At 40.6% G+C, this 58,926-nt stretch overlaps 2 protein-coding genes across 6 annotated transcripts; one reads left to right on the top strand and one right to left on the bottom strand.

Moving 5' to 3' along the window:
- Positions 1-1,707: 1,707 nt before the first annotated feature.
- LOC124141431 (src substrate cortactin-like) lies at positions 1,708-28,824 on the bottom strand. Of its 4 annotated transcripts, XM_046509439.2 has the most exons (16): positions 28,751-28,824; positions 24,920-25,003; positions 24,358-24,431; positions 23,607-23,736; positions 22,692-22,802; positions 21,678-21,732; positions 20,786-20,896; positions 15,195-15,305; positions 14,635-14,745; positions 13,495-13,605; positions 12,790-12,956; positions 11,785-11,851; positions 10,603-10,751; positions 8,972-9,272; positions 8,095-8,150; positions 1,708-7,938 (listed from the first exon to the last, which is right to left on the bottom strand). In XM_046509439.2, exons 2-16 carry the CDS (start codon positions 24,998-25,000, stop codon positions 7,858-7,860), a joined length of 1,716 nt encoding a protein of 571 aa, XP_046365395.2. In that variant the 5' UTR covers positions 25,001-25,003; positions 28,751-28,824; the 3' UTR covers positions 1,708-7,857. The 4 variants fall into 4 exon arrangements, with proteins under 4 accessions (XP_046365395.2, XP_046365397.2, XP_046365396.2 ...); XM_046509441.2 differs by lacking the exon at positions 13,495-13,605; XM_046509440.2 differs by lacking the exon at positions 15,195-15,305.
- Positions 28,825-38,671: 9,847 nt separating this feature from the next.
- On the top strand, positions 38,672-57,222 carry LOC124141432 (fructose-2,6-bisphosphatase TIGAR-like). 2 transcript variants are annotated; one of them, XM_046509443.2, is made up of 5 exons: positions 38,672-38,828; positions 45,359-45,396; positions 47,075-47,268; positions 52,169-52,279; positions 55,828-57,222. In XM_046509443.2, the coding sequence occupies exons 1-5, from the start codon at positions 38,797-38,799 to the stop codon at positions 56,764-56,766; spliced, it is 1,314 nt and encodes a 437-aa protein (XP_046365399.1). In that variant the 5' UTR covers positions 38,672-38,796; the 3' UTR covers positions 56,767-57,222. The 2 variants fall into 2 exon arrangements, with proteins under 2 accessions (XP_046365399.1, XP_046365400.1); XM_046509444.2 differs by lacking the exons at positions 38,672-38,828; positions 45,359-45,396 and adding an exon at positions 51,775-51,875 and having other exon boundaries at positions 47,131-47,268.
- The last annotated feature ends 1,704 nt before the right edge of the window (positions 57,223-58,926 follow it).

The raw sequence follows: 58,926 nt of genomic DNA, 5'->3' as shown, positions 1-58,926 counted from the left end.
CTAAAGATTTTGCATTCAACATCTCCTCTTACCAGGTTCCATTTTGTTGTGGATGAGGTGAGGTGAAATGGGGTTTAACGTCGCGTCCAAGATTATTGCACTTATATAGCGACGTGTGTGTTTGTGTGACTGCTTGTACTAGTCCGGACTGATGCCGATTTAGAGTGCTAGCTCACTGAGATACTATGCCGCAGTTTAACATGAATACCCCACTCAGACACAGTATACGGACTCCGATCCGACCAGTCTTTGTTTAAGCTCCTTAATGCCGAGCGCCAGATGGCTTTTGGTATGATGCGGCCGGGATCGAACCCTGGACCTACCGCTCTCCAGGCTGACACTCTACCACTTTGACCACGGAGGCTGTCCTTGTGGATGAACAGACAAATCACAGACAGTATGACTTGCTGAACTTTCATTACCAGAGTTTCAGTGTGGGGGCAGGATAGAAGCCCTAGGTACTCACAAGAGTCCAACTTGCAGATTATCATCACTAGCGCTATCAAGATTCGATGATGTGTTGATGCATCACAAATTTACACTTGACTATATGATACACGATATACATACTGATGTGTCCAACACGAAGCGACTAACAGGATCGGGCAGTCAGGCCCCCTGAATTGGTTGATGCATGTCATGCTATCCAAATTGCATAGATCGATCGCTCATGATGTCAATCACTGGATTGTCTGGTCCAGACTCAATTATTTAAAGACCACCGTCATATAGTGGCGTTAAACAACAAACAAACAAACTAATGTGTCTATTCATGACATCACTCTGAATCAGTTTTCAAAAGGCGGTATGTACAAAATTTTGCAATAACTTGGCCTGATAACTATTTTGGCTAGCATTTCCTTTCTGCCATTTATGAAACCAAATGCTAAATCTGATTACATAATACTATTAGAACAAGACACAAACTGGTGGTATGGAGACATGACCACTAGTCCGTTAGTCTGAGACAAGTCAAAATTTAGAATGACTTTTTGTTTCTCCCCAAATCTAATTGTGTTGCATAAGCTGCTGGTACTAAATGACTAGTTACATATGGCCACTGGTGTCTACCCCTGCATGGAACATGGAGTATGAGTGTGGATCATATGATGATATGTTCCAATACGTGAGGTAGGCATATCGTTACACCCCGAGTGGTCACCCATCCACCTGCTCTTAGCTGCTGGAGTTCCATAGCTTCTTGATTTATGATGAAGACCACCACAGATCCCCATGGTCCATGGTACCAACTTGGGTTGAATGCTGTTTCAAAGAATATTTCAGTTACATCACAGCGTGTTAGCTTAAAGTTGGAGGAAAGCCCCAAGCTACACAGGTAGGATGTGTAGTGAGTGAGTAGGTGTTTATGCCACTTTTTTTAGCAATATTCCAGCAATATCATGGCGAGGGACACCAGAAATGGGTTTCATACATTGTACCCATGTGGGGAATCAAACCTGGGTCTTCGGTCTGACAAGCGAATGCTCTATCCACTAGGCTACCACACCACCCGGGGTAATGGTGCTGACAAGGAATTGGAGCCCTGCGTCAGCAAGTCCTGGCACTGCTAAGGGATGCAACTCTGAACAGTTCATAGTACGGCCTTAGCTACTAGTCCACACATAGTCCAAGATTTATTTCAGCAGAATGAATGTCCATACCAACAAAAACAAGATGACTTTTGACACACTGATGACAAAAACAACAAAAGACAAAATATTTTTTATTTTATCATATAATTTGTTCAATGTGCCCAATCAACCATAAAGCTTTCACTCCCCTCCAGAATCTTACAGTTCCAATATACCTTGATTGATGAGGAAGTGCAAAAAGGGGAGACAACTCTTTAAGACAAACAACTTCATCAACTTGGAAAGTGAACTGCCACAGCAATTGCATAGTGAAAGAAGCTTGGGGGCTCAAAAGCGCAGAATAAATCCAGCCCATACTTTTTATAAACAAAGAAGACTTCCTGTAGCAGTTATCTCCCTCTATAACCTTGATTTGGTGATATGCGCCTGAAAACGTACAATACTTCTTATTGTCTCATTAAGATTGTGCCTTTAATATGTGTGGCCTTGATACAAGAGATCCATTGTCATACTAATTTACAAAACCAGCTGAAACATTCAGAAGCTGAGCATGACCAAATGCTTTTCAATCCAGTTCAAATATCTGTCCTGTATAGAGAAGCAACAGCAAAAACTGGGCTCAAGGCCATTAGGTACGGGCCATTTAGTATTCTGAGAAGGGTCTTCTATTGTTTGGGATATATCTAAGGCCAGGCATTTTATATTTTTCGGATTACGGACCCGCAGACTCTAATGTAAAAATCAAATCAAATCAGATTTTCCATTGTTTTCCCTGCCGATAGACGCATAGTCAGTTATTTTAATTGTTATCATCACCTTTTAAAAAAGAAACATGAATTTACCCTTGTAAACTAGTAAAGAGATACATAATCAATTTTTGTTGATCTCAAAGCCGAACATGAATAGCCTCCCTTGACAATTGTCCGTGTTGTAAGTGGTAGAATTTTTAATGTTACAAGGGGCTTTATCGTCACAAATGGTGGTCTTTTGAGCACAGAATATGTTCATAAAGTATGCCAGAGGCATTCTGCATTAAAAAAAAATGCATCTGGCTTTTTCTTGTTTTTTTCCTCCTGCAACCCTGGACTTCGGGCTGAAAAATCCATAATCCTAAAAATATGCCTGGCCTAATCAGTCCTGACGTCAAAACTTGGATTTATTCTCTGAAATGAGAAGCCAAACAGTATTGTCTTGACTCACAACAGATTTTATTAGAACATTCAGAATATCCTGTGAATAATGTTTTGGGGGTAAAACCTGGACAAATTTCATAATCATTTTTTTAAATTCCAGGCAACCTCAGAATATCAAATGGTCAACCCCTTATGGTGATTAATAATTCTGATAAATGCTGAAATCAAAAATGCTAATACGCAGGGAACAAAGTTATACTATTTTGATAGGGAAATGATACAACAAACAGATAAATACTAGAATGAAACAAAATGTTAAAAGTAGTAAATAGACCATGATCATCAGAGCAATCATCACAGATGTAACCATGAGTAACCATAAGTAGAAACAAAAACATCATCTAAAAAGTTGACAACAGTTTAGCTACAATTTTGACAAAATATTTCTGACAAGTGTGATATAACATTTAAAACATTGGACCTGCCAAAACATATATGAATAAAGAATTTCAAAATTTTGTAGTTTGCATAATCAGAGATGTTCTGACTTGTGGCCCAGACAACTTTCAATGAAATACTCCATAATTATTACCTGGATAGTGTTATACAGGTCGTAATATCTACATTGTACAGTTGTATATAAAACCTACGAAGGACATGACGAGATTGGAATACATTTCATTCACTGTATTAATATAAAAATCGTCATATAAACATTTTGATACATATACATGTACATGTAAATACATCAAGAGACAGTATATATACATAAATACATTACAGCAATGCTAAGTGGAGTGTTTATTAAAGGCTTTCACATTTAGGATACATGTAAATGAAAATATATGGAAGTACAAAATAAACCGTATTTGGTATGCTGGTTCATGTTGCTTTCATAACCAAAATATCAGGCAGCAAGATCGGCTCATATTGATGTCGGTCACACATTACATTAATACTTAAGTAAATCTACAATACAGCATTTTAAACATTTATTCAAAACATATGCATCGTAAGAGGCATCAGTTCAATGAACAAATATTTTCTCTTTCTGAATCTGACAGGGAATATGGGGCTAAAACTGGTGCCATTGAAGAATTATCTTTCGGAAATCGGTCAAATAGTATCACACAGGATTAAACTACATCTCCATGTCAACCTCACTTGAACACTCTGAATATCCACATTAAAATTAAGTGCACTGGTACATGATGAAGAAAACTTTGCTTTATCATGCAATTAGGACTACCGGTATCTTTAAATTTCAAAAGGTTTCATTATGAAAGCATTGAAGTCATAGCTACACCTTACTGTTTTAGTGCTATCGCACAGTGAGAGGTGTCTAGTGAACACATGAAAGACCTATTTCTCCGCAAGATGTTTTCATGGTTACTCTATTTTTTTTGCAGTGCTGTCATACAGATACGATAATAACAGATGTCTTCTTTGAATCCAACACTACAGCAATGTGTGACCACACCTAGACATTCTCCCTTTTACAATTGTTTGACTTAATGCTGACTTCAAATATTAAAACACATCTGTGACGTCATTCTATTGTTTCAGCGCTGCATTATTTTTCAGGAATGGACAGTTGATTGTGTCCATCTCGAGCTGATCTCTACAATGCATGCTACACAGCTCTTTAGAATGTTTTGTCAAAGTGTGAGAACAGAGATGTGTTTTAAGTAGGGGAATATCCTCGTAACTCTCCATTTCTTTAAATTAATGGGCCTCTGCCCCTGTGGGGCCACCGCTCCATTATTGTAAATGAATGATGAGTTACTCGGACATTCCCCTATACATACACTCAGCTGATAATAATATAAGGTCCATATATTAGGCTTAAGAAAATAAAAGAACTGGTTCTCAGGCAATGACTTTTGAAAATATAGTGTGGGCGGGTGGTGTTTTCTTTTTTTTGCTTGTTCGAACTAGTATGTAACCAAAGCTAAATTTTTTTAGCCTTAACAAGTTACAATCTACTGAAAACTTATTGGGAGTAGCAGACTCACTTTCTTCTCTTCATGACTTTGGCAATGTGTAACCCTTTAAACTATCCTGGACCTGCCTCTGCACCCAAACCTACCCTTACAATGTATGGATAATGCCCAATACATTCAAATTCCATAATCATACAGTCATACACCAAATGAAAATTTAAAACCTAAACTGCACTGCTAACTACTGCAGTTGAATGGCATGACATGACAGTTAAAGAGGAACTACACTCTGGTCAACAGGCAGTCCCAGCAACGTTGATTCAAGACCCAATTTCATTATCACTGCTGTGACCTTTATAAAAGTTGTCACGAATTGTACATCTTTTGGATCATAATTGATTTATCTGAACGGAGTCTCAAGTCCCACAATGCAGACAGATAGCCATAACAGGAACGAATTCGTCTTAAGAGGGCTGGCTGCCCCAACAAAACTGATCAAGTCATTCAAAATAACAAATATCTCTCTGCCATGTGTGCAAACTCAGATTTATAAAGCACACTGTTTTTAATTAACTGTTATTGACTCCTGTATATATGGAATGGTCTAGCGAATAGTGAGTCCAAACGAAAGTGTGATCCCCGGCCATGTCATACCAAAACATGTTAAAAGATGGTAATTGTTATTACCGTCACTGGCTCTCAGCATTAAGGGAATAAAATCAGGACAGGTTGGCTCGGAGTCAGTATACTGTGTCTGAGTTTGGTATTCATGTTAAAACTGCAGCATGGTATCTCAGGGGGCTAGTACTATGAAGCCAGCATTTGTCAGGGCTAGTACAAGGAGCCACACACACACACACCTACACACACACACACACACACACACACACACACACACACACACACACACACACACACACACCTACACGCATTCCCATGCACATCGCTATTTAAGTGCAATAATCTTGAACGCAACGTTAAACCCCATTTCACCTCACTTCACCAATAACACGGAGACAACATCTCTGTTCCACACAGGACAATTAACCATGTGTAGACTGAAAATTAGCACCAGACCAGACCAGACTGCAGTTCTCTCAATCATCAGTGAAATGATACCAGTGAAATGATACCAGTGAAATGATACCAGCATAATGACAAGCAACAGTGTCCCCGACATTAGCACCATGTCACATGACCAGGCTGCACGAAGCAGAATATCGGTGCCTTGCTTCACGTCTGAATGCTTATCTGGAAAAAGCAGGTACAACATCTACTGCTTAAGTACGTTAACAGGGCTGTAAAATACAACCGGACAATATTATTTATATCCGGGTCTATGATTGTGAAATAATGCACAAGTGGTACACATAAGATTCACTGGTGTTATACTCCGCTTAAATTGCATCCTTTATTGATCTTCATTAAGATGATATCTTTTGCTCCAGTACATTACCCAGGGAGGAGAATGGATATTTTCCTTTTCCTTGTAACTTATTTTCAATAGAGCGTGGTCCATAAATTGGGGTGTTTATGGGGGAAGCCATCAGATTTAAAAAAATTTGTCTTCACTAAAATTCGCAGAAATTCCTTTGACGGCCCTATCCAAATGAAATATGCCTGCATTCAGCTTTCAAAAACAATATGGCTTCATTTCATTACCACCTTGATTCACAAATGTCGACATTAACAGAAGAAAACCTACACAGAACACAAATAATTCTTCAAGGGGACTCCCTTTTGGGTGAAGATACCATTGTGCTAAAAAAACGACAGGATTTATAAAACATCCGCAACAACAAAATGACATTTTTATTATTTCCATTCAGAAGTGGCCGTTTAACTTCATTTTCAAGATTCAGAAATCAAATAACGAGAATTTAGAAGTGTGATCTTCATGCAGAGAATTATCAAATCGGAACAAAAGATGTGATTGTAATGAGACTGATCATCACAACATGGTATTTTCTGCTGCTATGTTCGTAACAAGACCTTGGGAGACGATGATACATGATGGTGGCATCATACGATTCATAGATCACTTGGTGAATTGTTACAGCCCTGTAACCATGGTAACATGCACTCACACTAATACTGAAAATGCATTAATTTCAACAATCACACTTTCGACTCAGAACAGGACTTATGAACTCTTATCAAAGCCTTGTCACCGACACCAAGAAATGTAGAGCTGATGAGACTGATCTTTCATCAGATATCATGGACCATCGTTGTTACAAAGCCACCAAAATATACAGTATCAAAGTTGAGTTTACACTTGAATTTAAACAGCTCCATAGGTAGATGTTTCTTATTCACAAGCTCACTCAACATGCTTTTTTTTGTTTGTTTGTTGTTTAACGCCGCACTCAGCAATATTCCAGCTATATGACGGCGGTCTGTTAATAATCGAGTCTGGACCAGACAATCCAGTGATTGATATCATGAGCATCGATCCACGCAATTGGGATCGATGACATGCATCAACCAAGTCAGCGAGCCTGACCAACCCACTCAACATGCAGTTTGTAACAATTCATGATGTATGAGAATGCAAGGGAGATATTTAAATATCCTGTATGACGTGACTTCATTATCTGACCAGAAGAAGTGTAATACAATTTCCATCATGACATCTGTTTGTTCATGAAGGGAAGTTAAGCTTAGATCATGTTTTTCAGTGGTCAAAGGTAACATGATGAATGAATGGACAACATGTTCCACAAGAACAAGAAGTCATGATGAAATTCTTGATGTTTTGACGTCATGAAGCGGTGCTAATGAGGTCAAAATATCACGAGATGCCAAATCATCCACTGTTTCCTAGGGTTCACATTCATGGTTTTATTTTGTTGTCATGGTGAAACAGTAAGTGAGTGAGTTAGGCTTAGTACCACTTTGAACTATTTCAGTTACAAACCATTGCATCCTGGCAAGGCAAAGGGATGCAACTCTGCCCATTGAATCATGATGCCCCAGACCACTAGTCCCCCCATGGTGTATAAACATGATATCAAACTGTGTAAAAAGCATATGAAAATAACTGTTGATTATTTGAAATAATAACACTGTCATATACTTGATCATACTTTTCATTGCAATTGCGGCTCGAGTTGGGCAGCGCCTTCGTTATCTACCATAACAAGGAATTAGAACATTTTCAGTATTTCAGCATTATACAAAGGGAGATCACTTCCTTTCTTCAACATAGTTGGCAGGAAACAAGCCAGCCTTTCCATGGCATTCACCTCGCCACCATCCATCGTCAATCTGAAAGTAACATTCTATTGCATTATCCTGATATCATCAAATATTGAACAAATGTAGTAGTGGTAACAATGAAGAACTTCAGTTATCTCAGTTAAGGCCTTAGGGTGAAACTCAAGCAGCTGTAGAACACAAATACACTGAACAAAAACTACTTACCTTTTCAATATTAGTGATGATATCATCTGGATCAAAGGACAGTTCATCTTCATCAGCTACAAAACACGACAAACATTGATTTCTGTAAAAACATCATTATTATTATAATTACAAAGATAACCATGATACCCAATATGACCATGATAAAACCCCAACCCCATCCATGATCAATAAGATAACCATGACAACCAAGATAACCATAACCATGACAACCAAGATAACTATGGTAACTAAGATAACTAAGACAACCAAGATAACCATAACCATAACAAGATAACCATGGTAACCATGGTAACCAAGACAACCATAACCATGACAACCAAGATAACCACAACATCCAAGATCACAATAACCATGACAACCTAGATAACTATAAACAAAATAACCATGCTAAGCAAGGCAACCAGGATAACCATAACCATGACAATCAAAACCACAACCAAGACAACCATGGTAACCAACACAACCAAAGCCATGACAACTAATATAACAATAACCAAGATCACCATACCCGTGATAATCAAGATACTCATTATTGCCAAGATAACCAAGATAACCAGGATAACCAGGATAAGTACAGGGACATGTAGTGTAATCAAACTACTATATGGAGTGAGTGAGTGAAAGTTGTGTATTCCACCAACATCACGGCTGCTTGTAATTAATCTAATCCAGATACAACCGAGACTGGAAGCGTGAACAACAATCCACACCATCGCAGTACGATGAAAGGCCATCAGCCATGTAACAGAGCCACTCCATACTCAACCCTTAGACAAGCATGAGGTACTGCGAGCCCTACTTGAACGGAATCCCAACAGGGGAAGTGTACAGTGTATAGTAATCCACCTTCAGTGTACTGATCTGGGACACTCACCGGCCTGGTAGTCATACAAAGCTACAGCTGTAATGCCTGTGTCTCCACCGGCCGTGTCGGTGTCGTTGTACACACTCTCCTCTTCCTCTTGCACCGCCGGCGCAACATCATCCGGCGTGTTGTACGTATCTTCTGGCTCAAAGTCGTCAGCAGTATTACTGTATACATCTTCTTGTTCCGGTTCCTGCTCCGGTTCCGGTTCTGGTTCCGGCTCCTGTACAGCAGGTTCTGGCTCTGGCTCTGGTTCAGGTTCTGTGGATGGCCTCTCTTCCTCCTGCCACCTCTCCTTCTCCAGACGAGCCTGGAAGGACAACATTCTTTTATAGGGTTATGAACAGTTCAACCAACCTTCAAACAAGGTGAAGATGATCAGAATAAAAAGTGGTTGGTTGTTTGTTGTTTAACGCCGCACTCAGCAATATTCCAGCTACATGACGGTGGTCTGTAAATAATCGAGTCTGGACCAGACAATCCAGTGATTGACATCATGAGCATCGATCCACGCAATTGGGACATGATGACATGCATCAACCAAGTCAGCGACCCTGGCCACTCGATCCTGTTAGTTGCCTCTTACGACAAGCATAGTCACCTTTTACAGAAAGCATGGGTTGCTGAAGACCTATTCTACCCCGGATCTTAACGGGTCGAGTGAGTGAGTGAGTGAGTGAGTGAGTGAGTGAGTGAGTGAGTGAGTGAGTGAGTGAGTGAGTGAGTGAGTGAGTGAGTGAGTGAGTGAGTGAGTGAGTGAGTGAGTGAGTGAGTGAGTGAGTGAGTGAGTGAGTGAGTGAGTGAGTGAGTGAGTGAGTGAGTGAGTGAGTGAGTGAGTGAGTGAGTGAGTGAGTGAGTGAGTGAGTGAGTGAGTGAGTGAGTGAGTGAGTGAGTGAGTGAGTGAGTGAGTGAGTGAGTGAGTGAGTGAGTGAGTGAGTGAGTGAGTGAGTGAGTGAGTGAGTGAGTGAGTGAGTGAGTGAGTGAGTGAGTGAGTGAGTGAGTGAGTGAGTGAGTGAGTGAGTGAGTGAGTGAGTGAGTGAGTGAGTGAGTGAGTGAGTGAGCGAGCAAGCAAGCAAGCGAGCAAGCAAGCGATCATGACTTAATAGACCTTCCATCATCAATAATGGCAAGCATGGGTTGCAGAAGACCTATTCTACCCTGGATCTTTACAGGTCAAGTTGAAGGAGACGGTACCATGGGTTCAATCCAATTCTTCTTTTAAACTAGCAGTTTTCGGAGAAGTATGTAGTCCTTTCAATAAAGGTGCATTTAGCCAAACAACTTAACAAATATCAGCCAAAAATATATTTCTCACCAGAGCAACTGGTTGAATGGATTCATGATCTGGTGGATTGAGTGTCTGCCCCATGAGTTTAAGGTTGCCTGTACCAAAAGACCTTAAAATATGTTACCCTGACTGGTGCTTGGTATTAATAGGGGATAATACAAACTTGTCTACTCGGAGCCAGTGTAATGTGTAAATATGGTAAATCCGTGGGCTAGCACAACAAAACAGATGAAAGTCTGTTCATGCACTTTGCTATGTGAGTGCAATAAACTTGAGCACGATGTTAAACCCCATTTCACCTAACCTCATGAAACTTGTCTCACCTAAAGGGAGGTAACTCCGCTGCACCTACCTCCACCTGTTTCTTCTGTTCCTCCTGTTCTCGTTTTTCCCGTGCCTCTCTCCTCGCCCTCTCCTCCTCCGCCCTCTTCTTGCCTTCCTCTTCCCCTGACTTGGCCATGTTCTCAAACCGAGCCTTCAGATTCTTAGCACCCTCAGAACCTGAAACACCAAGTGCCGTCTGATAACAACCAGTTTGGCTTAAAACCGCTTTCAACATTTTCTGTTTCATCACAGCATGTTTGCAAAATGTCAGAGAAAAGCCTCAAGTGATGTTGGTTGTAGCTGATGATCTCATTAGAGAATCCACAGACAGAGCTTTAGGGCAGTCTGGGGTTGAAACCCAAAATACATAGGACTAATGGCAGGGTGAATAGAGAAGACCTGTTTTAAGATGTTTGGTCTTTTAAATTCATAGCCTCACAAGTATGATGCATGTTTGAGAGATTTGGATGAGGTGAGGTGAGGTGAGGTGAGGTGAGGTGAGGTGAGGTGAAATTTGGTTTAATGTCGCTTCAAAGATTATTGCACTTATATAGCGAAGTGTGTGTGTGTGTGTGTATGCGTGCGTGCGTCTGCGTGTGCGTGCTTGTACTAGTCCCGACTGATGCCGATTTATAGTGCTAGCTCACTGAGATACCATGCCGCAGTTTAACAGTATACAGACTCCGAGCCGACAAGTCCTTAATGCCAACGCCAGACAGGGTAACAAGAAGTACCATCTTTTAACGTCTTTTGGTATGACGTGGCCAGTGATCGAACCATAGACCTTCCGCTCTCCGGGCGGACACTCTTCCACGGAGGGGTCTTCAGATCTTGATGCATAGAGAAGTGTGATGGTTGAATTCACTCAACAGCCAACACCAAGGCAACTATTGACATTATGGAACATTTTCATGTTGCTCTATACAAGTCTGGAGCATACAACCCAGGGAGTGATAGTGCAAGCATTGATCCACGCTGACGGGGTACAACGACGTGCAATCACCCAAGTCACCCAGTCTGACCACCCATTCAATAAGGTTGCGATGTACAATACACACAGGTTGCTGGAGACGGGGGTGTTGTACAAGTAGCAGGCAGCAAGCCCAAACATCCCTCAATTAATCAATAAGTACTTCTTAATGGCACAGATTTGGATCAAGCAATATCGAAAAAGCAATGTTGTACAAGCCTCCTGAAGATAACGACTTACTTGAATCAGCTCTTGTTTTTGTGTAACTGGAAGAAACACCTTGCATATCTTCAAAAGTACCCGCATTCTGAAATAAGAAATTCATAATGCATAAATAATGGATAACTATGGTCACCCAGCACAGTAGCTGACCTGTATATAGTCAAAAGTTTAAAATGTTAACCAAGGCATTTACAATGCCATACAATTGTTTTCATTGTTTCACAAAGAAATCCAGCTTGATGCATAGAGATGTGTGACGGCCAATCAAGGCAACTATTGACGTCATCATATTGATGATAGATTGACGCACCACTTTGAAGAGTATTTCAGTTGTATCATGGTGTGTTAGCTTCATGTGGGAGGAAACCCTGCTTGTCTTTTACAGTCATGTAGTATTCTGGTGAAACCCAGGAGCTATGGTGCTGACAAACTTAGAAATACAGGATCAGGAAAATCTGGGGTATCAAGCCCATGATCACAGGCATTCCTGAGGGACACAAGTCTGCAGAGCAAATAGATGACTGGCTCCCCAAGGACCCAAATGCAGGTGCAGGCATTGCTTTTCACCACCATGGTGAAACCCACGAGTAGAGTACCAGGACTAAATTTATGATCATAGGTTCCTGGCATGTCTAAGGGGCACAACTCTAAGGGGCTGTGAATTGACGACTGTGGCACCCATGCCTTTCTGGTGTTGAGGTGAAATGGGGTTTAATGCCACTGAGATACCATGCCGCAGTTTAACATGAATACCCCACTACTGACTCGAACCAAACAGTCCTTGTTTTAGCCTCTTAATGCCGAGCGCCAGACAGGGTAACAACAAGTACTATTTTTAAACGTCTTTTGGTATGACGGGGATCGCACCATGAACCTTCCGCTCACCGGGCAGACGCTCTACCGCTAGACCACGGAGGCAGTCATGCCCTTTGGAAGCTAAGAGCCATGAATCAGCTTGACATTGTACCCCTGTAAGATTTAAAGGGAGAATTTTAAAATAATTGTTAAAGTAGCAGAACCTACCTTGTCCATCTTGTCTTTTTCCACACCAAATTTGCCTCCGAAACCTTTCTTCATGTCTGTCTGAGAAGAGTGAAGTTCTGGCTTTGTGATGCTGTCATAACCGGCGGCGTTCTTATCTTGTCTGTCTTTCTGTACCCCAAACTTCCCACCAAATCCTTTGGAATAATCTGCATGCAAGTCATAGTAATCATAATCATTATTCTATCAATACTTGCAAATCATTATAACTATTATCCTTTCAACATTGCATGCATGTTTCCCTATAAATGCAGGCTTCATCAAAAATATGTTGCATAGTGTCTTTATATACATTGTCTCTTTCAAAGATATTCTTGGCATTTCCATGGCAACTCCAGGAGAACGGTCATCTGCATCCTGACATTTCCTTACTTTACAAGCTGAAATGGATGAGCAATGGGAAAAATGTAATTAGACTCATACTGTTGATTACCTCTCCCTGTTTCTAAAGGCAGTGGAAACTTGCTGTGCCATGTTCCCGGGGAACAGTGAAAATATCTTACCCAAACGCACCCTGGTGTGATTGTGCAGATCAGGGGTGCGTTTCGGCGATATGTTTTCTACTGATCTTAACCAGTCATCCAAGTATTGCAATCAGGCGATAGACAATTGCAATGCATCAAAAGTTTATCTGTTGTTATTTGCCAAATCCGAAAGTAATAAATAAGTCAACTCTGAAACAAGTACCTGTCTGTGACTCATGTTTTTCCACTTTTTCCTTGTGGTCCCAGCCCACGGCCGACTTGTCCATGTTCTCCTTCTGCACACCAAACTTCCCTCCGAACCCTTTAGAGTGATCTGAAACATGCCCATGTGAGACAATGATTAATTTAGTGTGGCTGTCTTGTGATCTGAAACATCATCATGTGAGACAATGATTAATTTAGTGTCATTGTCTTGTGATCTGAAACATGAGTGAGTGAGACAATAAATAATTTAGTGTGAATGTCTTGTGATCTTGAACATGCCCATGTGAGACAATGACTAATTTTGTGTGACTGTCGTGTGATCTGAAACATGCCCCTGTGAGAAAATGAATAATTTAGTGTGGCTGTCGTGTGATCTGAAACATGCCCCTGTGAGACAATGAATAATTTAGTGTGGCTGTCGCATGATCTTAAACATGCCTATATATGCGATAGTGACTAATTTTGTGTGACTGTCGTTTGATCTGAAACATGCCCCTGCGAGACAATGAGTGGATGCTGCTTAAGTCCACAGTCATCAATATTTAATTAAATCAAATAATGAATTTGCATAGCATACTTTCCAAATTATAACTGCTTTAGATCTACATTATTACCCTGGTCAATGGATTAGTCTGCACTCAATTGATTCTACGCCCCAATCTGGCAGTGAGGTGCTGGAAGGATAATGGTCACATCCTCCCAGGTGCCCATTCACTGCTGGGTGAACAAAGTCACTTGCCTAAGGAGACACCACATGTGATACACCTACTGCCCCCCGACCAATGTTGTTTAACCACCCCAGATGTGTGACCTGTGTGACCTGTGTGCTGTGTGCTGTACACACATCTCTGTGCCACCATTTATGTAGAAAAATATCAAATTGCTACAAAGTGTGTTTATGTGTGTACATGTTTATGTTAGTTTGTATATATAATGAGATTCCATTCAAGATGGCAGCGCCCAGAGAGTGATTGTGTTGCAAGGATAACTTTTCAGGGGAAGGGCCATTAGATGTAAGTCTTGATCAGAGTGGCGCTGTAAGTTGAGTTGAGTGAAACAGAAAAGACGACATTGACACCAGATATCGTTGTGTCATCATTGTATTATTCCAATCTAGTTACAGCCCATGTTGACCTACCTGTCTGTGACTCGTGTTTTCCTAGCTTCTCCTTGTGGTCCCAGCCCACGGCCGACTTGTCCATGTTCTCCTTCTGCACACCAAACTTCCCTCCGAACCCTTTAGAGTGATCTGAAACATGCCCATGAGCATGATGAGAGACGATGACTGAATTAGTAAATGCTACTGAGGTCTACGGTTAGCAATATTACACTATAATCTAGTGTGAGCGTTGTGTGATCTGAAACGTGGGAGTGAGAGTATTGTTTGTTGTACAAGGAAGCAATTAAGAAATACTGGGAATCTGAGCAAGGCAAACTAGTGGATGATAGAGTGAGCATCAACCCATCAGGACATGATGACAAACAATGAGCAAATCACAGAGGCCACCTGTTCCTTCTAGTTGACAGTTCTTAGGGCAAACATGGGACACGGAGAACTTATTTTGCCGAGGAAGGAAAGCATGGGATACTGGTTAACAAATCTACCCCTAACTTTCGACAGGGTGGAACTCAGTTAATGGTGTCAACATCACACTGAACTGAGACATCACCTGCTAGGAGATTCCCCGCTAGTCTCACCTGTCTGTGAGGCATGTTTCTCCACCTTCTCTCTGTGTTCATATCCCACGGCCGACTTGTCCTGCCGATCCTTCTGGATTCCAAACTTGCCCCCAAAACCCTGGGAGTAATCTGAATGTACAAATAATAGTTAAGACAACTACAACTTCTCCTTCAACCAGATATCAACAGGAGGAAATGTTCCAGCCACAAATCTCTGCAGCTCTCCTAAACCTGTCGTGGATATTGTCAACATCAGATAATGATACTCATAATAAAAGTGGTAAACAAGCATATGCAATAATAACTTACAAACAAAGTAGTATCAATATCTCATATACTACCAAAAATATATTCTTAGGGTGAAAATATCATTTATACTTATCCTGACTCATACTGCTTATCTCATCTCATCCCGTAAAGGAAGTAGAAAATCCTGTGGTGTTCCAAAGAACAAACAAAAACATCTCACCCAAACACACCAGTTAATCACTTGCTTGATAACGGTGTTAGAACCTACACCGAAACGTCGCTCTTCATTGTAATAAAGAAGTTGTTCATCCATAAATTCTCATCCTTACTAATACTTAGTACTCCAACTTCTAAATGCCTGTCAAAGAAGTCATACTAATTGCTTGAATCTCACGGTTGGTGGTGGGATCCACCGTGTGCAGGATTCAGATCTGTTCAATTAACCCCATGGGAATGTCTTCTTACTTCTTATACATCAATCTGTAGTGGGCCACCACCTCTGTACTTGTGACAGTAGGAGAAAATCAAGAGATTTCGTGGATTTTTAAGTGCTTATTGAATTATATAACAGCTTACTTAGAACGATTCTTTATTAAGACAAGCATTTGTCACAGAGTGACGAAATATCCCCCGCCATATACACCATAGTACCAAATATGAAGATAATCCAGCGATTAGTTCTTGAGATATTGTGGCAACACCGTTTTCCAACTCCAAAAACAGATTTGCCTGCTGTGACCTTGAAAATGGGGTCAAGGTCACCAAATCTGACAGGTGTATGCGGTGTCTGTATATACACGATAGTTCCAAATATGAAGACAATCCAGTGTTTAGTTCTTGAGATATCGCGGCAACACCGTTTTCTAACTCCAAAAGCAGATTTGCCTGCTGTGACCTTGAAAATGGGGTCAAGGTCACCAAAACCGACTGGTGTCTGCGGTGTCTGTATATACACCATAGTTCCAAATATGAAGACAATCGAGAGGTTTAGTTCTTGAGATATCGCGGCAACACTGTTTTCCAACTCCAAAAGCAGATTTGCCTGCTGTGACCTTGAAAATGGGATCAAGGTCACCAAAACCGACTGGTGTCTGCGGAGTCTGTATATACACCATAGTTCCAAATATGAAGACAATCCAGTGTTTAGTTCTTGAGATATCGCGGCAACACCGTTTTCCAACTCCAAAAGCAGATTTGCCTGCTGTGACCTTGAAAATGGGGTCAAGGTCACCAAAACCGACTGGTGTCTGCGGTGTCTGTATATACACCATAGTTCCAAATATGAAGACAATCCAGTGTTTAGTTCTTGAGATATCGCGGCAACACCGTTTTCCAACTCTAAAAGCAGATTTGTCTGCTGTGACCTTGAAAATGGGATCAAGGTCACCAAAACCGACTGGTGTCTGCGGAGTCTGTATATACACCATAGTTCCAAATATGAAGACAATCCAGTGTTTAGTTCTTGAGATATCGCGGCAACACTGTTTTCCAACTCCAAAAGCAGATATGCCTGCTGTGACCTTTAAAATGGGGTCAAGGTCACCAAAACTGACTGGTGTCTGCGGAGTCTGTATATACACAATAGTTCCAAATATGAAGACAATCCAGTGTTTAGTTCTTGAGATATCGCGGCAACACTGTTTTCCAACTCTAAAAGCAGATTTGTCTGCTGTGACCTTGAAAATGTGATCAAGGTCACCAAAACCGACTGGTGTCTGCGGAGTCTGTATATACACCATAGTTCCAAATATGAAGACAATCCAGTGTTTAGTTCTTGAGATATCGCGGCAACACTGTTTTCCAACTCCAAAAGCAGATTTGTCTGCTGTGACCTTGAAAATGGGATCAAGGTCACCAAAACCGACTGGTGTCTGCGGAGTCTGTATATACACCATAGTTCCAAATATGAAGACAATCCAGTGTTTAGTTCTTCAGATATCGCGGCAACACCGTTTTCCAACTCCAAAAGCAGATTTGTCTGCTGTGACCTTGAAAATGGGATCAAGGTCACCAAAACCGACTGGTGTCTGCGGAGTCTGTATATACACCATAGTTCCAAATATGAAGACAATCCAGTGTTTAGTTCTTCAGATATCGCGGCAACAAACAGGTGGGACGTACGGACGGACGGACGTACGGACGGACGTACGGACGGTCGTGAATACTATATAAAAAGGTCATAATCTTGACACAATCGACATAACTCATGTTCCGAATTACTTAGTGACCATGAACTCTCAGTTGATTCTTGGCGACAAAATACCAGGGGAGACCCAGATGGGCTGATGCGCTGTCGCCATTGTCGGATCTTGTGCGGCTGAAATCTATGGCATTGATTTCTGACATTCTGGCAGCCAGTAAAAACAAACTGCTCAAATCCAGTTTCTTCAAGCGTTTGTATGCGTCACTGGTAAGATGCTTGAGGACTAGTTTTGAAATCTTTTGTTGACCTTCTCATCAGTAAGAACGGAGCAGAGCGATCAGTTCAGGAACTTTAGTCAGTTTGATACCGTTATACATGGTAAGAACGGAGCAGACGGCTGCTAGACATGTGCCCAGTGTTGAACCATGGAGATTCTTGGTAACTCTGAGGTGACAGAGGAATTCTGCAAATTGAGGTGAAGTGGGTTTAGCTGCTGAGAATCTTTTACTTCTTACAAATTGGTCAAAACTCTTCCACTTGTCATCATATAGATTTCTAGTAGCTCCATGAAAAACTGTGGAGACAGCTGTAGCAGCTCTGGCTGAGTATCCTCGTCTGGAGAGGGTGTTTGTGATGTGCTCCATACGTGAAGCGCGAAGATGTTTGGGTTTGGACGAACTTGTCCTGAGTGAGGATGAAGAAGTAGGTTTGACCACGTTGGAAGTTTAAGTTCCGGATTCCCCGCTAGGGCAATAAGGTCTGGAAACCAGGGTCTCGCCGGCCAGGAAGGTGCGACCAAAAGCAGTAGAAGGCCCTTTGTGTGTCTGACCTGTAGGACTGATGGTAATAGTGAGGGCAGGGGGAACACATAAGCCTCCTTCCGACGATATTGCCAGTGTGTCGACAGCCCAAGCTAGAGTGTCTGGAAATGGGGAGATGAAAGTCCTTATTTGATTGTTGAATCAACTAATGGGCAACCACCTTGTCATATGGCCATATTGAGGGAAAGAGGGGGTGCAGAAGGTACCAACAGTCTGTAGCCTTTCTTCAGAATGTTAGTGATGAATGTGTCCTCGAGAATGTCCCAACTCCTGGTAGTCATGGATACAAGGTATAGAAGAAGTGAGGATGCATCAGCAACTCCTGGTTGTCATGGATACAAGGTATAAAAGAAGTGAGGATGCATCAGCAACTCCTGGTTGTCATAGATACAAGGTATAGAAGAAATGAGGATGCATCAGCAATTCCTGGTTGTCATAGATACAAGGTATAGAAGAAATGAGGATGCATCAGCAACTCCTGGTCGTCATAGATACAAGGTATAAAAGAAGTGAGGATGCATCAGCAACTCCTGGTCATCATAGATACAAGGTATAGAAAAAGTGAGGATGCATCAGCAACTCCTGGTTGTCATGGATACAAGGTAAAGAAGAAGTGAGGATGCATCAGCAATTCCTGGTTGTCATAGATACAAGGTATAGAAGAAGTGAGGATGCATCAGCAACTCCTGGTCATCGTAGATACAAGGTATAGAAAAAGTAAGGATGCATCAGCAACTCCTGGTTGTCATGGATACAAGGGATAGAAGAAGTGAGGATGCATCAGCAACTCCTGGTTGTCATAGATACAAGGTGTAGAAGAAGTGAGGATGCATCAGCAACTCCTGGTTGTCATGGATACAAGGGATAGAAGAAGTAAGGATGCATCAGCAACTCCTGGTCGTCATAGATACAAGGTATAAAAGAAGTGAGGATGCATCAGCAACTCCTGGTTGTCATAGATACAAGGATTAGAAGCAGTGAGGATGCATCAGTAAAAGAAGGCTGAAACACATCCTTCTCCTGTAAAAGGAAGGAGGTGTGAGTGCTTGGAGCCATAGCAGAAGTTGAGAACGGTGAGAAGTGTTAGGCACGTTGTCAGAGATCGGAGTAGATGCGGTAGACGGCGTAGGTGGTTTGTTGAGTGGGTGTTGTTGCTGCATAGCAAGGATCACTTGCTGAGTATCATTATCTACTAAGTCATTGGATGAAAGAGGCATGGTACTTTGCAGGTTGCTGATAAAAGGCAGGTTGCGTGAACATAGGAGGCTGCGCCAACTACTGCACCTGTGTAAAAGCTGCAGCCTGCGTGAACCCTGTTGGTCGTGTGATTGGTAGGGGTTGAGAGAAGGTCTGAGGCTGCGCGAAGGCCCGGTCCTGTGTGCAGGACTGCATGCGTGAAACCTGTGAAAGGTTCACTAGCAACGGGAGCTGTGTGGATGTCGGCAGCTGCGTGCAGGAAGCATGTTTCTGCCACTTGGCCTTCGTAGACCCCACTAGGGGTAATGATGTGGGCTTTGTGAAGGAGGGGACCTTTGTGCAGCCATCCTTCAACATGACTTCCTCATCAATGACTGTTTCTTCCCCTTCGTCTGCTTCTCATCGCCTGATATTAAGGACGCAGCAAAAGACTTCTTTGACATCTGCGAGGAAGGGTTCTCAGCATCCATCTCATCTATGACCACAAAGGATCTGTCGTCATGTGAAGAAGAAATTGATATTGAGAGAGTGGCGAGTAAACCCGCTTTATCACGTGCTTGCGATGCGGCTACGCAGCTAATGGATTCGTTTGGTGGGTGAGATGGTTTTCTCTTTTCTTGGGTACACAGCACAGGAGTTTCCACTACCTTTTCGGAAGGAGATGAGATAAGCAATTAGTATGAGTCTGGATAAGGAAACATAACAGTTGGGAAACACCTGAGTCTTTCATATTACAAGAGTTATTCAGTCATGACATGACATTTTCAATATGGTTGCTATGGCTATGATGGCTGTGACATCATTGATGGAACCATAATTATTTCTAAAAATTCATAAACTCAGATGTCTGAGATGAACATGAGGCAATTCTAGACACAAGGTGGTATGTAGGATCAAAGACCATAGCCGGGTCAAACATCAAAGTAGATTTCCAAAACTGAAAACCCAAATGATACTTGTTGAAGAGAAGTTGCAACTCAACTAAACTGTTGCCTCCTACATCATAAAGTCAGTTTCCTATCTGCAACCCAGTTATCAATCATCAAGTATTACATGTAGTACTGATATTTTTTATCTTTTCACATATATGTCACAAAAAGCGGCCAACATGCAGATAGGCTTTAAGTAATTATCACTCCCATCTTTTCAACTGATTTTCTGGAATCGTTTCGGCTCAAGTCACAATGATCCAGTCTTACCTGTCTGTGACTCGTGTTTCCCCAGCTTCTCCTTGTGGTCCCAGCCCACAGCTGACTTGTCCATGTTCTCCTTCTGCACACCAAACTTCCCTCCGAACCCTTTAGAGTGATCTGAAACATGCCCATGTGAGACAATGACTAATTTTGTGTGACTGTTGTGTGATCTGAAACATGCCCATGTGAAACAATGACTAATATAGTGTGATCGTTGAGTGATCTGAAACGTGAGTGAGTGAGTGAGTGAGTGAGCAAGCATGACTATATAGACCTTACATCATCAAATCTAGACCATACATTGAACCATTCATATCATATGATGGACAGCCCAATACACTTTGTATTACGATTTGATAAATATGCAAATGAGGTGAAACTGGGATTTCGAGCACACAATCAAAGGTTTCTGGCACTAATAAGGACTCAAATCCGCACAGCAATAATCGGCACGTCACACGACTGGGACATCCATGACCCATATAAGCCTTAAGCCTTAAACATTGTACGAATGTGGGAACTAAACTTGGGCCTAAAGCTTGAGTGAACAAGTTAACCACCAATCCATTCCACCACACCCAACCACAACATAATATTTCTGCTAACAAGTATGTGCAGAGTTGAAAGGATGACAAAGTTAGGGTGAGGATTGCTAGGTAGAGCTTTTCATCATGCAAGAATCTTTTCATTTTTTATAGGAACATGTATCAGTCCACAGCATGTTGATGACCATGTCTTGTTAAGAATATCTTGGAGTTACACGACTCTCAAACGAATATGAAGTCAGTCCTGATGACTCAGTTTTCATTGGTTAGTTGTAAGTAGGAGGGGAGCATGGTGATAAGGTAGATCAGGGTTTGTATTTTCACTGAACCGTCAAGACACAAATGACACCTACCTTTTGCTGAAGCGTGTTTCTCTGTTTTACCCTCATAGTCATATCCCATTGCCGACTGGAACACAACACTGACACATTAGTACTGGGGGAGGGGCATAGCACATACATGTAAGTGTGTGTGTGTGTGTGTGGGGGGGTACCCCACTGCCAACTGCAACACAACACCGACACATTAGGTACTGGGGGGAGGGGAAATGGGGGGTAATGGCGCATTCAAGATCATCGCACTTATATAGCCAAGTACAAGCATGTGTGTGGGGGTTGCTGGGGCGGGGGAAGAGGAGGAGGACAGGAGGGGGTGCTGCTGCTAGTACAAGACCGGACTAAAGATGATTTTATAGCTGGCCCTCTGTGATACCATGCCACAGTTCAACATGGAGACAACGCTCAGATACAGTGTACTGACTCTCAGTCCTTGTTTAACATTCTTAACGCTGATTGCCAGGCAGGGTAACAACAAGTTACAAGTACCATCTATTAACGTTTTTTGGTATGACGCTAGGAGGGAGGGGGGTACGAAACCACCGACATTCCACGCTCCCGGAAGATGCTCTATATAAATATTCACAGGCCATAATGTTGGGTATAATAACACCATACTCATAAGTGATGTGTGCAAGTTTTTAATGCCACACTCAACACCATTCCAGCTATATGATGGTGGCCTGTAAATAATCAAGTCTGGACCAGACAATCTAGTGATCGACATTATGAGCCACGATCCACGCTGTTGGGGTATGAAGACACACATCAACAAGTCACTGAGCCTGACATCATGATCAATTTGGCCACCTCTTACAGCATAGGACATTGGGGATCAATTCTAACCCAGAATTAATTGATTTTATGGTTTAATGATTATTATTGTTTTCCTTTATACTATCAGGCATCTGTAGAGTAAGTAATCAAATCAGCCGGGCCCAACGTTTAATGTATTTTGTTTAAACATCATTGAGACAATCTACTCTTGCTCAACATGTGATGGTGACACAGATCACCAGCATCTGTCCACACCTGGTCCTTCCTGTCTGTCTGGACACCGTACTTGCCGCCGAAGCCCTTGGCAGCGTCGGTCTGGCTGGCATGCTTGGACAGCTTCTCCTGGTAGTCATGGCCGACAGCAGACTAAAAATGAAATAAACACAAAATGTTAATGAACACAGTTTTGGGGACTGACTGAGTTGGGATTTAATTCTGCTTTCAACAATAATGTGTGAGGTAAGCTCAAAGTGGCATAGTCTGTATACCACTATGGCAAAGTGAGGTATTTATCTAGACCTCACAGGCCCAATTTGTCTGCCACAAATGTCAGTAACAATTCCCAAATTGGAATCATAAATTTCCCAGTCATGACTAAGGTTATGGCTTTTTGGAGGTGATTTGTGTTACACAGGACCACCAATAAAGTGGGAGAGGCTTTCAGGCATAGTCTTACATTATTGCATTCAATAGAATGTTAATACTATGTTAAAATACCTCTGACTTTAAAAACTAAAAGCTTGTTTCTTCACAATGTGCCTGACAGGAGCACTTCGTTTGGCAACCTAGAGAAATCCCTAAAAGAATGGGTGAAGTTCTACAGCATCATAATGTGGTGAATCTGGGAATCGTACCAGACAGTAGATCCTGGCATTGTTAAGAGATGCAACCACAGGAAGTTACAGTGCCCAGGACTAGTCCTCTTTATTAATGTCACCGAGACATCACAAACTACATAAGCATTCTACCATGGAGATCTTAACAAACACCACTATCGACACATCATGACGCTGTATGGGTTCAAGTTTCATTAATGCGAACAAAGACATTCGCATTTAGTTCATGCTCGCGTCAATTTCAAGGTTTACAGTACACCCACAATGTTTGTCGAGGGCAAATTCTGCTCTTTTCATTTCCAGCCTCAGACAAGACACAAATTTCCCAGCATACCTTGTCCATCCTGTCTTCCTGGACTCCAAATGTCCCACCATAACCATATGACGCCTTCGGCCCCTTCTCGAACTCCGCCTTCTTTGTAGTCTTGTCATCATTCTGTACCTCCTGTCGCAGTTTCTTCAAGCTGAAGGAGACAGCAGTGTCTATACAGGGATGGAGGTACTGTCTATCTTTTTCAACATTATAACGTGGTTACAAAGGAAATGTTGTTTTTTTCCCAGAATATTATATAATTATGTTTCTCTGGAAGCTCATGTGAGATCGTAGCGATCCACGATCTCCAGCATTGTCAGTGTGTACCTATTCTGTACATCATCTGTTTTGTGTATATGAAGCATATATTGTGAGTGCCATTGACCATGTTACCATGGAAACTAGGTGCTATATTGTATATAAATCAATTATCATCATTATTGTCATCATCATCATCATCATCAAAACATCTAATGTAAAGTATATGTTGCGATATTCCTGTTGTCATGGCAAGTGCCATCATCATCGCCATCATCATCATCATCATCATCATCAATAAAACAAGATCAAATACAACGTATGATGGTTGCGATATTCCTGTTGCCATGTCAAGTGCCATTTATCTAAAGATTGGGGCATGATGGTCAACACAATCACGAAATGTTTTACTCTGTGAACTTGGTGAAAAGCCAACAAGGTATTTGAGGTTCAAATTCTGTTTAACTTTCCAACACAGCACACGCTTTCATTTGTGTTCCAACTGACTACTCACTCCAGGGACTCCTGGTGCCCCGACCCCTCCACCGTCTTGGCCCCCCATCGCTGCTCCTGCTCACTCACATCATTCTGGGGACAAAATGAAGAGGAATTGCATGTATAGAATTTTGGCATTCCTGTTGCCATGGTTACTGAATAATACAGAAGTCATGTGACTTGTGAAAGTGCCCCAGCTTTCTGTAGTTGGCAAAGAATGACTGTCAAACATTATCTCACTATAACAAGTTGTGCTGCTATTTCCATTTAGTGAAATATTGACACAATAACTTATCACAAAGTATGGACTCAGCATAACAATTTCTCACCACAACCTCCAGATTTACCATTAATACTAGATATTATTCGGAATAACTTACCTCATCTTCTGGATCAATCATTTATACTTGGTATCAATAACAATAACTCACCACAACGTCGGAGTCTATCATAAATGCTTGGTATCAATCATAACAACTCACCACAAAGTTGTGGTCTATCATTAATATGTAGTATCAACCACAATAACTCACAACATCGGGGTCTATCATTAATACTTGGTATCAATCACAACAACTCACCACAAAGTCGGGGTCAGTCTCCCAGTCATCATCGTCTGCCACTGGGGCTTGCACATTTTTCCCAGCTGAAGCCTTCCACATGATCTGCCAACATCACAATCAGGACATCAGTACACAACACACTCGGTGTGCCCTTGATCTAGTCTCACAAAGCCCATAATCCTGTGCTTCTGCTTGAACAAGTTACAAAATCTCTGTGTTGCCTTGGAATACTGTTAAGCTTTTTATCGCTTGCCCACTCCGTCCCCATATCAGGCAGTCCTAGTCCTAAGGGACACAACTCTGAACAGCAAACTGCAGTGTACTTGACAACTGGACCACCCACTCCCACTGATCTAGCATGGAACAGTATTTCTGTGATACAGGGAATGTCAGCTAACTGGTGCTGAAAGCCCAAAGGTCATAATCATGAACAATCTGGCATGATAAAGAGAGACAACGCTGAACAGCAAATTGCAGTGTACTAAACAACTGGACCACCCACTCCCACTGATCTAGCATGGAACAGTATTTCTGTGATACAGAGAATGTTAGCTAACTGGTGCTGAAAGCCCAAAGGTCATAATCATGAACAATCTGGCACGATAAAGAGAGACAACTCTGAACAGCAAATTGCAGTGTACTTGACAACTGGACCACCCACTCCCACTGATCTAGCATGGAACAGTATTTCTGTGATACAGGGAATGTCAGCTAACTGGTGCTGAAAGCCCAAAGGTCATAATCATGAACAATCTGGCACAATAAAGAGAGACAACGCTGAACAGCAAATTGCAGTGTACTAAACAACTGGACCACCCACTCCCACTGATCTAGCATGGAACAGTATTTCTGTGATACAGGGAATGTCAGCTAACTGGTGCTGAAAGCCCAAAGGTCATAATCATGAACAATCTGGCACGATAAAGAGAGACAACGCTGAACAACAAATTGCAGTGTACTAAACAACTGGACCACCCACTCCCACTGATCTAGCATGGAACAATATTTCTGTGATACAGGGAATGTCAGCTAACTGGTACTGAAAGCCCAAAGGTCATAATCATGAACAATCTGGCACAATAAAGGGACACAACTCTGAACAGCAAATTGCAGTGTTCTAGACAACTGGACCACCCACTCCCACCGATCTAGCATGGAACAATATTTCTGTGATACAGGGAATGTCAGCTAACTGGTACTGAAAGCCCAAAGGTCATAATCATGAACAATCTGGCACAATAAAGGGAGACAACGCTGAACAGCAAATTGCAGTGTTCTAGACAACTGGACCACCCACTCCCACTGATCTAGCATGGAACAATATTTCTGTGATACAGGGAATGTCAGCTAACTGGTACTGAAAGCCCAAAGGTCATAATCATGAACAATCTGGCACAATAAAGAGAGACAACTCTGAACAGCAAACTGCTACACTTTAGGCATGTCAGATGACTAGGCAACCTGCGGCCCCTAGTACATCTTGAGCACGATGTTGTCACATGTTACTCGTGAAAATATGTTTGTCAAACTTCACTCGATGAGATATACATCGTATTTGTCAAAAAGCATGAAATAGTAAATTTATCATATTTGATGCTAAAATGCTCCCTTTTCGAAAATTTGTCAACAGCTGGTCAAGTCACATTCTCAGTCTCTACAGTGATCGACAGCAAGTGCACAAAATAGTTCCTCAATTAAAACTTAAACCAACACATGCAAAATTATGTTTTCATAATATTCAATATTTATTGTTGATTCTCCATGTTTGGAAGAACATTAAATCTTAAAGAATGATGTTTCAAGCTGTTTTGTGGTGCACAAGTGGGAAAGCACACGAAAACATGTATTAAGAGAGCGGCAATCATGGCAAAGTGTGTGGTGCCAAAGTCAAGTCAAACAAGAACACACCAGACAGCATGGTGTGTGTTGTTTTGTTGTAGGAAAGCTGTATGACATCAAGTAGTCAATATCACAGGGGGAAAGTTTGCTTCTCATCTTGTTTTGTTCTGGTTTTACGATAGCAGAAAAACCAAGGGAGATAACTTTCATGTGTGTGTGTGTGTGTGTGTGCGTGTGCGTGCGCAAACACTCTCACTAGGCCAAATAAATCTGGATGCTATGATACAAGAATCATATACTTGAAATCATTTAGTCATATACATTGTATCAGCTGTTACACAGGCAGTTTGATTAATGAAGTCATTCCCATGCATAAAGCCAAAGAAGCAACATTTTTCTTAATCTTAAGTTATTCATCATTTCATTTGTCTATTTTGTATGCAGGATTGCATCTCCAAAATTCTAAAGGACATAATTTTTTGTGTTGTTTACATAAATGCATACTACATGACACACAAATTTTAATATTTTATTCAACATGTTTAATGGGGTTGCAGTGTCTATACATCAGTGATGCGTGCTATAGTCATAACATGATCAATGTGATGCATGTAAACTTTGGCTAAAGACTCTCGACACTGGCTAGTTTTTCAAGTCTAACATAATCTAAAGTCAAAGTGTCTAAACATGATAAACACTGGCCACGATCACTGAGTAAACATATCCACAAGGAAATACTTCAAGGGTATGAATAGTTGAACAATGAATAGTTCAGGGGTATGCCTTTTCCTAGTTTAACATGTTTAAATATTGTAACAGAAAAATATCCAATAAAAGCATATCCCCGTGTATGTAACTATTGTCATGATTGTAATGAACATGACTCTTGTTTTAGTTTAACTTCCTTGTAACAGTATTCACATGTGAAACCTAACAACATATACTGCATGTTTTAAGGACAAACAAGTCATTAAAAACAGGTAAGATTCAAGGATAACTTTTTAAACATTTCTAACTTGATCATCATTTGATTCTTATTCTCAAGACTGTTTATAACGAACACGCTTATAACGAACTGACCGATATAACAAACTTAGTTTTTAGTCCCGACCATTTGTTGTATAAATGCTGTATATAGAATCTATGCTTATAACGAACTACGGTTATTACAAACTAAAATTAGTGGTCCCTTTAAGTTCATTACAACTGTAGTTTACTGTAGTTACACTTTCAGTATGTTTAAAAAAGGGGTGGGTCCCTGGGCTTTGCTCCATATTTTTTCATGGAACTAGGGCTGTGACCATTGTAATGATACAATTTGCTGCAATACAGTGTTTGCTTGCTTGAACTTTTAATGCCACCATTATCACAGCTATATGACGGTGGCCCATAAATAATTAAATCCCGGAAAAGGCAAAACAGTGATTAATATAATGAGCAATGCCTCCTGCTATCAGGGCATGATGACATGCCATCCATCAAGTCACTGGGCCTGACCGTAAAATCCATTTTGTTGCCTCATTGGACAAAATAAAGTATACATATTTGGAGGAAGGTGACTAACATGAATAAAGAAGCTATAAATATATACTGCTTCTTGAAAACAAATAGCTAATCGGCGATGAAGAGGTGCGCTGTAAATCACACAGTCCACATACGTTTAAGGCAATATAAAGGAACTGATTGGACTTTTGGAACAGCAATCATTCCAATGTATATCACAATTTCATTTTTGTTAAACAATTTCCTTCTTCCGCAAATGATACTGCGCTGTTATCCTGATAATGATTCATGTGCAAAAATCGGCGTATGAGCAGTGGAAGTGTCAGAATAGTGAGTCGGGCCAGGCTTCCTCATATACACCATAACACAATCACAAGTCCAGAACAACTATCAAGATTAAAAACAAATCTTACAATTAATTAAACAGTGACAACGAAGTACGTGTTCATAACCACATATATAGTAAACAATCAGAAGGTGTTAAGAAATAACGTGAAGTTTAAATACCGATAAGGCAATGCGTTAACCCTCTCCGTGCACTTCCTCCTCCCCTTGATTTAACTTCCGGGTTAATCACGTGATCGTGGCTCCGAAGCAACGACCGGCTCGGGTAAATGATTGGATAAAAATAACCTCCGATTGCCACGAAAAATTATGAAAAGTATTTATTTCTTTAGCGACAATCAACGTATTAGTTTTAATACTTGGTGTTAGTATTGGATGTTGCTGAAGTTATAGTAGTATAATGTGTTGGTGACAGTGGTAATGAGAGTAGTAGTAGTAGTAGCAGTATCAGTAGTAGTGGAAGTTGCTGAAGTTATAGTAGTAGAAGTAGTAGTAGTAGTAGTAGTAGTAGTAGTAGTAGTAGTAGTGAGTGAGAGAGTTGGGTTTAACGCCGCTTTTAACAGTATTCCAGTTATATCGCGGCGTGTCAGCTTAATGTGGGAGGAAAGCCCCAAGTGATGCAGGTCTCAGACGTTTACCACTTCGGTGAAACCCACGAGCACGGGTATATGGTGCTGACAAACCTAGAAACATAATCGGGGCGAACCGGGATTCGAACCCACAATCATAGGTTTCTGTCGTGCCCAAGGGACGCAACTCTGCACAGCGAATCGCGGCGCCTTAGACAACTGGGCCAGTAGTAGTAGTAGCAGTAGCAGCAGCAGTAGCAGTAGTAGTAGTAGTAGTAGTAGTAGTAGTAGTAGATACAGCTTTTTGCGAAAGGATGTGTACAATGTGTACAATCTGTTTCTGTAGTGTGGATTCTCCTTTAGCAAGAAGTTTAAGGTAATCCATGTAAAGGAGGCGAGTAAGATGTGTTTGGGATCTGTGCTGAGGGGGTCGTGATGATAACCTTCCTCTTTGCTGAGCAAAAAGCTTAAAGGATTTAGTGACAAATAGTAAAGCAAAGGGCTAAAAGAATCGTCCTTAAATATTCCTCTTCTATATATTAGAAATGGGTTCCGAAGTCACCACCTGCCCCTACGAATACGTCTCAAGTTGAGTTGACCAGCAATGATTAAAGACTTGACTGAAGCAAGTGAGTGAGTGAGTATTGTTTTATGCCGCTTTTAGCAATATTCCAGCAATATCACGGCGAGGGACACCAGAAATGGGCTTCACACGTTGTACCCATGTCGGGACCCGGGTCTTCGGCGTGACGAGCGAACGCTTTTACCATCAGGCTACCCGACCGCCCCCTGAAGCAAGCAGTTGCTTGGGGAGGTCAATGCATTCCAGTGACTTCAGAATCCAGTCGTGAGGTACAGAATCATTTCTGTAGTCTATCCAACACATTGAGAGGTTACGGTGGTAAGTTTTAGCCTCTTCAAGGATATTTTTTAAACCAAAAGTTGACCCTTACAACTCTACCATCCCTTTCTGGCTCCTTTCTGCTCCATGTAAATAATATCACTGGAAGCGCAGAACCATGACATAAGATCTGAAGACGGACTATTATGTATTGTGTATTCAGACAAGTAATAGGGCGGAAGTTTATAGGATCAGTCAAATCACATTTCTTTGGGAGAAGTATTGTTCGACCTCTGCACAACTAAGGCAACTAATGAAACACAGCAATGGTGACCTTATTTTGTCATGTACACTATCCTTGTAATCCCCTACCTTTGGTTCCTGGAGGTTAGGGGACGGTCGGGTAGCCTAGTGATTAAAGCGTTCGCTCGTCACGCCCAAGACCCGGTTTCGATTCCCGACATGGGTACAATGTTTGAAGCCCATTTCTGGTGTCCACCGCCGTGATATTGCTGGAATATTGCTAAAACATACTCTCTCACTCCTCGAGGTTACAGTTGCCGGGTATGACTCACAACTGTTCAAAAACCTTTTACTGGAATAAATGGTGGGTCTTTCCTCATCACTGCCATTGGTTGCATTTAATTGCCTGTAAAAAATGCTTTCAGAGAATCAAGAATTTGATTTAAAATTCTTTCTTTTTTTGTTCTGTATTTTGTTTTTAATATTTTCAAAATTGATTTTTGGTGTTTTGACATTAATTGCCCTGAGGAATTTCAAGCAAAGTTCTATCCAGGATATATAATTTAGTTTCATTTGGAACCGGTTTTTCTTTTGATGATTTCGTTTATCAGCCTTTTGTCCTTCATTGTCTTTGGAAACTGTATGGAGTTCTTCTAGTGTTCGGACCCGGGGTAGAATCGGTCTTCAGCAACCCATGCTTGCCGTTAGAGGCAACTATGCTTGTCGTAAGAGGCGACTAACGGGATTGGGTGGTCAGGCTCGCTGTATTGGTTGATGCATGTCATCGTATCTAAATTGTGTATATCGATGCTCATGACATCGATCTGTCTGGTCCAGACTCGATTATTTACAGACCGCCGTCAAATAGCTGGAATGCTGCTGAGTGCGGCGTTAAATAACAAACCAACCAAATCATCCAGTGTTCGAGCAGCAGCATAAGCGCAACAGTCTTTGTCATGCAAAGAACAGTCCGCATTGAGAGTTACAGAAATAATGTCATTTAATGAATGAAGTTGATTCTGTGGAAATGATTGGTTAAAATGTTTTATTGGCATCCGTCTCTCAATAAGTAAATCAAAGAATTGATTGTAAAATAAAATATACAAGGGATCATCAGAAAGATCATTGAGGGGTCGAGATACGGGGAAAACTCAAAATCTTCAAGGCCAACATCAGGAATTTCCTTTTGTGAGCCACTGAGTGGGTCATCAATGACAACTGCATCCGGTAATTTAGGGAGAACAGAGCGAGCGTCCAGTTGCAGTGTCGGGTCCGCTACTGTTGGAACTGAGGGTTCAAGCAAAGGCGCCTGTCGAGTGTTGGCAGTTTTAGCTTTAGTTTTGTTGTTTAACAACGCACTCAGCAATATTCAAGCTATATGACGGCAGTCTGTAAATAAATCGAGTCTGAACCAGACAATACATGCAGTGAGTGACATCATGAGCATCGATCCTCATAATTGAGATACGATGACATGCATCAACCAAGTCAGCGAGTCTGACCACCCGATCCCGTTAGTCGCCTCTTATGACAAGCATGGTCGCCTTTTACGGCAAGCATGGGTTGCTGAAGACCTATTCTACCCCGGAACTTCACGGATATGATGTGTAAGACCTGTCAATTCGTTCATAAATGTCGAACATTGATGTGCTCGTGTAGTGCTCCAACCCCGGGCTGTGCTTATTCAAGAGTATGATTTTATGTTAAATCAATATTTCAGACCAATTATGCGTCAGTCGTGCGCCGAAAACGAGCTCACCAGACAAGCCACGGGGTCTTATGTCGGTTTCAGCATAATGCGTGCACACAAAGATTCTTTGTAAACACGTGGCATGTTATCGTGAAATATTATACGAAAATGAAAATGGGATGCTTGGCACACGGCAAATACGTGTAAGACTGTTGAATTCGTTCTTTCAGATATATATTATGTGCTATATTGAATTCAACGGCACATTTCAAATTATATAAACGGCTGATGAAAGGTTTTGATAAACAACCGATTAAAATGTGGCTCGTATCTTGAGATATGATATGCTTGCAGGAGTCTACTCTGACGTGTAATCGTGAATTGTAGACGTATTTCTTGATATAACTAATAAGTTTGTTTTTTGTTCATTTAAATGCGAAAACAAGGATGAAAGGGTCTAAATTATAAACCAGTCTTGTCATAAGTGATATCGTCGAATACACACTCCGTGGCATTTTAATGTAGCGAGGAGAACAGTTAACTGACAGATTTGCCTCAAATAAGTCTTTCAGTGATACTTTTATATAGCGTCAAAGACGAAACCCATTCAGACACCGAGGATAAAGAAACAATTGTAACAGTTTAAAAATTAAATAAACCGAGTGAAAACCTGACTCCCATTTGTCAGACAGCTTAAAACAATAGCCGTTATGGTTGAGGGCACATTATGTGTGTGATATATTCCCTTAAATCCGAATAGACTAGTCCTGTCGTCAACAACTGTCTGACAACTGGTACAAAAGAAAACAAAAAGTATACAAATCAGTGTTTATTCTTGATTTACTTTTACTTTATACTTTGGAATATATTGCTTAGTTAAAGGAGTTTTACATTATATACATGAAGTATAATACATAACATATACATAATATAATTATAATGATCATCAATAATTAGGAATATAGTAATATTTACTTCCACATCAATGTGAATGTACTGTCAGTCATTTATTTACCTTAATAAATAATGGAATTCATCACCTATGTTAGATAGTTTACAAAGTGGACATTTCCTTTCGGTTAAAGGCGTTTCTCTCCATCTTCCAGTTGCAATAGGTAGATTATGGTTACAAAATCTAAACTTAAGTAAGCCTCGCCAAACGTTTTCCTGCCATGAAGAACCCAGTGTGGCCATATTTGTTTGTTTGTTGTGTGTTTTACGCCGCACTCAGCCTTATTCCAGCTATATATGACGGCGGTCTTTAAATAATCGCATCTGGACCAGACAATACAGTGATTGGCATCATGCAATTCTACGCAAGTAGTTGGGAAACGATGGCATGCATTAACCAAGTCATATTCTTATTCACTGACCATTAGCGATCCCCTGTGTTTCTAACCCGCATCCTAACTGGTCTCTTACAAGTATTTATGTATCTTTTAATACTGGAAAGATGGGGTATTCCTTGTTTGAAACAAAACATACTGACTGATTGAATACAGTGAAATGGACAGTATGTGTTGCGTGTATGCTTGCTACTGTGGTTATAACTGAATTGGTTTTAATGCGATCCTGCTTGTTTTCATTCCTTGGGATTCACAGTTAGAATCGCTGGCGGCCATTCTCAACGCAGAATTTTGCGCCATGTCAAATAGAAAATATATGTGGATTCTCTAGATGCGAAGACTTCTCGTTTGTAAGAGCAATGACGGTGTTCAACTGGCGTTGCAAAACGAACCTAGCCGTAGCAGTCATACAGGAAGCCAGTTCGCTTGGTGTAATCTTTGAACTAAATCTGTTGGGTAGTTGTCACATGAGTGATGGAAGGTCGGGGAAATGCACATGTGAAGTGGTAGTATGGAGTCCTACATGTGACAGGCAGTGGCTGACGTGCATACACGTCAGGTCGGAACTCCGCGGAAGTTCAGCAACACACTTAGTTTTGTGCACTGTTAATTAATTGCGACTTAGTATATACAGTAAACTACGGTTATAACGAACATGCTTATAACGAACTGACGGATATAACGAACTTACCTTTTTGTCCCGACTATTTGCTGTAGTTATGCTGTATATATGCTTATAACGAACTATGGTTATAACGAACTAAAATTAGCAGGCCCTTTAAGTTCGTTATAACCGTAGTTTACTGTATATACCGTGAGTGAATAAAGGTTGTTCTTCACCTGTCAGTATTGTCCGTTGTTGCCAATCTAGTACATTTTCTCGAGAACTAGTGGAATGGATTAAATGTTGATTCTGACGGTTTGGTAGGGTGTTATTTTTTAGGGTGCTGTTGATTAGTTTTGTAATTGGAAACGGAAATTTGGCGCAAACTCTAATATGACCTAAATGTTTATGTTTGTTTACTTTAATTAGTAAACATTGAAGTTTTAGAATTAGAAGGAAGGACTATGTTGTTATTATTATCATCATCAGTTTGCAATCACACACACAGGTGCACTAATCTTTGGCGCCACCTAAACCCAATTTTATCTCACCATGCAAATGAAACGTTTGTTTGTTGTTTAACGCCGCATTCAGCAATATTCCATCTATATGACGGCGGTCTTGAAGTAATCGAATCTAGGCCAGACAATCCAGTGATTGACATCATGAGCATCGATCTGCGCAATTGGGATACAATGACATGCATCAACCAAGTAAGCGAGCCAAAACACCCGATCCCGTTAATCGCCTCTTACAACAAGCATAGTTACCTGAAGACCTTTTCTACCCAGGATCTTCACGTATCTACCCTTGAGGTCTGTTCTAAATTTTGTCACAATCTAAACGAATCTTAAAAGCGCTACCGAGGAGGCGTGGCTTAATTAACACGATCGGCTAGACCTACAAGCTGATTGGCTATTACCACCAGCCGGGTACAGAATAGACGCGATCGTTAGTTGTTGGGAGACCTATGTTGTATACTATAATACTGGATTCCATGTATGTCACGGGTATGGCTAGTGGGGACGTGTCAAGTAACCTTGATTTAACATGAATTATTTAATTTTAACATCATTTGGATTTTTAGGGGCGTGGGTTCCACACAACCCCACACCCGTTTAAAGATAGATAAAGGTAACCAATTAGTGATAATTAACCAGAACGGTATTTTTCTCACCTACAGTCACTCACCTCACAACAACATGTGACTGTAGTAGATTATTGCATAAATGTATGCCAGCAGTCAGTCCAATACCGTTACACTCAGCAATGTGTATAGTGTATAGTGTAACACGCTGTATAGTGTATAGTGTAACACGATGTATAGTGTAACACGCATTATCAACATGACACAGTAAGTGATCCTGTGAGAACGTTAGCAAGGGACATGGATTCACAGAGTCTATGAAATGTCGCTTCATCTTTGAGGTTCTCTTTCAAGACTACAATGGGATATTGTCATTTGGAGAAAATATACTTAACAAACGAACCAGTCTGTGTTTTGCAATCATTTGTATAATCCGTGTGTAATATGCTGTATTTGCATTTCAGCCATTGAAATTGCTGGTCCAGACTCGAATATTTACAGACCGCTGTCATATAGTTGGAATATTGCCGTTAAACAAAACAAACAAACAAAACAGAAGTGCAAATAAAGTTTATTTACACGTCGCTTTCGATGTTTTGAATACTATATTTTCCATTAACGATGTTACGATCTATCCAAATCTGCAAAGTTGTATATACCTATGAGAGTGAACCCCGATACCAACCTAACCCTAAACCTAACCCTCACCCTCACCCTCACCCTCACCCTCACCCTAACCCTCACCCTCACCCTCACCCTCACCCTCACCCTCACCCTAACCCTAACCCACGAACCCATGGATGTGTGTCCCCTCATCCGCTTAGCGTTTTCTTTTTCTATATGTCCAGAACTAATTTCTTTGATAGGTGTTCCTTGGAAGTTGACGGATGACAAAGCTGAGACAATTTATCGATACCAACTTCTTTATTTACTGTAAAGGCATCGTTTCGGTATAGATCCTTATACCGTTGTCGAGCCTTTACAGTAAATAAAGAAGTTGTTATCCATGAATTGTCTCTACTATGTCTAAAACTGATGACGGACGAAGGTATATATACATGGACACCGCAGCTATGGGGCCATTTGTCTACCTACAGATATATACTATTAGTATATCATTACAGTTTAATATAACACCAAAGAATGTGTAAATATGGCGCATCATGGGCGGACGATGAACGTTGGACATATGAGGGAATACGGTAATCCGGGCAACCATTGACCCATGTACAATTTCATAATTACAATACATATATTGTGCCAGAAGACAGACGGACTCGCTACCAACCAATGAGTGTCTAACAGAGGGTGCTTCCCTGAAATACTGAGGGCGATAAGTGAGAATAGTGGGATATTATTTTGGCTCCATGTTAACAAAAACATATGCTTGCTGTTAGAGGCGACTATAACGGGATCGGGTGGTCAGGCTCGTTGACTTGGTTGATGCATGTCATCGTATCTGAATTGCGTAGATCGATGCTCAAGATGTCAATCACTGGATTGTCTGGACCAGACTCGATTATTTACAGCCCACCGTAATATAGCTGGAATATTGTTGAGTGCGGCGTTAAACAACACACAAACAAAACATATTTCATTATAAACAAGTCAGAAACTGTTTTCTTATCACACTAAAATTTGTGAATGAAAGTGAAGTGCATCTTTTATTACTTCTTTGAGGGGCGTTTAGAAGTTGGAGTACTAAGTAAGGATAACATTTTTTGAGGATAAAGCCAGTCATATAAACATAAGGATTATGACTATCCCCAATCAGTCATAATCATTTTGTTTATATTACTGGTTTTACCCTTTTGTTTATTACTTCGCCGGTCAATATGTTTACTACCCTTTTTGTGTACATAACAGGCTTCTCCACTCCTGTGTACCTACATCTGATATCTATACTCTACTGTATACACACTGCCTCCTACCCGTATAGACCCGTGCAGATCCGGGTCTGGAATAGGTCTTCAGCAACCCATGCTTGCCGTAAAAGGCGACTAACGGGATCGGGTGGTCAGGCTCGATGACTTGGTTGATGCATGATTGATCCCAACTGCGTGGATCGATGCTCATGGTGTTAATCACTGGATTGTCTGGTCCAGACTCGATTATTTACAGACCGCCGTCATAAAGCAGGAATATTGCTGAGAACGGCGTTAAACAACAAACAAAATCCTACCTGTATTTATACTTGTCAGCAAACCTAGGTACATCACTTTCTTGATAACGGTGTTAGAACCTACACCGAAACGTCGCTCCTAATTATAATAAAGAAGTTGTTCATCCATCAATTTTATCCTTACATTGCATCTTTTATTAGTTGAAGATTACATATGCAACACAAAGTAAGTTTTTTGCACGTTGAAAATTTCTCTCCTCCCCTCCCCATCTAATTCCGCAGTATTACTCCACGGCCCCAGTCCTGTTTCCTCGACCCCGGACACTGGTGCAACAACACCCCCCGGAACTTGTGTACAGCCAAGATGTTGTTAATTTCCCAAAGCGCCGTTGGTGATTAAGAAGCTCGCGTGACTGAATAAACACTAATTAGATATGTGTAAACTGTAGCAGGGACTACAGGGCTATCACTCACACTGATCACCTCTCATCAGGTCAACCGGGCGGAACTAATGAGTCTTGTTACACGCTTCTTGCAATCAGGAAGAGAAAATTCGACTCGAGCCAGAGCTCGTTTTTTATGTGTGTTCTTCATCGCCTTTGATCATTTTATTGCCGACCGACAACATCTCGTATATGTGTCTTTCACCAACACTCGAACCAAAAACCCATCGCGATTGCTAAACAAGTCAAATTTGAAGTTGTATCCCTGTTTTATTTTTAAATTTGACTTTTGATGGTCAGATTTATTTGGCAGATATATTTTATATATGAAAGATCAAAAAGTTACTTTGCTTTCATTTTGTTTTCACTATTAGCTGTAAGATCGATCGTGAGTTTGCATCCAAGCTCATATTAACACGCACGTACACCCACACAACTGCTACTGCTACTGCTCTTGCTATAGACAAACACCTAGTCTCTGAAATGAACATATTTCACAGATAAAAACAGTGGTTCATTATAGTTATGAAATATAATAAAGAGGTTGTCTTCATTTTCAGATCCAGACTTGGATTTGTCCACCAAAAAGCCTTTCCAAAAATCACAATAGCGATATTTAAATCATTATTTATTTTACTTTAACATCAAATCAACATATTATCCGGGTCTGGGTGTGGACACCCCAGTACATACACACGCCCTCCTCACTCCCAAGGTGATTGTTAACTAATATGTTTTTACGCCAGCTATATACGTTTTGTATATGTAGAACAGTATCTATTTTTTTGGTATTCATCAATAATTAGATTTTTCTAAAATATTGACTTGTATTTTCTGTCTTCTTCTAATTCTGCTGGTTAACACTATGTATACATGCATATTCTAAAGATATCTTATGTAAAACATTGAGTTCTCTTCCTTGAGATATGTAATGGAAAATTACTGAAGCTAAAAATATTAAAAACATGTGTCCTGTAAATTGCAGCCTTCTTATCACTGGAGACAACCTGACCTTTGGCAGACAGAGTTATCGTACTTGATAAGTGATCTTTTTTCTCTAAGGGGATCGTTTTATGCAGGAATTGTAACATTTGTTTTCATTGGTTATGTTTTTTAGCAGTGGGCCAATCACATTCCTCGTTAGGAAAATGCACCTGTCTGCAGCAGGGATCGAGGATGGCAGTCTGGGAAGTGAGCTGTCTAGCGAAGTTGCTCCCAGCTCAGTCTTTCACACTTCAGTGATGATAGCTGGGATTTGACAAGATGGTTGTGTTTTCTCTAACCCTAATTAGGCAGTAAGTAAACGTTAGTAAGTCAATAGAGCGCAGCGATTGCGCAGAATTCGACTTCTTCAACGAGTTGTTGAATGCTTGAAAATCGGGCACAGTGACCCCCTGATGGTACTCATTGATTTGTCGGTGTCTCGCCTGTGGTTAACATGTCTAGACAGTTTAGCAGGAAATGCACTTAAAGTGCCGTTTGTTTCCTTATGCATGTGTAGTTGCGGCGCTTGGGCCCTCGACAATACCGTCATAATGTATAATTGACCAGTTGAACGCTTAAAACGACTCCCTGTCGACCAGAGTTTACTTTGAAATTGAGTATCATACAAATTTTAATTAGGTCGTGATAACATTTCCTAGCTAGTAAATGTCGATATGGTTGACATTGTGTTTTGTAAATTTGTATTGATGAAATATTTCGGTTCCTTGTAGATAACCATTGATTTCTGATTCATGTTATGTTTGTTTGGGAAGGAACTAGATCTAGGCCAATCATTTCATAATATGCTTCTAGTTTTAACTTGACAGTTATTAGCACTGTATGTCTGTGTCACCTTGACAATTTTGAACCCATTACGAATCACATCAATTATGAGTCTCGTCGTCTAACTTAGATTGGAGACATGGTCATTACGCAGATTACGCAGGTGTATTTCCTGCAGTCGTTTATGTTCTTGGACAATAATTTATACTTGTTTACATAATGTAAGGGCTTTTTTAGTGTTTCAGATAAATAACGTCAATCATGTATCTTAATATTTATTAAGATTATGCACCATGATTTCTTAGCAATCTGTCGTTCATTACTTTAATGTCCTTGAATCGATCAACTATTTATAACTTGTTGATGTCATCATCCGAAGAAGTTGGTGATCTTCATATTAAAATCAGTTATCTTACAGAGATAGAAATTAACTGAAATTTGTTACAAGACACGAGACTAGACTTGCCATTATTAGTGGTTTTCAGTTGTAACTAGTGCTTACAGTGATTTTTGATAGTGACTGCTTAAATTATGTACATGATGTAAATTTGGAGAAATGATATTTAGATTTTCATATATTATGATTTGAATGTCTGATATACATCTGAAACCCAAATCAAATCATTCTTCCTGAACATTTTAGCATCATCATCCAAGCACTTGTACTTATGGACGTTTTTGACCATTTTGTTTTATACTTCCATTGGATTTCCTTGTATGAATCAAATTTTTGTGACTGAGTAATGAAAATCTGATATGGACTGTTCAAACATTGATTGTATTTCTAATCAGAACAGAAATATCAGATAAATCTTTCGTACATTTCAACGAACTACGTTTGAATCACCTCCATCCTTTTGTGTCTTATGGGACTCACAGTGGACACTATTTGCGTCCATTAAGTTTAATGGGCAACAAGGGTGGCATAGTTGCCTAGGGTGCCACCAATCGCTTCGCAGAATTGTGTTCCTTGGGCTCCCAAGAAACCTATGACCGTGGGCTCAAATCCAGGTTCACCCCCCAAAACATTTTTAGGTTTGTCAGCACCATGCCTATACTTGTGGGATCCACCAAAGTGGTAAATGTCTAAGACCTGCATCACTTTGCGCTTTCCTCCCACATCAATCTGACACACCATGATTTAACAGGAATAATGTTAAAAGTGACGTTCAACCCAACTCGCTCACTTTAGCTTCATGTTTCGGACACAAATGTTTGTGTCCAGTAAAACCCTGAATTGACATTCCAAACCATGATCTCTGGTGACCTCACAGAAGAGACTTTCAAAATATGTCATCCTTCGTGAAACCTAAAGCTAAATACTCTTGTAATGTAAATCATTGCCATTGTTTCATCTGGGTCAACATGATGAGTCAGAAGAGTTTTAGAATGTGGTCAGTACATTAGCTTCAACTAGTGGGTAAAGTTGCAGACTAAGAAAGTAATTTTTCTTCACATGCTGCCACATCTTCCCGAGGTGGGGCGGTCGGGTAGCCTAGTGGTCAAAGCGTTCGCTCGTCACGCCGAAGACCTGGGTTCGATTCCCGACATGGGTACAATGTGTGAAGCCCATTTCTGGTGTCCCCCGCCGTGATATTGCTGGAATATTGCTAAAAGCGGCATAAAACCATACTCACTCACTCACTCACTCACTCACTCACTCACTCACTCACTCTTCCCGAGGCAAGCATTTACATTAGCCAATATCAAAGCCTAGTTTCTACCCTTGCCACATCAAGGCCTCTTTTCTTGGCTCAACCCTGGCGCCACCTCACATAGATCACAAGTTGTACCCCTTGTAATGAAAACGCGATATCGAATCAGATCACTGTTCTTATCTTGTATAGCTTCACAAAGATGATGACTACCATAGGTGACGACCTAGTTGATCAGATAACAAAAACATTCATGATTTCATCCCTGACACAAAAATGTAGGCAATTGTTTGGGAGGGGGTATAAAAGATGAAATAAACATATTTGTGTCAACAAAGACAGGCAGCGGTAAATCACATTCATACAAAGGTTTACCAGTCGTTGATGTTGTTTTTGTGTACGTTTTCTGATTGGACTATCGATATGTGCGACAGTCCAATCATAGTTAGCACAGGAAAGGGGTTGATGTGGCGAGGGTGGAAACAAGACTGATAAAAAGGCCAGTGGACACTCTTGCCTCGGGAAGATGTTGATGCCACATCAGGAACAAAGATGATTCTTGCAAAAATACTTTTCAGATTGTAATTATGTTGTTAATATTAATGGTCAGCACCAGAGAATAACCTGTCTTTATTATCTACCAAGACAGATAAGTAATGCTTTCATGTTGCTGAAATGTGGGCAGAAATAGAAGGATTGTTTTTCCATTATTAATCAAGTTAATAAGAATTCCAGTGTTTGAAATTAAGCATGAAAGTCAAGCGGTCCATGTCATGACTGTTGAATGTTAAGGAGTTGGGGATAGCCTTGATTCAAATACTATAGAAGAACACCTCAAGAACCCCAAGATCCCCTTCATTTCGAATACTGTTGACTTTCATTTGAAATATCTCATCAGCAGATGCTGATGTAACTGGTTTGATGGTAGTCAATCTTAGTTTTTGGATGTTATGGCATTGCAGGATTATAATCAAGAAAGATTTGAACAGTGCAATATTTCCTGTCCTTATAGCGATGTGAATTAACAATTAATGCAGTTAGATATGGTTAAAGGTCATTCTGTTAAAAGCAATATGTTTAAGTACTTATTTAGTGAATACTGTTCAAGTGCTTTATATCTGCTATTACATGAGGTACTAACAAAAAGTAGGTCACAGTGACCCAGTGCTTGTATGTCAAATTGGTCATCACCAAAATCTCATTAAGTCAGATCTTTAAGTCTGAGGACACCTCTATATAGAAGGCTGTCTCGGGTGAATTCAGACCAAACTTTGACCGACTTATCTCATTCTTAAGCCAATCATATTTCTAAAACACTTCAACTTCATTTCTTCACACATGCATTTGGAAACTACAACCTTAGCTAAAGAAAAGCGCCAAAAAACCCATTTATTCCCTCGATATTACAACCTTTTGGGTGTAGATAGTACTAGATACCATGGCACTCACAAAATATTGATGGCCATTACCATTATTACGCAGTCATGCAGTTTGTTAAAAATGTAACATTGACAGTAGCGGGTGACCTTGCCCAGGTTAACACCACCAAACTGACTGTTGTTCATTTCCCAATGAACGTCAGTATGTTACGAGATGACGTCAATCGAGCGAAGACACATAGAATCATGGAATTTTCTCATGTGAGGCACTGTCTTCATCAGATAATGAATGTCAACAAATACAACTTCAACCCTTAATGAAATTTGCTGAATGTGTGTAATTAGTTGTCGGGCTCAACATATATGTTCTGTTTTTGCGATAATTTAAAGTTTTACCTTGGTTATACCTTTGCACTTTGGATCATGACCTTAAATTCGCTCAAGAAGCATTTCCTCGCTTTGTAAACGTCCTCTCCTCAGAAACCACTGAGTCCATTAAGCTGAAACTGTACAGGCTTCTTCCCACAAATGATGACATCCTGATTTTCAATATGGCCACAGTGGCAGCCATATTGAAAATAAATGCTATTAATGACAATTACTCAGTCCTTTTTTTCCTCAAAATGTAATAAAAATTTGGAATATGTGTGGTTAATAGTGAGGCAGAATATATAAATGTACTGTATCTTGTGATATTTTACATTTTGAATTTTGAATCACCCAACTCAGTGTTGGTCTCCACTTATGACTAGCATCGGTTGTTGGGGACCTATATTCTTACCCAAAGTTTTCAGTAGATTTAATGTTATGTGGGCTGTTGTTGGCTAAGCATATGAAACTATAAACAGATTTGTACTAGACTTTGGCTTCTGGCTTGTGGCTAAATTTGCAGACCGATCACATTTTTTTTCGTATCATTTTTCGAGGTCATTTCGTATCCCGGTAGTTGCTCAATCCAGTGGTTTGGTTTTAATTGTCTTTTCATAACCTGGTAGAAAATTTATTCAAGGTTTCTGGTCATGTGAATTATATATATGTAAATTGAAGTAAACATCAAAATTGTCCAAATAAGATCAAATTGAAAGGTTTTGTATCTAATTGCTTCTAGGAAAGATATCTCTCATATCTCTCTTGTTCATCATTAATCTGAGTTGACCCTCACAATAGTGAAATCATGATATTATGTATAATGATACAGGGGAAAAAAGTACAAATTCGACAAATATTCTGTGCACAGCCACAGTAATTCAACAATAATAAATATGATATTTTGTATAGATATGGACCTGCGATATGATAGCCTTATTGAGACTAGATGTATGACAGTACATCAGTGTAATGGTAAATAGTCCCAACCTAGGCCCAACTGATACAACATTTCTGAAGTTTCTATGGATAATTTCATTTAAAAAAAAACTGAAATGGATACTACCGAATGTCATCCACAAATATTTACAGTCCAAGTTGATATATTTCAACCTACTTGCCAACATGATGACACATGGTTACAATTTGATTGATGGCTGTGATGTTGTTTACTCATATTTTGGTGTTTACTATGTTTACACAATCTGCCAAATACCTGTCTGCTGGACAGAGCAAGGCAACAGCATCGCATAGTATATTTACAGTATAGTTTACATATACAGTAATTTGCTGGAAACAAATTAGGACATCAACATGATTTTAACAACTGTTGGAAGGACATCCTTTGGTATCATTACCAAATTTGATACCTGTGAAGATCCATGTTAGGATAGTTCTTTACCAAGCCATTCTTGCCGTAAGAGGCGACTATGCTTGTCATATGAGGTGACTAACAGGATCGGGTGGTTAAACAACAAAGAAACAAACAGACCAAGTTTGAAAAAGAATATGTAGAACACTTTAGATGATGATCAGTTTGTTTATTGTTAAAACGCCGCACACAGCAATATTTCATCCATATGACAGCGATCTGTAAATAGACAAGACTGGACCAAACAATCCGGTAATTGACTTCATGAACATCAATCTATGCGATTGGGATATGATGACATGCATGAACCAAGTCAGCGAGTCTGACCAACCGATCCCGTTAGTTGCCTTTTACGACAAGCATGGGTGCTGAAGACCCAATTCTGTTGTCCAGTAATGTCACAGAAAATAAGCCAATCCGAAACCCTGACTATAAGTATAACATTTTGTTTCACTACAGGAGATATCTAACATGCCTATTAATACTGTATTTTTTCTTAAATGTTTTGAGAGTACTGTGGTCAATCAGTATTATCTGACATGATAATGTAGGCACAGGTGGTCTAGTGCTGCAAGTTTGATCTTTGGGCTTTCACCTGTAATTTCATCTAGACCTTCGTCCCTTTGGTCTTTCCTCCCACATTCAGCTGACATGCCATGTCATTTATAACTGAAATACTGTTCAAAGCTTGATTGGTGGGTGTGGGTGGTCCAGTTGTCTAATGAGCTGTATTTTGCTATTAAGAGTTGCCTCCCTTGGGAGTTTCACAACCTTTGATTGTGGATTTCAGTGCCGTAGCCAGCTGGGGGCCCCCCTAGATTTTTCATAGAAAACAGTTTTATTTGAATCAAGTTGGGGACAAGTGATACTTGTACAAATATTTGCACCCCCCTGTCAAAAAAAGTTAACTACGGCCTTGGATTTGAATCCCAGACTCTCCCTGATTGTGTTTCTAGGTTTGACAGCACCATCTCTGTGCTTGTGGGTTTCCTAAGTGGTAAACGTCTAAGACCTGCATCACTGTCCCACGTCAAGCTGACATGGAGTGATAATGGGGATATAACTGAAATACTATACAACATGTACAAGGCAGCTTGAAACCGAAGTCACTGAATCCATGCTACATAGCCCACATACTCAAACAGGACACTTTTGAAACACAATTGAGATTATGTGATTGCAGTGGACAGTGGTTTGATCTCATGTCTTGTGATATTTGTAATTTTTGCCGATTTTGTGAAGAAAAGAAGAGTTCCGTTGTTAATTTTGTAACTTATTTTTTTCAGTGGTGAAACTTTGGCAAATCGTGAAAACATTATTCAAGGTAAGATAATTGCTGTTGCATACTGCTAACAAAACACATGGGTAAACAACTCACCTGATGAACGCTGTTACTGTCTGCGACTTTAGCCACTCGTCTGAAGCCTGAAACAAGTAAAATTCTTTCGGTCTGGAAAGCTCAGTTTAACATGATCTATATTATAGCACTAAAATCTATTGCCTATGATGTTATAAGCCAAGTTCGGGCACATAGACGCAGAACCTTGACGCACTATGGCCTTGCTATATGGCCTTGCTATATGGCCTGTCTGTGACTTTACCCACTAAAGTATGGTCAAATTCTGTAATATAACAACACTAAGATTGACTGGAAATGATGCTGAGAGCCAAGTTCGGATTCATAGATTCAAATGATTTGGCTCAGACTGTGGCCTGCTTGTCCGTTGTCCGTCTGTATACACAGGAACAGTGATGATTAAACCTGGCATGTGGACCGCCTCCGTGGTCTAGTGGTAGAGCGTCCGCCTGGAGAGCGGAAGGTCCGGGGTTCGATCCTCGGCCGTGTCATACCAAAAGACGTTAAAAGATGGTACTTGTTGTTACCCTGTCTGGCGCTCGGCATTAAGGGGCTAAAACAAGGACTGGTCGGCTCGGAGTCAGTATACTGTGTCTGAGTGGGGTATTCGTGTTAAACTGCGGCATGGTATCTCAGTGAGCTGGCACTATAAATCGGCATCAGTCCGGACTAGTACAAGCAGCCACACAAACACATACACATACATGCATGTCGCTATATAAGTGCAATAATCTTGGACGCGACGTTAAACCCCATTTCACCTCACCTTACCTAAACCTGGCATGTTTGTTTCAACTGTGTTCAAGAGTTTTAAATCCCATTTTTAATATGGCCGTCATGTCACCTCCTTGTTCTGGGCCCACCCTGTTCTAAGGTAGCAATTAACTGACTCAACATATGCTAGATTGCATGTTGTGTTGCCGGTAACCCTACTGACCCATTGTTTCACTTGCGACCTAAATGTTTTTATCACAAAAGGAACAGCTGTCAGGAAATCCATATTTATCGTATAGAAAAACATCATCTTGATCACCAGTGACGAAAGAGGGGTCATTTTCAAAGAGGGGATGGGCGATCCTTTTCCTGTGACTGAATTTGATTTTGTTTGTTTGTTTAAAAGACATTAACTTTCGGTGAAAAAGCAACCCAAAAAATAAAGCCAACCATTTCTCTTGGAAAATGCAGCCAGTCCGGGATGATGTTTTGCCCATCTCACAAGTGCTGGAGTAGCCAATCATATGATTGTATATATATGACAAGAGCCAATCAAATGGCCTGTTTTACCTGTCCAATACTGCAAGAAAGCTCCTTACAGCATTATTTCATTCCCTGTATGAACAAGTGAAGCAGGTTGACACTAATTCATATGAGATTCTGTCACATGTGGGTTATGATTTGTGCGTAATTATCGAAAAAGAGACCATGCTCTAATGTGGACACTGCTCATAACATGAGTGTTGAGACAGGGACCCCTTGCCTTTCCTGCGTAATTTCGAAACACTGTGTAAGTAAATGAATTTGATTTTCACTTTGATCACAGTCAGCTTTATGTTTTATAGTGAAAGGTTTGGTTACAACATGTACAAAAATGGATTTATAAATTAAGCTTATCTGACCATGCTGACTCAACAATTTGTTTCTTCAGGTCAGTCCGACGTCCCTCTCTCAGACGTCGGGATTCAACAGGCAAAACTTGTAGGTGTCCGTCTTCAAAATGAACGCTTAACTCATGTGTTCGCCAGCGACCTTTTACGTGCAGCTCAGACAGCTCAGGCTATTGTTGAGGCCAACAAAGTCTATGTCAACGCCATCATCAAGGACAAACGACTCCGAGAACGGGTATGAGGAAAATCATCTTGTGCTTTCCACATGTTCCCCACATGAAAGATTCATTTTGGAAGATCCCCATCCATCAGTGAGTGAGTGAGTGAGTTTGATTTTACGCCGCTTTTAGCAATATTCCAGCAATATCACGGCGGGGTACACCAGAAATGGGCTTCACACATTGTACCCATGTCGTGAATCGAACCCGGGTCTTCGGCGTGACGAGCGAACGCTTTAACCACCAGGCTACCCGACCGCCCCCCATCCATCAGTAGTCTTTTCAGATTTTCACTAGTCTGGGGAGTAGTGGTTATGTCTTAATCAGTAGTGCTAAATTGCCTCTATGTCTTTGATAGGCATTTAGAAGTTGGAAGAACATGTAGTCATGAAACCTTTATGGATAACAACTTCTTTATTGTTTGTAATGATGTTTCCAAGCTACTTCTTACCCATGGAGATCCGGGGTAGAAAAGGTCTTCAGCACCCCACGCCGTAAAAGGCGACTATGCTTGTTGTAAGAGGCGACTAACGGGATCGGGTAGTCAGACTTGGTTGATACATGTGATGATATCCCAATTTCGTAGATCAATGCTCATGATATGAATCACTGGATTGTCTGGTCCAGACTCATTTATTTACAGACCGCCGTCATATACTTAAATATTGCTGAGAGCGGGGTTAAACAAAAACAAACAAACAAACATTTTACCCCTTCATCAGGGACTTATCTGGACTTGGTTTGCAACCTTTTTTATTAATTTTATTCAATATTGCATTGAGTATAGTTTACATTAATTTTGGCGAAATCTTGTGTGAAGTGATTGGTAGATCACACAACTCGCTGGCAACCACGATCAGATTACCACTATTGATGCCTTGAAACAAACTTTGGCTGCCAGAGAATGGATACATGTATCATAAATGCCATACATTGACTCGTTAAAAGTCATATTTGTTTTAGTTTGACTATTATATGTCAACATAAAGTTTTCACGAGTGCAGAAGTCTCGACTGTGCTTGGTCAAATTGTTCCATGCGTAAAAAATATCAGGCAATCAGCTGTAGCAAAGCGCATATGGTTATTTTTATTTTTGATATATTTAAAAGCTGCAACTAAAATAACAGCTGATTGCTGATTTACGAGACAATACACACAGTAATATTAATCTCTGCACATTAAACAAAGCCAAAGAGAACAGGAAATACAATTTAAATGGTAAATCATTATGTCTAGTGATTTTTTGTTTCCAATTTGTATTGACTAAGTTTATCACCTGTTCGTTTACCTGAATTCGCTGAAAGTATAGAATGTAAATTTCTTTCTGCACATAGGCCTAGATCTACTTGAATTTCTTTTCTCCAAACATGTGTTTATTGCAAAAGTCTTCAGCAACCCAATACTGTTCAAAGCTGCATTAGACCCAACCCACTCTTTCACTCTAACACTTTCCATACGGGATCGGGTGGTCAGGCTCACTGACTTGGTTGATGCATGTCATCGATCCCAATGGCATGGATCGATGCTCATGATGTCAATCACTGGATTGTCTGGTCCAGACTCGATTATTTACAGACTGCCATCATATAGCTGGAATATTGCTGAGTGCGTCATAAAACAACAAACCAACCAACACTCTCTACTTCAAATCCCACAAGGGTAGGTCATTAAAAGTCCATGAAAATGATCAAAGTTAGCTCCCAATTATCAAAATAAATATTATGTTGCAATGCACAAAGCAGTATTTTGGTAATGTTAATAACGTGTAACTGTTGCACATTTTCTGCTTTTCTCCAGAACAACTTGATCTATAATTGTTTTAAGCTATTGCTGATGATGAGGGGAGTAACCTTTATTCAAGACATCAAATTTGATGGATGTGATTTTCCTCTTAACATTAGACGAAAAAATAAATTATGAAAATGTTGAAAGATCAATATAATTAAAATCAGATCTTTCAGCGATAGAAATTGCCACTAGTCATGTAGTCCTTGCCAAACTCACCAATAGTTTAGGTATCAAAAGAACTAGTGATAATTTGGCATTTTTAAGGATTTTGTTATATATGTTGTATCTCCGCCTGGCATTATTCTCACTTATTGACAACTCCGATCGACACAAACTCTTCATATCAATCAAAACGGTCTTTACTACAACTGTCGCCTCAACCGCTATCACACTCCTACGTCATCATCTTATCAAGTTTCGAATACTATACGTCATCAACTTACCAAGTTTCGAATACTTACCCTAGAATGAATGATAGCTCACGATGAATTCATGGACATCGCCATGTTATGTCATGTGACTACTCTAGCTCCTTACATACAAAACTATCTGCATGCATCGCATGCAACTTACCACATATAACATATATTATCATTATAAGGACTAGTGGACTAAACATGTTAGTTTCTTTAGCTGTCTTTAACTTATCTGAGAACATCTCCGGAGGACATCACGTCTAGTAAACTTCCAAATCAGCCAATCAGCGTCATGGCTTATACTTTCTTGAAAGGTGTGAGCAAGCATTCATTTGTTTGTTTGTTGTTAGCAATATTCCAGCTATTTGGCGGCGGTCTGTAAATAATCGAGTCTGGACCAGACAATCCAGTGATTGACATCATGAGCATCGATCCACACAATTGGGATACGATGACATGCATCAACCAAGTCAGCGAGCCTGGATCCCATTAGTCGCCTCTTACGACAAGCATAGTCGCCTTTTACGACAAGCATGGGGTGCTGAAGACCTATTCTACCCCGGATCTTCACGGGTAGAGCAAGCATTGAGATAAGCATGTATTTATGTATCTTGAAAATGAAAATAGAATGTACATACATTTCGAATGCCAAAAAATATGTCTGTACTATTATCACATGATTATATTGTTGTGCATATTTAATACATTTTTTTGTTTATTATTGCCATGGCACCTGCACCCAAATGGGTGTACTATCGAGGGTATATTTGTGTTTTTCGAAACTTGAGAATGGAGGTGTATAGAATTGAAAGCGATTCATTTTAAAAGGCTGACATCTGAAACCATGTAAACCTTTTTTTCGATAAGGGGGTCAAGGTTTCACCTGACATGACCTTCTCTGAAGGTGTTGCAGCGTTAGAAATTGGCATTAATCCCATAGTCATTGCCAAACTGCCCAATTGGTTAAGGTACCCTAAGAACTAGTAGAAATTTGGTCTGTTTAAGGGTTTTGCTGTATGTTATGACTATAAGGACTAGTGCCATAAAACTGACAGTAGGGGTGACATAGAAGCTATTTTCACTGTTGCAGTTGTATGTATTACAATAGTCGCCCACACTAATGCAAGAGTATTGCGATTGTAGTAAACCAACCCAAAGGATTGATAATTATTGATCAGTGTAAAAGAAATGAATAAAGTATTGCTGACAATCTCAAAGACATCCGTTTGTTTCCTTGTTGGTACTCAAATCAAAGGGAAGTAACTCTAATCTGAAGTTGTCATAATCCTTGCTAACCAACCACACAAGCAGGTTTAAGATATGTGTAGTACTATAGTAGGGAAAAAAACTACTATAGTTTGATGTGTCATTACTCTCCTAGTTGTCCAATCTTCACATGGAGAAGTATCGTATCGGAGTAAAAGATCTAATCTAGATGAGATCGCATTATGATGGGATGGGGCAATCAACGTTGTTACAAGTTTGGAAGTTGTAGATACCAAGGTTGTGTTGCAAGAAGAACATATTCAGTGTTGAGCCATGCAGGTTGAGCTTGCTCCAGTTTGTAGGAGACGCAAACTTCTATTTATGTATCGGCTATCCATCACATGGTCAATTTATGTAGTGGCTCTCCTTCACATTGTCAAGAGGCGGTAGGGTAGCCAAGTGGTAAAGCCATTGCTTGCCACCCAGAAAACCCAGGTTCGATTCCCCACATGGGTATAATGTTTGAAGCCCATTTCTGGTGTCCTCCGCCATGATATTGCAGGAATATTGCTAAAAGTGGCGTAAAACCATGCTCACTCATTCGCTCACTCGCATGGTCAATGTGAGCTGATGTTAGGATTTAAGTCCGTCAATCCATCTGTCTATTGGCACTGATACTTACGTCCTTTCTTCTCCACATGAACTTAAACGTTAACCAGTGTTCCTTCTTCTCAAGCTTTTGTCCCACTGTAAGCTGACACCTCGTGATATCACTGGAATTCACTGTTAAACCCAACTCATTCACTCCTACTCAGAATGTGGTACTGATTTTGATCATACACAGCTTAAGTTTTTTTTGAGTGATCATGAATTCCCACTCAATCAATATTGTAAATGATTTAAATATTTTTGACTAAGGGTGTACGGTATTACTGGTACACGGGTATATTGTGGTGCAAATCTTCAGCAATACATATTGCGATACGTTTGTAAATGTAGCAATATTTTGGGGCAAATATAAATAAGTATATTTATGTGTTCCTAATCGACATTGAGATGGAAAATAGTATCTCTCTGATACAACTTGCCTCTGACGATCTTTTTATCAATTAGCGTGTACACATCGCGACTCTGAAGCTCCTCACAACGATAGCCGTCTGCATAGTACTCTATACTGAGAACGAAGGTGTCACGTGCTGGGAAGGAGCTTGATGGTATGACACTAATACAGGGTATAACTCAGATTAACTCATGAAAATGTAAATTGGCAATATATTGCAATACGTATCGCAATACAGGTTAAAGTATGGCAATATATTACAATACAAAATCCAGGTCAATACACAGCCCTATTTTTGACATAGGGACCAAACTGGGGCTGGGCTGTGGGTTTACTTGTACATTGACTCTGTGTGTATAGCTAATCATTTGCATATTCATGCTAGGTGAACAACACTTGCTATTTTACTTTAGATGCAGTCCTTTGTTAATTTTCATTTCTTTTCAGAAATTTGGAGTCGTAGAGGGCAAAACATTCAAGGAATTGGCAGCTGAAGCAAAGAGAAACAACAGCTCTATACCCAACTTTACTCCTTATGGTGCTGAAAGCATAGAACAGGTGGGCTACACAATATGGGTGACAGCTACGTGGTCTTTTGGGTAGTGTGTCTGCCTGGAGAGAGGAAAGTCGGTGGTTCAATCCCTGGCCATGTTATACCAAAAGATGTTGAAAGATGGTGCTTGTCTTTTGGCTGGCGCTCGGCATTAGGGGGCTAAAACAAAGGACTGTCCGGCTCAGTGTGGGGTATGCATGGTAATATGTGGCTTGGTATCAGTCATCTGCCTCCGTGGTTTAGTGGTAGAGCATCCACCCGAAGGTCTGGGCTTCGATACCCGGCTGCGTCATACAAAAGATGTTAAAAGATGGTACTTGTTGTTACCCTGTCTGGCACATGGCATTAAGGGGCTAAAACAAGGACTGGTCGACTTGGAGTCAGTATACTGTGTCTGAGTGAGGTATTCATGTTAAACTGCGACATGGTAGCTCAGTGGGCTAGCACTATAAATGAGCATCAGTCCGGACTAGTACGAGCAGCCACACACACACCAATGCATGCACGTCGGTAGATAAGTGCAATAATCTTGGACGCAAAGTTAAACCCCGTTTCACTGGTATCATAGTGGCCTTGCGAATAAAACTGGCTTCGTCTGGACAAGTACAAGCACACATATCTCTGTGTGAGTGCAATCATCTTGAACTCAGAATTTAACCCATATCACCTCACCTCACGGATGGCTCCGTCATCTAAGTGCCACAATTTTCTGTGCAGTATTATGTCGCTTGGGCACGCCAGAAAGTGGATTCGAACCTCTGTTCACCCCAGTTGTTTCTAGATGCATAGTAATATGATTATCAGGGTATGGAACTCCCAAAAATTTCAGCCAGACCACAGGACTGGCTAGCTGAAATACTTGCCAGCCCTGACCAAAACCTGCCTGCCCACTATAATCATATGTTTCTCAGGATAATTTAATTAAAAATATGAAAACTGATTGCTTGTAGCATAAGTGCATAGCTAAATGTTAGTTTGTCTAAAAGCTAACGGGGTTTCTTTTTGGTTACATTTTATCATTCATCTTTACATGTGAATTAATGCTTATCATCGGGAAATATTTAGAATATTTTCACCTATGAAATATAACCCGACCGTCGGGCAGGGGGATTTGAAAATCTGGCAGCCCGAGTTGAAATCAACCCGTCTCGGACGGTCGGGCAGGCAGTTATTTCGAACGCTGTGATTATGTTGCATACACACATTGCATCATGAAGCCATTTTGTCATGTTTTATTGTGTTATTCAGTCCACTGTGAAATAGAAGATTTGATTTTTGTATATTTTAGCATTTTGCACTTTTATGATCTTCTGACCTTTGTGTTGCTCTTGAATCTGGGGTTCTGCAATCTGCATTGTCATCTCTAAAATCAAAGTGTTTGCGTGTCTGGCTGCTCCTTGCAAGGGTGTCACTGAGAATTATCATAATTCCAAATCCATTTTGAGAACAGTTGCTGTGGCAACCCAATGGAAAATGTAAATTTTAAAACTATGCATTTCTCATTCGTGTTTTGATCCTAAGTAGGACGTGTGATCATATTAGAGAATGCATTTTGCTTTCGTGTCTAATTTACGTTCGTAATTGAGGGAAAATGGGACCCAAACATGAAAACGTCTGATCTGTTTTTCAGAGGTTGTGTTTGTGGCACATAAAACAAGACATGTCTTCAATCTCCCCATTTCAAGGATAATTCTTTAGTTTTTTATTTAAGCAGCTACAAAGACCGGCAATCAAAGTCTAAAGACATGTTCCTAGGATCTATTGTTCTTACAATCGACCATCTGAGGCCGTCAGGCATGGATTTTCGTTGACACTTTGGCTTTAGAGATCATCAATGCAGCTGGGTTTGATATCCCTCCACATTTGTAATCATATCAGCACAGAATACTTCATAGCAGATTAAAGTCGCTCCAAAGTCGACATTACCGATTTCATCTTCCAATTGCTCGCACAAGTTCGTTCTGCATTTCTCCATATAATAAAGGAGCCAGAATCAATCTCTCATCTGTACATTGGCTCAACTGGCTATTACAGATGTGCGCAAAGTGCTCTCTTGCCCTTGGATCGGTCATTCCAACCTTGCCTTCTCGGTTGGTCATGCCCTCTTTCGCTTCCAGGAAGTCTGCATTCAGTCGGTTGTCGCCTTCATCACTTCATCAACTGAGCCGCTATCAGTGCTGCTAGTAAGAGTTTGTCCCCTCCTCCAGTTTGACAAAGTTTTGAGTGTTACCACTCACCGTCTGCGTATCACTGTTCAAGATCCCCAGTACAATGCTGTAAGGACCGGCGCTCAGACAACTCAGGATCGGCGCTTCCTCAAGTCCCATCCTACAGTTATGGTTCGACGCACCTGTAGGCATCTCCATAGCTTTGTCAAAGCATTAAAAGAGATGCTAAGCATGCTTGTCCTATTGTCCAAGGAAGTTAGTGATATCCCTGTCTTGTTGATTTGATTGGCTGGATTCCATTTTCAAATCGATTAAAAGTTGTACGTTGTATTGTGGGGCTTTTCAATCACACTCTTTACATCTGAACAAGGTTCACATGTTGTTTCCGATCGCATGTGTTTCATTTCTTTCATATATCAGGGTCACACCACTTTTTGGAGTGTTTCTTCCCTATCCATGAGTTTTTGTCTTTTATGACACTAGACAATGTTACTTAATATTGTTCAGTATCACTGTTTAGCACCAGCTTCCTCATGTATATCCTACGTTTGTTGTCTTCATAGGCGAGGGTATCTGCGCCCCACCATCCAACCGTGGGATAGATGCATAGTGTGAGAAAGGATAAGTATGTAAACTTTAAACTTATCCTTTCTCACAAGCTATATGCTGACCTGTCCATCCCCGCATCACATTTCCTCCTGCCTGTTAGCTCTAGAAAGAGAATGAGTTGGCTGGGGAAACCACATGTTCAGCGCGGGTGTATATCGACCGGCATGAAAAGTGCACTTGACCCAGATTGTTGGGAGGTGACCATGGTGATGCTAGGTGTGTTCAGGTAGATTGCTTTTATAGAAGCTGGAAACCTTTGTTTAAGCACATTTCCACTTAGGATCGAAAAGAAGAATGAGAAATGCATAGTGTGAGATTGGATGAGTAATTTTATGAATATACAATTTATCGTAAAATTTCAATTATTTTTCATTACTCAGTCAGTTACTGATAAATCTATTTTTCCTGTTCAGCCTGAGTTCTATTAATCTGACATTTATTGAGAGAAACGTAAGAATGGACTTGATTCAAAACTTATATTAACCCATGAGATTTCCAGGTAAGAATAGGTACCCAGCAATCTATGCTAGTTGTAAGAGGCATATAAATGGATCAGATGGTCGGGCTGGGTACTTTGTTGATTGCATGTCATTGTATCCCTTCGTGGGGATCGTTGTTGGATGTCATTCACTGGATGGTTGGTCCAGGCCTGATTATTTAAAGACCTCTCTCATGTCGTTAGAATATTGCTGTGTGTGGTGCCCTGACATATTGTGTAGCATTGTTGAAGGAAATGTTGAACTATACACACACTTAATACTTGTTTCTGCTTCCAGGTTCGTGTCCGCGCCAAGTCTTTCTTCCACGACCTTTTATCGTTATTGAAGAACAATGCCCATGAAGATGGCAACTACATCCCTGCATCCATAAAGAGGCGAGCAGACCATGGCTTCAGTCACAGCTCAGACCCTGTGCACTGCTTTCCAGCAGTCAGTAGACACAACTCTCAGACAAATAATTTAAATCTAGACGTGGGGGACAAAATACTGACTGTGTCGAAACGTCCACGCCATGATGAACAGGACCTGGTAAATGGCTTACACCAGGAGTTTTTCCCACTGGATCTGGCTCAATCAGATAAGATCCTATCCCAGACAGACAAGGTGTTTGACGAGAGCCAACACCTAGACATGCCCCAGACTGCCATAGCCAGATCCAATTCAAGCAGTTCCTCTGGGTGCTCCAGTCTCCCGGAGAGTGCTGAGTCTCAGGAACAGGCCTCGGAACTATCCACTCCCACGGAGGAAGAACAAAAAGACTTTGATCCCCATGATGTTCAGTCATCGAGTCCTGTTGCTCTCGACACTGAAATCAAATCGAATATCCGATCCTCAAGATCTGATGCTTTTGGCTGCCCGAATGTGTCACTGTCACCTCTCTTAGAACACAGGCTTTCCAGCATCTCAAGCATCAGTTCAGGGAGGAATAACAGCTTTGATGACGCTGACGGAATTCCGCCCAGTATAGCAGATGTGATAGTAGTCAGTCATGGGGGTTTTCTCAAAGAACTTATTCGTCATTTTGTCGAAGACCTTAAGTGCAAAATGCCTGGCGGGAAAGGATATGCCTTGCGTGTTGGTCCGAATGCAAGTGTATCGAAATTCACAATAACTATTGATGACATTACGGACAATCCTATCATTACATGTTTGTTAATTCACGACAAAGAGCATCTGCTCCCTTTAGATATTTCTCAAGGCCCAGGAACGTTTTAGACAACATAAGTCGAAGGGCATATTTTAAGCAAAAATTCATGTTTGTATAGTATGCAAACGTTTATTTTTTTTTTTCTTTTCTAAAATACAAACAAAAAATAATCTTTGTAATCAAACATGATAATCTTTGATATATAAGTATCTTGATGAAATGCTTACTCGTGGAAATGTATCACATCAATGTTCTGCTTTGTTCTGGTTTAAATCAGATATTTCATACAAAAGCGGCAATTTGATTTCATCAAATTATCTTGCTTCTGTATGTTGATCAGACCAGTAGGGAACCTATTTAATTTTTTTGTATATTTGCTAATTGAAGGACTCCATTTTGAAAGGAAAAAATGAAGAAAAACTGTGTCCTTGCATACACTTGTCTTGTACTATCATGAGATCAAGATCTGGTTTTCTTGAATTGTACATTTATGTTGGGTTTTTAATTAAACATGGAAAACACTGCATATTTCGTGGTTATTGTTGGTGTTGATGGCCTCTGTTATGGATACTGTAAGTAACTTTTCTTCACCTGAGCATTTTTTAGCTGACCTTAATTTGCCATTTCAAGAATGCTTGTGGTATAACTGGCATGTTGTCATTATTTTACATCTTCTGAAACCATAAGTCCTGTGAAGCTTCAGCTTGCATGAATGATCGAAGGTACATTGTTTCAAAAGGTTGCGAGGACGGCCAAACTGAACCTCAACATGAAATGTCACATACATTAAGTGTGTGGTCTGCAGTATCATGCAATGTATATGAGATTTGGCCTCTTTTGATTTTAACCCCGCTGTGGTCTTTGAATTTCATTTGGCCTCATTTTCTATTTTGGTGATGAAATTGTGTGGTGTGATCCCTTAAATTCAAAGATTAGCTTTTTCTAAACTTCTCTGAAAACCTCCACCTGTCATGAAAGTTCACAAACATCCAGGGGAATGTACCATCTCCTTTGAAACATGTTTAATTATGGGGGTGGTAGGGTAGCCTAGTGCTAAAAGTGTTCGTTCGTCATGCAGAAGACCTGGGTTCGATTCCGGACGTGTACAATGTGTGAAGCCCATTTCTGGTGTACCCCACCCTGATATTGCTGCAATATTGCTTAAAGCGGCATAAAATCAAACTCGCTCACTGTTTAATTATGGATGCTGCAATGCATCACATGTGACCATGGCACATAGAAAGAAAACGTTATCTTTTAGTGTTGGTATTGGTGACAATTGCAACCATATCTAAGGCAGTGGCAGAAGCCAGAATTTGTTCCCATTATAAGCTACCTACCTCCCTTCGCAATGGCAAATATCAAATATATGCCAGAGTATGTTGAATGATTGTGAATAATTGGGGTTTATGTTGTCCAGGTGCAACAGTTCGTGTGCTGAGTTGCATCCCTTGGGCAGGTCGGAAACATGATCGTGGGTTCGAATCCCTGTCACCCTGATTATGTTTCTTGGTTTGTCAGCACCTTACCTGTGCTGGAGGGTTTCACCTATGTGGAATAGTCGCAACCTAGAAGACTTTAGGCTGATGACAGGTGATGAGACTGGATCCATCACTATGACCCCCAGAGAAAGTTAAGCCACCTTTCCTAGGACAGCAAAGGTAATGCCAACATCGATTATTTACCATGGGAACAACTAACTATACACCTCGTCATAAGTATGACACCATCCACTTTTTTTTCACTTAGTAAAACTGGATCTTCAACCTCATAAAAATGGTGCTTAGAAAAGCACATTAAACTGTTTATATGGCCTCATGTGAGCGTTCAGTCAGAAAATTGACAACACAAGACCGCATTTGAGCACTAATTGAGGGTTTAATTGTAGCAAAGTAAAGTTCACTAAAATCACCGTGAAATAAGTATGGCTGCCGGAGTCGTTACAACAGACACAACACAGTTCACATTTCATTAATGTCGAACACACTAGTAAGGTCCACAATGACTGGCTAACTCAGTATCTGGTGTAACCGCCTCGCACTTGTATAACATGTTCTACACGCCGTCACATGCTGGTCACCAGACGTCTGTATCTCTGTTGGGGGATCTGCTGCCACTCATGCAATGCATGGGTCAATTCCTGAAGGTTCTGAACTGGAAGATCCCTTGCTCTCACCCTACGTCCCAAAATGTCCCACAAATGCTCAATAGGATTAATGTCTGGACTT

Source organism: Haliotis rufescens, unplaced genomic scaffold (assembly GCF_023055435.1).
Source record: "Haliotis rufescens isolate VD_foot unplaced genomic scaffold, xgHalRufe1.0.p SCAF_26, whole genome shotgun sequence".
In the NCBI taxonomy this organism is placed as follows: domain Eukaryota; kingdom Metazoa; phylum Mollusca; class Gastropoda; order Lepetellida; family Haliotidae; genus Haliotis; species Haliotis rufescens.
This window is presented reverse-complemented; position numbering and strand designations above follow the sequence as displayed.

Excerpts from the sequence above, each read along its gene's own strand:
- LOC124141431 (XM_046509439.2), bottom strand. The coding sequence starts at position 25,000 with ATGTGGAAGGCTTCAGCTGGGAAAAATGTGCAAGCCCCAGTGGCAGAC. Across the intron at positions 13,606-14,634 it reads AAAACACGAGTCACAGACAG|ATCACTCTAAAGGGTTCGGA; the intron begins GTAGGTCAACAT and ends GGCATGTTTCAG. Across the intron at positions 12,957-13,494 it reads AAAACATGAGTCACAGACAG|ATTATTCCAAAGGATTTGGT; the intron begins GTACTTGTTTCA and ends ACTTGCATGCAG.
- LOC124141432 (XM_046509443.2), top strand. The coding sequence starts at position 38,797 with ATGGTTGTGTTTTCTCTAACCCTAATTAGGCA. Across the intron at positions 38,829-45,358 it reads TCTCTAACCCTAATTAGGCA|TGGTGAAACTTTGGCAAATC; the intron begins GTAAGTAAACGT and ends TATTTTTTTCAG. Across the intron at positions 52,280-55,827 it reads GTGCTGAAAGCATAGAACAG|GTTCGTGTCCGCGCCAAGTC; the intron begins GTGGGCTACACA and ends TTCTGCTTCCAG.